The sequence below is a fragment of the Nicotiana sylvestris genome, chromosome 2, assembly GCF_000393655.2.
Source record: "Nicotiana sylvestris chromosome 2, ASM39365v2, whole genome shotgun sequence".
In the NCBI taxonomy this organism is placed as follows: Eukaryota; Viridiplantae; Streptophyta; class Magnoliopsida; order Solanales; family Solanaceae; genus Nicotiana; species Nicotiana sylvestris.
This window is the reverse complement of record NC_091058.1, coordinates 108,672,572-108,744,660: the sequence shown is the minus strand read 5'-3', so window position 1 is coordinate 108,744,660 and position 72,089 is coordinate 108,672,572. Positions and strand designations below refer to the sequence as shown.

Here is a 72,089-nt window from a genome sequence, read left to right as displayed (position 1 = left end):
GAAGAAATGACTTAAAACGGGTTGGAGGCATCCTATATAGGTCCAAATATCTTAAACCGCCTTAGTGGGCCCCATAGAGAGGTGCTTGGCGCAGTCTCGCGAAAATGCAAATATCTCTCTACTCCGATATCGTATCGATGAACGGTTTAATGAGTTGGAAACTAGACTCATAGATATTTAATTTGGTTGGTAGATCACCCCCTAATTCCTTGTAAATTAGGAAAAAAGATTAGAAACATTTGACCTAATGTTTAAGTAAATTTATGAACCTAAGTTGAGACAACTTTTGTCGACTTTTGTTTCATAACTCGTTTGACTTCAAGACTTATGATACGGATATTATATGATTAAAATACATTAATACATTAAATCTTGAGTGTATTAAGCACTGCTAGATTTACCTGAAAATACTAGTTACAACATCCTTGATTCATTTAACTTCTAATACTTGTTAATCACCCTTATACACTCTTGTATCACTTAAGACCAATAGGATTGACTTCTTATCATCTCAAAGATAATTCCTTCTTGGATTTATGTTAACTAATATATGGCATGAACTAACACATGTGGATATGGGTTGTAACACCCTCCCCCCCTTAGGAACATTCGTCCTCGAATGTAAGGGTTCATGGGGAGTTTAAATCATCGTGGATTCCAATGGAAATTTCCGATCAATTTTCCCCTATAAAATGGTCACTAGCAAAACTTGCAAGCAATTAAGCCCAACATATGGCTTCACAAGGCTACACAAAGCATTATGCATATTTACATTATCTACATATCACCATTTTGTATTAAGGAGGAGTATTCTCAAATTATTGCTTACCTCATAGAGCCGTTTCACCTTCCAATGTATCCTGTCTTCCACCAGCATCCTTGTTATCTTCATTCTAGAATAGGTAAGGGTATTTAGACTCCATCTCCTCTTCTGCTTCCCATGTCATTTCTTCCATATTTTTGTTCCTCCATAATACTTTGACGGAAGCTACATCTTTTGTTCTCAACTTGCGGACTTGCCGATCTAATATCGCCACTGGCACTTCTTCATATGATAGGTCCTCTGTAACTTGTACATATTTGATAGGGACGACTCGAGAAGGGTCTCCAATACATTTTCTCAACATAGATACATGGAATACCGGGTGGACAAATTCCAATTCGGATGGCAATTCTAACTCATAAGCAACCTGTCCAATTCGTCGAAGAATTTTATACGGCCCGATATACCTTGGACTCAGCTTACCTTTCTTCCCAAAACGCATAATACCCTTCATTGGTGAGATCCTCAGGAAAACCCAATCACCAACCTCAAACTCTAGATCACGACGTCGGACATCAGAATAAGATTTTTGCCTGCTTTGTGCCGTCCTCAATCGCTCATGTATCACTTTCACCTTCTCAATAGCTTGGTGAATCAAATCTGGCCCATATAATTCTGTTTCACCGACTTCGAACCATCCAACTGGTGATCTACATCTCCTCCCGTATAGTGCCTCGTATGGGGCCATTTTAATACTGGAATGGTAGCTATTGTTATAGGCGAATTCTATGAGTGGAAGATGATCATCCCAATTCCCCTTAAAATCTAGAACACATGCTCGTAGCATATCTTCCAGTGTCTGAATGGTACGTTCAGCCTGTCCGTCAGTCTACGGATGAAATGCAGTGCTGATATTCACTTGTGTGCCTAAACCCTTCTGAAAAGACCTACAAAAGTTAGCTGTAAATTGAGCTCCTCGGTCTGATATAATAGATACCGGCACACCATGAAGCCTAACAATCTCCTTGATATACAACTTCGCATAATCTTCAGCCGTGTAAGTTGTCTTAACTGGCAGAAAATGGGCACATTTTGTAAGTCGATCAATTATCACCCAGATGGAGTCAAACTTATGATAAGAGCGAGGTAATCCAATAATGAAGTCCATATTAATCACCTCCCACTTCCAGGTCGGAATCTCTATATTTTGAAGCAATCCACCGGGTTTCTGATGTTCTATCTTTACTTGTTGACAATTGGGACACTGGGCTACAAATTCTGCAATAGACTTCTTCATATTATCCCACCAATACTGCTCCTTGACATCATGATACATCTTTGTCGAGCCGGGATGGATGGAATATCGGGATTGATGAATCTCATTCATAATCTTCTCTCGCAACCCTGCCACATTAGGCACACACAATCGGCTCTGGTATCTCAGTGCCCCGTCTTTTCTGATCCCAAAAGCCATACTTTTACACTGTTTAATGCCTTCTCTTAATCGTACTAAGATAGGATCTTCATATTGTCGTGCTTTTACCTCGGCTACCAAAGATGATTCTGATGTATTTTGTACAGTAACACCTCCGTCATCAGAGTCTAACAATCTGATTCTCATATTGGCTAGCTGATGAAGCTCTTTAGTCAACCCCCATCTACCTGCCTCAATATGTACTAAGCTTCCCATTGATTTACGGCTGAGAGCGTCTGCCACAACATTGGCTTTACCGGGATGATACAATATCTCGACGTCGTAGTCTTTCAATAATTCAAGCCACCTACGCTGCCTCAAATTCAACTCTTTCTGCTTGAAGATGTATTGTAAACTCTTGTGATCTGTGTAGATGTCAACATGGACGCCGTATAAGTAGTGCCGCCATATCTTCAAAGCATATATTACTGCAGCCAATTCCAAATCATGGGTTGGATAATTCTTTTCATGCTTCTTCAATTGTCTTGATGCATAAGCAATCACATTCCCACGCTGCATCAATACGCACCCCAAACCTATACCTGAGGCATCACAATATACCACATAACCTTCTGTTCCTTCAGGAAGAGTGAGCACTGGTGCAGATGTCAATCGATTCTTCAGCTCCTGAAAACTACGTTCACAAGTGTCAGACCACTGGAATTTGGTAGCTTTTTGTGTTAACTTAGTCAATGGTGATGATATAGAGGAAAATCCTTCTACAAACCGCCTATAATATCCTGCTAGCCCTAGGAAGCTGCGGACTTCTGATGGTGTTGTAGGTCTCGGCCAATTCTTTACTGCATCGATCTTCTGAGTGTCGACACTAATACCCTCGTCAGATATCACATGGCCAAGGAACGCTACTGAGTTCAGCCAAAATTCACATTTGGAGAGCTTAGCATATAACTTACGATCCTGAAGCGTCTGTAATACTATCCGCAAGTGGCCCGCATGTTCCGCCTCCGAACGAGAATACACTAGAATGTCATCAATGAATACAATCACGAACACATCAAGATAGGGCCTGAATATAGTATTCATGAGATCCATAAAAGCTGTTGGGGCATTTGTTAGCCCGAACGACATCACCAAGAACTCAAAGTGCCCATATCTTGTCCGGAAGGCCGTCTTTGGAATATCCTTCTCCCTAACCCTCACCTGATGATACCCTGAACGTAAATCAATCTTGGAGAAATACTTGGCACCCTGGAGTTGGTCAAACAGGTCATCAATTCTTGGAAGTGGATACTTGTTCTTTATAGTAGACTTATTCAACTGTCGATAGTCGATACACATCCGTAACGACCCGTCTTTCTTCCGCACGAATAGGACTGGTGCACCCCAAGGTGAAGTGCTAGGCCTAATAAAGCCCTTATCCAGCAAGTCCTTCAACTGCACCTTCAACTCTCGCAACTCTGCCGGGGCCATTCTGTATGGAGGAATAGAGATCGGTTGAGTGTCAGGCAACACATCAATGCTAAACTCAATCTCCCTTTCAGGAGGAAGGCCTGGGAGTTCATCTGGGAAAACATCTGGGAATTCGTTGACCACGGGGATTGATTGTAAAGTAGGCGGTTTCGCCTCCGCATACCTAACGCGAACGAAATGATAAATGTAACTTTTTAAGATCATTTTCCTTGCCTTAAGATAGGAAATAAACCTACCTTTTGGTGTAGCAATATTCCCTTTCCATTCAATGATGGGTCACCAGGAAATTGAAACCTAACCATCTTCGTACGGCAGTCAACATTTGCATAGCATGAGGCCAACCAGTCCATTCCCATTATCACATCAAAATCAACCATTTCTAACTCAAATAAATTTGCCGAGGTTTGACGACTACAAATCATCATAGTGCAACCTCTATATACCCTTCTAGCAATCACAGAATCTCCTATCGGAGTAGATACCGCAAGGGGTTTACTTATCAATTCAGGTTCAATGCCAAACTTATTAGCCACAAAGGGTGTAACATATGATAATGTAGATCCCGAATCAATCAGCGCATATACATCATAAGAAAACACGAATAAAATACTTGTAACAACATCTGGAGACGACTCGAGATCCTGTCGACCTCCTAGAACATAGGTTCGATTTTGACCACCCCTCAAACTCGGCACTGCACATCTACCTCTACCACGACCTGTGCTAAAAACCCCGTGCTGGAGGTCGAACTGATGAGGAAGAAGCAGACACAAATCCAGTCGGCTGAGCCATACCATCACCTCCTCTGTTAGGACAATCCCGCATCATATGGCCAGGCTGTCCGCACGAATAGCATGCATCAGAACCTCGATAACACAGTCCAAAGTGGGCCTTGCCGCACTGATCACAATGTGGTGTTGGGGGTCTCATCTGACTAGTATCCCTGTGATGTTGCGAGCCAGATGCCCGCGAACTCTGACTTGGACCAGAATAAGATCGATCATACCGAGGCCTCTGAAACTGTGGAGGAGCACTAGCTATAGGTGGCGCCGAACTCCTCGAAAACTGTGGCCTGATGCTGCCTCTGAAGTCATCAGAATACCCTACAAATCTCGCCCTCTTATGCTGGCCCCTATCCTGCTCCCTAACTGCCCTCTGCTGGCGCTTACGATCCTCTAGGGTCTGGGCATAAGCTTGAATACGAGAAATATCCATGCCCTCCACCAAGGAGGTTGTCGTACACTTATTTATCAGATGTGGTCCCAACCCATTCACGAACATATGCACCCTATCACTCATCTCGGCCACCATATGGGGAGCATACCTTGCCAAAGAATCAAACTGCATATTGTACTCTCGCACACTCATATTACCTTGTCTAAGGTTCAAGAACTTATCAGCTCTAGCTCGTCGTATCTCAACTGGCAAGTAGTGACGAAGAAAGGCCTCAGAAAATTCCTTCCACACAGCTGGAGGAGGGTTCGGACCCCTGGATCTCTCCCAACTATCATACCAGAGAACCGCTAAATCCCGTAGCCGATAAGAAGCCAACTCTACTGCCTCTGTATCACTAACATGCATAACCCGAAGTGTACGATGAACCTGGTCAATAAAAGTCTGTGGGTCCTCCTTGGGGTCTGATCCGGTAAACACTGGAGGGTCTAAATTAATAAAATCACGAACTCTTGTACTAACTGGTTTCTCAGCAGCACCTGTATTCTGCCTCTGAGCCTGAGCAGCTACCAAGCTAGTCAATAACTGCAAAGCACTCTGCATATCCTGGTCTGGAGTGCCAGACGGAGGAACTGGAGGCGCTGGGTGCCTTCTAATATCCTCTGGAGGAGATGGAGTAGATGAGGTATGAGAGGGCATCTCACTTTGAGCCTCACTTTGTCCTGCTCTGACTTGGGGCACCTGACTGGTACCCTCTCCCGCTGCTGTATCAAGCCGTCTACTAATCGTTTGCTTCCTAGTCGAAGGCATCACTGAAAAAAACAAGGTGAATATTAGAGACGAACACTTACGACTCAACTCTACGCACGATCTAGATTCAGGAAGAAGGTAACAACCCTAGATGTCATGTAGCCTCCTGATTATAAATGTGGCGCGCTACACATCCATAATCAAGAATCTACTAGACACGGCTCATAGACAACCCCTAGGACAGACTTGCTCTGATACCAAGTTTGTCACGACCCAAACTGGAGGGCCATGACTAGCACCCGACCACACTTGCCGAGCACCAACGTACATTTCATCTAACCTTCATTATTATCTTTTAGGGCTGACGAGATCAATATAAATGGTAGACCTGGATCATGGACAACCAGCAATAAAATATGACGGCATGAACATACATAGCAGGGGATGACCAGACAATCAAGAAACTACATATAAGGTATGAGCTACCACGCTACTATGAAAGACTATACAACAAAAACTAGCCGACAAGGCATACCAAACTATACATGAGTCGACACCTGTCTATGAGCCTCTAAAGGAACATAAGTGCTGCAACATAGCCGGAACAGGGCCCCGACATACCCATAATGTCTATAACAAAAATGCATACCAAGACCAAGGCAAGTCCGGAGAAGGGATCTCGCCAATCACCGCTGAACTGGACAGCCTACTGTGGTGGGGAGCTGCACCTGCCTGTCTATCAGGACCTGCAGCACGACATGCAGCGTCCACAAATAAAAGGACGTCAGTACGAATAAAGTACTGAGTATGTAAGGCAGGGAACCATAAATACGATCAGTAATGTAAGCAAGGATAGAGAATATACAACCTGTAACATCTTAGTACCTCTGAGGGCTACTGACATGAAATGCATGATACATATGTATAAATACATAAACCTTTAAAACATTCGCCTCTGTGGGCATCATCATCATCATATCGTACCCGGCCATAATAGGCTCGGTAAAAAACGTACCCGGCCATAATAGGCTCGGTAGAATCATACCCGGCCACGTGGAGCTCGGTAAAACCCAACTGATCAGTGGTTGCACAATAGGTGCCGTACCCGGCCAACTATAGCGTGGCTCGGTAGAGTAAAATAGATACATATATATAATGCATGCTCGACTCATGGAATCACATTCTAAACCTTTCGGAGTGACGTAAGGTCGGTATCCTCTGTACACGTTATTAGGACTAACTCTTCACTATGAACCTTATAAGAATCAGGAAGTACCAACAACATTGATAACATAAGAATAAGAGAAGCAACATTAACATCAATCATTCCATAAGAGGGAAAACAATGTAAGTACTGCTAGCTTCTAAGAGTAGAGTATCTTGGAAGCTCGTTCATTACATTATGTACAATCGGAGTCGTGCAAAAGAAGGAAAGGGATAGCCTCACATACCTTGTATATACTGCCCCAATATCAAGCTATGCAATTGTCAAAACTCCTTAGTCTACAATAAGAGAAACGATACTATCGTTATCATTTAAGCGTCATAACTATTATGTATCGACCACAACCTATTTTACGATGAAACGGACAGCACCTCCCCTATATATATGACCTCACACCATTCAAAACAGTCACCAAACATCCCAAACAACATCAATAATAAACATATTGAGCCTCCCAAAATAGTCCACACATAGCCTAATCACTCCATACATACGACGACCACCGTAGTCGTGTCAAACAACCTGGAAATGTTACGAATAACTATCAGCCCATAACCCTACATATATATGGTGTTTCTCCACACCCTTCCTCCTCCAAAACTCCACAAAACAGTAGTAAAATACGCAGCCCAACAGCAACGCAAAACAGTCCACAAAACAATAACATTACTACCAAGCCTTTCGATATATATTTCACAAGTTCTAGCTTCAATGGCTTAGCCGCAACTTGGATAATCTTAAATACATATAGAGTAAGAGGTTCCTTACCTTTATACAGAAATAACAACTCCAATTTGACCTTAAATTTCCATGAAATATCCCTCCAATGCTGCCACAACAACAAAAAACGAAACTAGCGATCAATTAGTGTTTTTCGGCACTAGAATCACTTTAGAAGGCTTGAAATCACCTAGGATTGATATTAAGAACATGAGGGAGTATTTACAGAACATAAACCCTTTAAAAAAACCTCCCACACGAGCTGGAATGACACAAAAATGAGCAACAACAAGAAGAACAAGAGACTTACTAGCGCCACGGAATTCCCGACACTTGATTTGTGTTGTTTGCCCCTTTTTGGGTCTTGAATCTTGAGAGAACCTTGAGAGGATGTTCCTAGGGTTCTAAGGTCTTAAAATAGTGAGAATAAATGACTTAAAACGGGTTGGAGGCATCCTATATAGGTCCAAATATCTTAAACCGCCTTAGTGGGCCCCATAGAGAGGTGCTTGGCGCAGTCTCGCGAAAATGCAAATATCTCTATACTCTGATATCGTATCGATGAACGGTTTAATGCGTTGAAAACTAGACTCATATATATTTAATTTGGTTGGTAGATCACCCCCTAATTCCTTGTAAATTAGGAGAAAAGATTAGAAACATTTGACCTAATGTTTAAGTAAATTTATGAACCTAAGTTGAGACAACTTTTGTCGACTTTTGTTTCATAACTCGTTTGACTTCAAGACTTATGATACGGATATTATATGATTAAAATACCTTAATACATGAACTCTTGAGTGTATTAAGCACTGCTAGATTTACCTGAAAATACGAGTTACAACATCCTTGATTCATTTAACTTCTAATACTTGTTAATCACCCTTATACACTCTTGTATCACTTAAGACCAATAGGATTGACTTCTTATCATCTCAAAGATAATTCCTTCTTGGATTTATGTTAACTAATATATGGCATGAACTAACACATGTGGATATGGGTTGTAACAAATATAACCTTTTACCACTAGTCTAGCCTTAAATCATTCAATCTTCCATCTACCTTATGCTTGACTTTATAGACCCAGTTACAGCCGATTGCCTGCTTTCCAGCTAGTAAGGGAACAAAATCCCAAGTATGATTGGTATGAAGGGCTTCAAACTCTTGTGTCATGGCTCCTGCCATGCAGGATTAAGTGTTGCCTCTCCATATGAGGATGGATCACTATCATGCCAAACACTTGTCATTAAGTGTTGACTTTCAGAACACAGAGCATCAGGGCTTATGTGATTATGATTGGATAATAGTGCATTTAAAGAATGTGAGCATTGAGAAGTAGTAGGTTGTGTTCTGTTAGGAATGATGCAGATATAGTCTTTGAGGTAGGTAGGAGTTTTGTGTGTTCTGTTGGACTTTCTGATTGAGTAGATGTGGGTTAATTAAGGCTAGCAACCTCATATGAAGAAGCATGGACATGAGTATAAGAGGATGAGTTATTAGGTTGTGTTGAAGTATCATTAACAAGAGATAATTCAGGGTGTTGGTGCACACCTGGAGATGTGATATCTGTAGCACATTGAACATCAGGAAGTGAATTTTCACTTTCAATACAAGTAGGAAATGTGACTGATTTGAAGACGCTGTATGGGGAAACATTCTTAGAAGTTAAAGCAAAAGGGAAGATGCTTTCATGAAACATGACATCTCTAGAGATGTGTAACTTCCTAGTGGCTAGGATTAGCACTTTGTAACCCTCTGTCCCAAAAGGATATCCTATGAAGACATGAGGAGCTGTTCTGGGCTCAAACTTATCCCCATGTACCTTAGGTATAGTAGGGTAACAAAGACAACCAAAGATCCTCAAGTTAAGAAAGAATTATGGGTTTCTTATGATACAAAAGCTCAAAAGGACATTTGTTGTTTAGGTAGGTGGTAGGTAATCTGTTAATTAGGTAGGTGGCTGTCAAAATGCATTCTCCGCAATATCTAGTTGGTAATTTAGATTAAAACATAAGTACCCTAGTAGTTTCTAGGAGATATATATGTTTTGTTTCCACTACCCCATTTTGTTGTGGTGTGTAGGGGCAAGTTTTCTGATGAATAATGCATTTGGATTGATAGAATGTGGTAGCTTCATGACTAGTAAACTACAGTCTATTGTTAGATCTGATGGCTTTAATAAAAGTGTTAAATTGATTTTCAATCATGGTTATAAAGGCCTTGAGGGCTTGTAGAGCATTGCTCTTACTGCTTAGTAAATGTGTCCAAGTGGATCTACTGAAATCATTCACTAGTGTGAGAAAATACTTGTAATTATCATGAGTAGTGACATGGTAAGAACCCCATATGTCAATATGCAGCAATTCAAAAATTTGGGTAGATGTACTAGTTCTTTGTGGGAATGGAAGTCTGGCTTTTCTAGCCATAGGGCAAATTGAACAGATGAATGGCTGTTTGGGTGAGAAATGCACAGGTATGGAGGACATTCCTCTCATTTTGACAAAGGGAACATGACCAAGCCTATTGTGCCACAAAAGATTTACATCATACTTATCAAACACAGTTGAGAACTCATTCTTACTATTGTGAGTAGATGTATTTACATTTGATGAATGATGATATGAATGAGCGGGACTTCTGAAGCCTTCACTATTTACAGTAGTAGAAGAAAAACAGTTGCAACAAAAATTGATACATCAATATTTGAGAAGGTACTTTTACCCTTTAGATACCTGGAACATAGGTAGTATAGTCCCTCCCTGCTACTACCAATCACCTGAGGCCTCTTCACTGAAAGAGCATGTAACAGACACAGTACATCAGTAAAGAGCACAATACATCTAAGATGCATTGCAAGAGAATGGACAGAGATTAGATTGTATTTGAAAGAAGGAACATAGAGGACTTTGTGTAGGATGATTTTAGGACTGAGTATCACATCTCCAAATTCAAGTACTTTCACCCTATATCTATTTGGTAAGCTAATCAATAAAGGATATAGAGTGTAGTGATATTGCTAAGTGTTGTTTTATTAAAGGTCATATTGTTAGATGCTAAGGTACTTTTACCCTTTAGATACCTGGAACATATGTAGTATAGTCCCTCCCTGCTACTACCAATCACCTGAGGCCTCTTCACTGAAAGGGCCTGTAACAGACACAGTACATCAGTAAAGAGCACAATACATATAAGATGCATTGCAAGAGAATGGACAGAGATTAGATTGTATTTGAAAGAAGGAACATAGAGGACTTTGTGTAGGATGATTTTAGGACTGAGTATCACATCTCCAAATTCAAGTACTTTCACCCTATATCTATTTGGTAAGCTAATCAATAAAGGATATAGAGTGTAGTGATATTGCTAAGTGTTGTTTTATTAAAGGTCATATAGTTAGATGCTCATGAGTCTATGATCCAAAGGTCAGACTTTGATTCAAAGCATTTGCATGATGGTTTGTCAAAATCAATAGAAGAGGTGCAAACCACAATACCTGCGAAGTTGACAGCAGCATTAGTTATATTGGCATTGCTGGAGGGTCTTCTTGTGTTGCCTGTCTGAAAGTGTTGCAGCAGACTCATTATCTTCCCATACTGCTCCCTTGTTAGGTTGACATTTTGATTCTCATCATGTACAACTGAATCATTTTCCTTCTCATGAAGTAAATCAGCTGGAACTCCATGTACATTTGCCACAGCTCTTTTTCCTCTATTGAACTTGTGACCCTGAGTCTGACTTGGGTTGTTACTCTGATTGAATTGTTGAGCACTGGTGCGATTAAAATTTTGATTGTTGTACGAGGTGCCTTGGGGATACCTATAAAACTTGTAACATTTCTCCTTTGTATGACACAGTCTCTTGCAATAGCCACAAAATGGGCAACCTCTGTTGTTTGCAGTGTAGTGTGTTTTGAAGTTCCTAGCTCTGAATGGATTTTGATGTTGTGTAGATGTGGAATTCACATATAGTAAAGCAGACTTGAGGTTCAGTTGATTATTTGGCCTGAATTCCCTTTATTTCTCTTCCTGTATTAGGAGGGAAAAAGCATGTGCCAAAGATGTCAGAGGTTTCATCATCAAAATACTTCCTCACACTATCGTATAGACCTCATTTAAGCCCATCAAAAATTGAATGAGTCGTCGATCCTGTTCTGCTTTATGCATCGTTTCCTTTGACCCACACGTACAAATACAGTTACACTGAGACTTAGAACTTAGGGTGTTTAATTATTCCCACAATCTTTTCATTCATGTGTAGTAGGCAGTAATGTCTAATGAGCCCTAAACGAGGTCGTTGATCTCCTTTTGGATTTGATATAGCTTCACCCTGCTTGTTTGATCATATCGATCTTCCAGCTCCCTCCATAGATCGACCGAGTTATTAACATACTCGATACTATCAGAGATCTCTTTTGCAAGGGAATTAAGAATCCAGGAGGTCACCATATCATTGCATCTCTCCCATTGTGGAAATTGAGGGAATTAGGGCTAGGTTTCCTACATTCCCTATTTATGAACCCTAATTTGTTTTTGACTGATAGATCCCGTAACACACTCCTTCTCCAAGATCTATATCAAATTCCATCAAATGGAACCGGCACTAGCATTACTCCAGAACTGTCCGAAAGATGAATGTACAAAGGGTTGCTCGCATCGATGACTAGCTGGTCATTTTTGCTCGTGCTAGGCATTGTTTCTTTGCTTGATCGATAGCCATTTGAGAATCTCTAATCGATGAAATTGACGAATATATCCACCGATTTTTTGAGTAGATAGATCGATTTCACTGAAAATTCTTCAATTTGTATGCAAATTGCAGGTTGAATCCAGGAATCTAGACCACTAACATATGAAAGAGGAAAATAGATTTTGAGATACTGAAAGAGGAATTCTGGTAGACTTCGAGCAGATGTGTTCAATCGGCCTTTGATACCATATTGAGATTATCTCAGTAATGAAGAAAGCAGGCTGATACAGGACCTCCAATGGAGGTTTTCGAGAATTCTAAGAGAGAGAGAGAGAAAATAATGGATTGTAAAATGATGCTCTGCTAACTTCTCATTATTGCAAAATGTGTATATATGTACACGTATGATAGTTGTACCAAAATACAATTAAACTAACTGTATAACTACTACAACTAACAGTGTATAGTTACATGTTGTCTCAGCATAGTGCAAGTACAAATCTGTACAACTATATAATAACCAAGTCTCTCAAAAATGCTCGAATGAATACAGTTGATACACATTGTATTCGTTTCGTGAACGAATATAGTTGGCACAAGTTGTATTCGTTGCACGTTTGAATACAAGTGATAAAATTAGTAACAATTAAATAGTAGCTACGAATAATAATTAGACAAATTATAATTACTAAGCTCTAAATTATAGTGATTTATGAAAATTTCTGATGTTAATTTAGGTAGAACATTGTTTTGAATGTTGATGCTTTCTATACATTTCGATAATGAGAGAAGGGTAAGATATGGAAAATAAATCTTAAAGGTATTATTTAGATATGCTATCGATTAGAGAGACAAAGGTTACAACTGATCAAGTGTACTAAAATTCATTGACGAAAAAGAATAATCCAAAAAAGATAGTATAATTATTTGCTAAAATTTATAACAACCGACGAACAAGCATTGAAGGAATTTTGTTAGAAGGAGAAGAGAAAGAGATAATATTAGAGATGGGGGACTACAACCCAACAGCCATGCCAAACAGCTGGGCATTAGGTAGTAGGTACGACGTACGAGTAACAGAAACGGATACGCATATCTCCTCTCTCCAATCTTTCTCATTTATTTATTATTATCTCTGCCCTCTCCCCACTTTTTTTTTTTTTTTAATTACTATATTCTCTTTTACTAAATATTTTAATCTAAATCCTTTACCCGTTTCAGTATTCACACTAAAATCTAGGGTCCGATAATAGAGATTACTCAAAGTTTCATTAAATAAAGAGAAAGTAGATGAGAAGGAAGGTCGTAGGAAAGTGACTAGTGTTTTTGGGAAGCGTGTATGAGAGCGTGGGTTACCTGATCCGTACATGTATACTTTATGCGGAAAGGACGGTTTCATGCACATCTTTATAGGAACAAAATTTTTCCTACCCAACATATGTGCTAATTTTTAGTTAAGTGATAAATTAATACTCTACAAAATTAACAAAATATATGCAAATTATCTAGAATTTAAATTTTATTCTATATTTATGTAGTGTTATAGTATCGATTTATCTGGCGCAATACTTTTGACATAGAGCATAATCTAATATAAAAATTTAGTAGAATTATTATACTTAATAGGTCTGAACTCATAATTTTAAAATTATAATAAATTCAATATTAAAAACTTTAAAAAGGTTGAAAGGAGTGATTTGGTATGCAAGTGGGATAAAGTGGGAAATTAAATTTATGTTGTATTTAATTGAGGGAATAAATACATCGCAAGTAAATTTATACAATAAAACTGCAGATAGTATAAATTTAATACCAAAGTTAATCCTAAATATTCATCTTATTCCATCAAGTTTGAGATTATTTTATCAAATTTCAAAGTGAAATAAATTAATCAAGAAATTATAATTTTAGAATTATCATCCCAAAATAACACACAAATAAAATATACACCGAATTTATTATTATTATTATTATTATTATCGCAAAATAATTTAGTTTACATATCAAACGATGATCCTAAATTCCTTCTGTTTATATTAAAAAAGAATATTAATGCGTTTATTGCTTGATAGATGAGTCAATTGAAATAAATATTTGCCTGTATTAAAAAGTGGCGGTGACCGATTGACGGGTAGCAGCAGGTTTTCATGGGGATAAGAGTTGGGACAAAGGCCGTTGGAGTTGCAATTAGAATTAGAATGAAAGGAGGGATATGTATATTCAAGGAAGTTGAAGGGGTTTAAGAATAAAAAAAATAAGAAACAGGCTGGACTGACAGGATTGTAGTAATGATTCGCCTTCCGATTCGGCGACCAAAGTTGTCGTTTAGTGCCAGCTCAGCACGTCCGTGCGGCCGTTTCATTTTCAGGAGGGGTGTTGGGTTGAAATATAAAAAATAAAAAAATAAAAGGAGTGGGTAGATAAATATCCCATCCCCATAAAAAAAAAAAAAAAAACGTTATATGCTCTCCAGGCTGTCAACTGCTTGCTTTCAGTCAAAGCTGATGGCCTCGCTCTCTTTCTATTTTTTCTTTGTCTTTTCATCAATCATCTCCTCAACCGTTACCCTAATCTTCTCTCTCTCTCTCTTCCACTCACACCCATACTTATTTTAATTAAAAAATAAATAAATGTATCATGATTTCAGTTACAAGTCACTTGCTTTATTTCTCTTTAATAAAGTCTTAAATCTACAGAGGATTTTCATCATTCTTTAACTGATTTACTGTAGCATGAATAATGAGTTGAGATTAACTCATTCTTTAACTGTGATACATTTACCAGCTCATTCAATGCAATAAACATTTAGGGTATTAGTAGGAAGTATGGTGGAATAATTAAAAAAATTTCTACGTACAAAAAGATAGAGAGAGTGTTACTAATTTAATCGACCTATTCAGTTCAAATTAATGGATCAATTCTAAATATATATCTATCTTAAGGGGAAAAATGAACATTTGAAGTTAAAATTTGTTTTCACTATTTTGCTTCTCCTACATAGTGGAACCCAAATTAACAACCTCTGACTCATTTCAACTTTTGTTTGTTTCCACTAGGATCAAACAAATCTCGTTGGGAAAAAAAAAGAAGAGTAATGTAGACGCAGCTTATTTATTTATTTATATATTTATTTATAGAAAAAGAGCCCTAAAACTGAAACAGGAGCCATCTGTTATTGTGTAAATCAGTGTAATCTTTCTTTATGACGCGTGTCCCTGTTTACAGCTGTATTCCATCTCAACCGCTTTCCCTATCCCTCCTTTTTTTTAAAAATCAATCGGTGCCCATAACGCTTACAACTCTTCCCCACTTACCGGCTTTACCGGTCATCCCTTTTCCCTTTTATACCCTCTTCTCCCCATATATAAATCTCCGCTTCTTCACGTTTCCTCTTCCTAATCCTAAAACACAAACCACACACAAAAATGGCCAATGGCAGTAACTGTTCTAAGAAAGATATGGATCGGGTTAAAGGTCCATGGAGCCCCGAAGAAGACGAGCTTCTACAGCAGCTCGTTCATAAACATGGACCACGAAATTGGTCTCTTATTAGCAAATCCATACCTGGAAGATCCGGTAAATCTTGCCGGTTAAGGTGGTGCAATCAGTTATCTCCTCAAGTAGAGCATCGCGCTTTTACTCCCGAAGAAGATGAGACCATTATTCGGGCTCATGCCCGATTTGGGAATAAATGGGCCACTATAGCCCGACTTCTTAATGGACGGACCGATAACGCCATTAAGAACCACTGGAACTCTACCTTGAAGAGGAAGTCCTCCTCTCTTAGTGCTGATGAAGGTAACGAACTCGCCGATCAAATTTTTCAAAATGAACAGCCGCCGTTAAAGAGATCCGTTAGTGCCGGATCCGCTATGCCGGTGTCGGGTTTCCATTTCAGTCCCGGTAGCCCGTCTGGTTCGGACAGTGATTCGAGCCTTCATGTCACCTCATCGTCTCAATCTCACTTATTCAAGCCTGTCGCTAGAGCTGGCGGTGTGTTTCCGCCGCCGTCTATTGACACGTCATCTCCTTCCGATGATCCGCCGACTTCCCTCAGCCTTTCGCTTCCCGGAGTTGACTTGGCCGAGTTTTCTAATCGTTCGGCTGAGTCAACTCAGTCGAAGAATCCCTTCCAGATGCTTCCTGTTGCTATGCAGATTCCGCCACCTCAGGCGGCGGCGGTGCCATTTAAATGTGCTCCGTTAAACCAGGAAGCTGCAGGAGGAGAGCAAGATAAGGTGTTTGTGCCTTTTAGTCAGGAGTTGTTGGGAGTGATGCAGGAGATGATTAAAGCGGAGGTGAGGAACTATATGGTGGGAGTTGAACAGCAACAATTTCAGCAACAACAACAGCAGCAATGTTATCAACGACAACAGCAGTTTCAGCAACAAAATCATCAAATGCCAAGTGGAATAGGTCTAGGTTTGTGTATGCAACAAGCTACTGATGGATTCAGGAATACAGGTCCTAATCGCATGGGAGTAAGCAAAATCGATTAGAGAGAGGGAGGTGGGGAAAGAAACAGCCTTTGTTTCATTTCTCTCTATGTTTAGGGGGGCACATGTTGCCTTTGAGCTTCAACTGTGTGGGATCGTCAAAAAAAGGAAGTACTTTTTGGACTGTTTGTACAGAGAGTGGGAGGGAGAGTATAAAGCCAAGTTCCACTGCCAGAAATATGCTAAGGCTGGAACAAATAAGAAAAGAAAAGCCAAAAAGATTAAAAAAGACGTTTTGTTAATTTGTATTCAGGCAGATTTAGAAAACAAGAAAAAAACTAGGTATTGAGAGACCCTACCGCCAAAGAAATGAAAAATGAAATCTGGTGGAAGGATTTGAATGAAGCAAAGTTCTTAACTAAGTTATTTATCTTTCCTTTTCAAATTTAAACGCTGATGACCAGATGAGTTTGAAAATCGCAGGGAACTGAAAGAAAGAATTGAATTGTGGACAATACAGTATGAGTAATTCCATAGTGAAGCTGAAAACATACAGCAGCAATTAGAAAGGTCACAAATTATAAGGATTGCATCAAGGTATTTGGGAACTTGTCGCCAATGTGGAGGTTGCAGTGTTTGAAAATGAACTAAACCTTAATTATTAGCCGAAAGTGATAAGCACAAGGAGAAGGTAGAAAACTAATTTAACCAAAAAAACCTTTTCGAATATGATTCAGATCAAAAATAATCTATAGCCATATTCCATTACTTTCTCCTCTTCATATGAAACTGGTTGCAAACAAACTTACAAAACGTAGAAGATTGGAGAGAGTTGCTGTTTTACCTTTTTCCTTTTTAAAGAAATCTAGTCGGCCTCTACCTTTCACATATGCCCTTATACTCAGAATAGATATGTATAAGCTGGTCGTAAAAGTGGTTTGTCAGTTTTGCATTCTCAAATTATACAGATTCCATCATTTTTGTGAGAGTTCAATTGATCTTTTTTCCATCTTTAGAGCCGCGTGTAAACACATGAAAAACTGTTCGAGCGCATCATCATAACTGAAATTGAACGTTTGCACGTTTGACCAAGCCATTAAGGTAAAGATAAGACCTCCTTTTTCCAATAGGAGACTTGTACAAATGTGGTACAAGACAACCAACTTTATGATTAATGGTTCCCTAACGTCCTGCATTAAAATTAGATGCTTTGCCGCTTACATCTTTACAGTAACATTTCAATACCGCCTAATATCATGCAAAGTACATAAACATGGAAAAGAATATACATAGGGCTGATTTAGCCTCACGTGTACACCTGACAATCTAGTTGGTGCGGCTCAACATGTACAGTGCAGTATTCTTCACTTTCTGACAACAAAGTTTTCGTCACTCCATCTCAATTGGCATGTGAACAGCTACAGTGCAGGAGGTCAATACTCACAAATGGGCTGCTTGAATGGTGCTAGGTAGGGTGCCATGCCTCAAGAACATAATTAGAGAATGCAATTTGTCAATCATTTGTGAAACATCCTCCCTCCATGACCATGTTGGAGGATTTAGAGCACGAACAGAATTGAGACAAACAAGAAGCGTGCCACCTTCATGCAAGAGGACCTGCATGTTGACATACCAGCTCAAATAAATTTACTAAGATAGCCACCAAGCTAGGGCAAAAATGCAGTTTCTCATTTTCCGTAGTTGCAAGTCCCCAACAGAATGTAAATCTATCTATCTTCCAAGAATAACAAGAATTGGACCACTTAGAAATAAGAAAATTTCACAAAGGTTAACTTGTGTTTCCTACTAGGTTATATTGTTGGACCTAATAGCTGCACAAAGACTAACAGCAGCAAGCTGGACAGATATACAGATTGATTGAAACAAGATGGATAAACTTAAGGTGAGAAATATCTGGAGTAGAGTTATACCGTCAACCACAGTGGGAGGACTCCCAATACTGATGTAAGAGAGGCCAAAAGAATGCTAGACAAAGCAAGTGCTACATTTTGCTTGATCTGCAAGTATTGGGGTGAGCATCAGCTGCATATAGAAAGACGAGTTGATTACAAAGGAAAAGGAAATACCAAGGATGTTGTTTGACGAGATTTCGCAACACAAAATGGGACACCGGAAATATTGTCTTGTAACAACAGTACATCGGCAACAGCTATGGCAGCCGCACTAGCTCGTTCAGCCAGCACAATACCAACAGTAGCTGCAGCAAGTGCTGGGGCATCATTGATGCCATCACCTACCATTATAAGGCCGCCTGCTCAGAAGTATAGTAATTGGTCAGGTAACAATTAGCACAATAAGGATACATGAATTATCGTGAAAAGTTATAGTTGATTAGCATCTACCCAAGTTTGCACCCCATACATACACATTCCTGGGGCCCTAAAGTGGAGAGAAATGAGAATCATGACTAAGGTTTACCCTTTTTCGACTTCTCCTTGTTACCATGAACAGCAAAATAACTTCGGGTGTATGCTTTATTCCATCCAGTTTCACCTATAAGGTCCTCTGTTCTAAGTGGGATCTCCAATTTATTTAACTTTTATAGTCTATAGACATGAGTGGGTCCCCACAGAAGCATATGTAAACTTGTTTATCTTGATGGTTTAAAGTTAAAACTTTAATGCTTTAGCATTGGTTAAATTAATTTGTTATTGACTATTTAGAAAACGTCAACATAAAGACGCTAAATAAATATCAAAATTCCGCCATTAGTTTGATAAGTTGAATCTTTTAGGTCGCAGTCCAATGATTTGTTGCATGAAGGTAGCTTCTTCTCCTCTTTCGTTTGTATGTCTTTTTTTACTTAATACTTTATATCATTTCTTATTTGTGCTAATTTCTGAGTTGACTGACTCAAAGGTCTAAAAACACAGTTCTCATCTCTAAACCAATATCCAAAGGAATTCTCAAGGAGTGAAACAAAACTTGAAGTTCCAGAAAGTACGGAACAAAAACCAAGGAGCAATTTACAAATCTGCTTTAGCTAGCTGAAGCTCAGGTGAGTAGCAGGACAAGACATGCAATATTCGGCTGTTTGCTGCTACTCATTTATGGATAAATTTACCCAGGAAACTTGTCCGGTTAAGTTTGGGGGAAGAAAGAGAGGACAAAAGAATGAAGAAACAGTTAAGAAGCGCTATTATTATGAACACACTACAGTGTCATTACATGACATGAGAGCCAAAAGAGGAGAGCAAACACACTGCATGAACATCAGGCCTAAATGGGTCGTGGAATACGTCTTAAAGCACAAAATCTGAAAATTGTTCTGAAGTTTGGTCTAGGAATACCGTGACGTGAATTGGTCCACATGGTGTAATAAACAATGTCCGAATCAGGGTAACACCTTTTTATTCTATAGTAGTTAATGTCAGATATATTGATAGGAAAGACAAACATTAAAAGCGGCCCATTTAGATTGTCAAATTAATTAAGGGTTAAGGAAATTTTTCACCCATGATGGTTGAGATGTTTATGGTAAGCTGTATGGCTTAGAAAGAAACAAATGATACCTCTTTCCATAGAACCACTAGTTACACATACTACCTGTTTCATAGAACATTTATTAAATCCTAAAGAAGCATTTAGCCACAGCTGCCCCAGCTATTTATTAATTTAATCTGGTGACTTAGCATGAGTAGTTTTCATTGTTTTTGATAAGTTGTCATTTGGCATGTGTATTAAGATGTGAGTTAAATACGAACATGAACTAGTTAAGTGAGAGCAAATGTGCAAAACCACAAATAATTTTTTTGTTTAGAATTCGGAAATCTAAAATGGGCCTGAAAACATGAAAGGAAACCTCTCATTGCCAGCTTTTGTGACTCACCTGTATCCCTTGAAATGCTTGTAACATGAAAAAGTTTATCCTCCGGCTTTAGGCTGCAGTTAACTTCTTTGATACCCACAGCTTTAGCAACTCTATGTGCACTTGCCTCATGGTCACCAGTTAACATTAAAACACGAAGTTTAGCTTGATTCTGCAGTGTCTGTACAACGTCTAGAACTCCAGGTCGAGGCTTATCTTCAAAGTGGAAAAGAGTTACCTGGTACCAAGACAGAATCAGCAAAATGGTCTGCGGAATGGGCATTGAGGAAGAAGCTAGACGGTAATTTCTAAAAAGATGAGCATTAAATATTTGTACATCATAACTCTTAAGATATCACTGAAGTCTATATATCCGGTCTGGCTTTGCCTAGCAAAATCCAGTAAGCTGACGTTTGATTTGATTGCAAAGAGGTCTTGATACTCAACAATACTCAATTATAAGGAAATGCTTGCTCCATTATTTAGAAGCCCTTGAAATCTTGATGTTCAAAAGTTAATGGATTAGCTTCTGGCTCAAACACCAAACCTTTTTTACATATCTTTTCAATTTTGGATTCAGCCTCTCTCTTCCATTTTGTGATTTTACTCATAACGATTTCCGGTTTTTAGAGGTATAAGAAAACTGAGAAATTCACCAAGTTAAATAACAAGCATCCTGTACGAGATGGACACGAGAAAAGGTCCAATGTGAGACAAGTCCACATGGGAGATTGGTCCAATGTTCATTTTCAATTTAACTTAATTGACACTGATTTAAACAACTTTTGATAATTTTAATGCCAAAAAGTTGAATAAGTGATACTCTTGAAGTCTACAGTGTTGAAAATTGAAAAACCGTGAAGTGAAGTGAGAACTGCAACATTTTGTTGCTCGAAAAGTCATGAAAAGAGGAATAAGGTTCTCCTGGATTGTCTACTGTGACCATTAGCTGGTTTTCGATGAGTTTCAGGGGCTAGATCAGTGTTACAAACCACATTGCTAATGCTTCCCAGGAAAATAGGAATCCCAGAATCATGCTTTTGGGGTGGGATTGAAGGACAAGGACACAGTCATGATTTCTGAGGTGCCATTTTGTTCATGACTTTGTGCGGTGGATTTTGGTATCAGGGGAGGGAAGGGAGATTGAATATATTCCTGCCTTTGAGTACTTTCAAAAATCTTGGATCTGGATTTCTACAAACTATTCCTTGAGATCAAAAATCTTGGATCTGGATTTCTAGAAACTATTCCTTGAGAATAAGAACAAAATTATCCATATAGGTGACATGAGAAAAGTTATCTGTTGCAATTTGGGTAAATTGGCATTTTTCCCCTTTGCATATCTCTCTCCAACTTCCGTACCCCAACCCTCATGCCGGTGTATGATTTAATACTGCTTTATTTGTTGTATATGGTAATTTCTATGCCTTAGTTAATTTTGACGTATTTCATGGCTTCTTGTAAGTCTTTTCTGTATAACTATTTGGTTTGAACACGTAATGAATTACTTCCTAGATATACCTAGACCAAAGACCTTTTTCCACAAAATTGAAGTCCAAACATTTGTTTGACCTATATTAAACATGGACAAACTAATCTAAAACTCAAAATTTTAAGCTACAGAATCCCAACCCACCAAATACCATGTGCCAACCAAACTGTCCTCATAAATCAATACACTAAGGATCATGTCTCACAAGTAAATGGTTACACCAAATCATCCTGTAACATTATGGGATACAAGTAGTATATTGCAATCAAATTAAGAGAAAATGTGAATATTATGCACCCAAGGGCGTGGCCTAGTGACAATGAAGTTGGCGGAGAACCATGAGGTCTCATGTTCCAATTCCAGCGAAGGCAAAAAACACTAGGTGATTTCTTCCCATCACCTAAACCTTGGTGGAGAGAGTTACCAAGTACCTGTGCTGGTGTAAGATAGCAGGTACCTGGTGGAATACTCGAGGTGCAAGCAAGCTGCCCGGACACAGTCATCATTAAAAAAAGAAGAACGAATGTGGATTTCTAAAGTTGTAATACTCATTAGAAACAACTGACCTTTTGATTATTAACTGAGAGAGCAGCGTGGACAAAATCACCTCCAAAAGACGACGTGCTTACTGCCTCCTTAACTCTTCTCGATTCATCTTCAGAGTGGAAAAGTGAGGTGATGTATTCCACAGAACCAAGAAAAGCTTTCCACGGTTTACCGTCTCCGAGTCCTGGCTATAAGACAAATATAATGAATAATTACTTAACTTTCCCATTGTAGAATTAAGTAACAGCAAATTTAAGTTTAAAGAAGAGAGCTTTTTGCTTTCCACAAAGTGTTTTCTATAGCCTAAAATAATCTACTATTTCTTTGTCACCATAACTATCAAATAGAAAGGGGAGGGATATTCCTGAACTTGTTAAAACTTCACCAGCTTATTAGGTCATCCATGAGATATTAAACATGGAATTAATTAGGGCCCATAACTCTGTTGCTCCTCCTTAGCCCTTTTGCACAAGCAGCCCCAACCCATACTATTTGATTTTGCAACTTCCAAACAATCTTATGGTGTTTTTTGATAGCAAAGTTTGACAATAATCTAAACCCAGCCTATAATTTTTTTCTATACTGTGCTAATAGACTTCAACTCAGCCAAAAACTTTTGGAATATTTTGGTCAAGCAAAGCAAAGCCCTCGAGTCTCGAGTAAACTCCAACTCAGTATGACGACCCGGCCGGTTGTCTTAAGAATTTACGCCCTGATCCCCTATTAACTGCTTTCCCCGTGTTTATTTCTGCTATTTTGATTTGCCGGGATGTTCAGTTTTGAGTTTCGGAGAGTTTTGGGACACTTAGTCCCTAAATGAGAGCTTAAGTGTTGGAAATTTGACCGTAGTCGGAGCAGTGTGAAAACGGCCTCGGAATGGAAATCCGATGGTTCCTTTAGCTCCGTTGGGTGATTTCGGGCTTAGGGGCGTGTTCGGATTGTGTTTTGGAGGTCCGTAGTTAATTTAGGATTGAAATGCCGAAAGGTCGAATTTTGAAGTTTCCGGTTCGATAGTGAGATTTTGATCCGAGGGTCGGAATGGAATTCCGGAAGTTGGAGTAGCTCCGTAGTATTGAATGTGACGTGTGTGCAAAATTTCAGGTCATTCGGACGAGGTTTGATAGACTTTTTGATCGAAAGCGTATTTCTAGAGTTTTGGAGTTCTTAGGCTTGAATCCGTGGTTGATTCGTCGTTTCGATGTTGTTTTAGGTATTTTAAGGATTGGTACAAGTTTGGACAGTGGTATTAGACTTGTTGGTGCTTTTGGTTGAGGTCCCGGGGGCCTCGGATGATTTCGGATGGTTGTCGGAAGGATTTTGGAGTTTGGAGTTGCAGAGCTGGTTTTCTGTCATAACCGCACCTACGAGTGTGGGACCGCAGGTGCGGCGCCGCAGAAGCGGCTCAGTGGTCGCAGAAGCGGAAATGAGGAAGGGCGCCAGGAACTGCAAAAGCGGCATAAGGAACCGCACCTGCGTGACCGCAGATGCGGATTTTGGGTCGCAGGTGTGAGATGGAGTTTTTAAGTGAGAACCGCAGAAGCGGTTCCCCAACAACAGAAGCGGTATCGCAGATGCGATTGTTGGACCGCAGATGCGGGATTTCTGGGCAAAAAATAGGAAGTTTCGAGGGTTTAGTTTCAAAAGTTGGAAATTCAGTTTGGAGCTCGGGAGAGGGCGATTTTAAGAGGAAATTGAAGAGGAGATCAGTGGGTAACAATTCTTTAACCCTTTCTAGTCATATTCCATCAATCTATAGTTAGTTTCATCATTTAATTTCGGATTGGAGATGAAAATTGGGAAAAAGTTGGAAGAAAGTTCTTACACCTATTCGACTTTTGATTGGGAATTTGAACTTAGATTTGGATAATTTTGGTATGCATGAACTCGTGAGAGTATGAGGATTCTGAAAATATAAATTTTACCCGATTCCGAGACGTGGGCCCGAGGGGCGTTTTGGTCATTTTACCTAATTTCGCGTATTAGCTTAGAATTTCCTTGTAGAATCAGTTACTTGAAGTGTTATTTACATTATGCAATTGAATTGAATAGATTTGGGCCATTTGGAGTCGAGTACTCGTGGCAAGAACGTGGTTTTCAGGTTGACTTTTGAGTCGGTTCGAAGTAAGTGGCTTGCCTAACCTTGTGTGGGGGACCTTCCCCTTAGGATTTGGTATATTTGGTAATTGAAATGCCTTGTACGTGAGGTGACGAGTGTGTACTTGTGCTAATTGTTGGAAATCCGGTTTTCATTAAGTAATTACTTGTATGTTTCCTTTCCTGTTTTTATTACTTGCACTATTAAGCCTGTTGTTAGCTTAGGAAAGCATGTCTAAGTGACTTAATTGCTTTCCTTGCTCAAACTGCCTTACCTGAATTCTGTGCAGCATGCTAGGCTAGAATTACTTGTTTGCCTTAATATGAAATTTGCCATTTCTGAATATTTTCCTGTTGCTGATGTGTATTTATATTGGGACAACGGATGTGGGATTCCAGTAGCTCCCTCTTGTCTGTCTATGTTGGGACTACGGATGTGGGATTCCGGTAGATCCCCCTGCACAGTTATATGGAACTACGGGAATGCACCTGGTAGATTCCTCCAGTATTGGGTATTTACATTTGGGACTACGGAACGAGATTCCGGTAGATCCCCGCGCACTATGAGTTAGACTATGGGACGGGATCCCGAGAGATCCATTGGATATGTATATTTGGGACTACAAGACGGTATCCTGGGAGATCCCCGATTGTTATTTTGGTGTTGAACCGTATTTCTTTATGTGTTTACCTTGTCTCTGTAATAGTTGTTGTTGCTCTTTATATCTTGTGTTACTTTTATTGCTGTACTTATTTATATTGTTCTGTTCTACACTGTTGAACTTTATATTTTATTTAACCTCAGTAGGGTCCTGACCTTCCTCGTCACTACCCGACCGAGGCTAGGCTTGGCATTTACTAAGTACCGCTATGGTGTACTCATGCCCTTTCTGCGCATGGTTTTCATGTGCAGATCCAGGTACTGCGACTCAGTCCTATCACCCTTGAGGCGAGGCGACTGCTCCAGCCACTTCGAGGTATATCTGCCGCGTTCGCAGACCGAGGAGTCCCTTTCTATTCTCGCTTTTAAGTATTAGCCCTTCTGTATTTCTTTTCCATGTTAGATATTCTGGAGTTAGACACTGTTAGATATTCCAAGGCTTGTGGTTTCATGAGATTCCAGGTTTTGGGAAAGTGTATTAGTTTTGAGAAGTTGTATTGTATATGGCGAGCGACATTTTAAATACTGTTTCATTCGGTTATTTTAACTTTTAATTATTTCTTCCGCAAATTTTGTTATTTTCCGCATTTGTTAGGCTTACCTAATCGTAGAGACTAGGTACCGTTACGACAGTTCACGGAGGGCGAACCGGGATCGTGACACTCAGGCAGGTGAGGCCAATCGTTCTTGGGTGCAGAATTGCTTAACCAGCAGATTTAGGTGGTCCTCAGTACATGCAGCATTTCACGGTATGCTATATATCTTAGGTTTAATTTCCAAATGTCCTTTGCCATGTCAGATATTATAGTACAATCACAGCACCGATATTTCAACGTCTTTGGCCTGTCTACAAGTTCGGTTCTCATTGCCCCTAAACAACCAAAGGCGCTGCTATAGGTAGACATGCATCTGCAATATATGCAAGATTCAGCTAAAAAACAGATGAATTCCACTACTTTATGACCTAAAATTTTGCCCTCCAAAGCCTTATTACCGTGTGTCCTAACCCGTTAGGGAGTAGATGTCCCACACTTGTATTAAAGGTAGAACTGAGTCCAGCACCAGCAGTCTAGATGTTGAACCTGATGTAAAACCACTTTAAACGTACAGTACCAAGGACCAGGTTAAATCAGGATATCAGCTTCAAAACTAGACCTCAATAAGTAGTCTACAAAATAAAATGTAGTAACTTGTAATATGGCACATCACATTGATGAAGATTTTTGATCAAGCAAGATACATATGAAGACAATTTAAGCTTAATTTTCCACTGAGGAGCTAAAAGGGAGAGATCACTTCTTGTATTGGAAAGGTAAATATATTGAACAGAGAAAACTAGAATTAATAGTGAGCAGATAGGAAAGAATACCTCAAAGCTTGATATTGTTGCAAATATGCCTCTACCAGGTAAATTCTCAAAACTTTCAACTGAAACTGAAGGAAGGTCTTTGCCCGTGCTATGATCTACAACAGCTCTGCATGAATGAAGGAGGAAGCAGAGAAGATAAGCATTAAGTGATCTCAGGTACTAGTACCGAATACCAACTTCTGAGCTAAACTCACTTAAAGGTGATAGTGTATAATCATAATGTTAGAAAGGGGTAAGCATCCAAAATTCATATATAGAAACATATCAAATAAATAAACAGATTAAATACATATATATCGAGACATATCAATTCACACCACCTTCCAATCGGGTGAGTTGTACCCCTCTCCATTGCAGCTGCAACAGCAAGTGCTTCTTTCTCACAGCTGGGGACACAACAAGAAGCAATTCTTTTTCCATGTCCATGTATCGGTTCAATTGCTTTGCACATGAACTCCCCAGTTGTTAGTGTACCAGTTTTGTCAAATGCAATACTATGACATGAAGCCAAGGCATCAAGAACTTCTCCACCTTTAAGCAATATCCCCTAGAAACAAAATTCACCATATAAGATCCTGTGAGCAGAAAAGACTGATCCTGAAACAACATATGATAATATCATTCTGCTCAGATCCTGGAAATAACGTTTACAAAAATGAAAATAAGACAAGTATGGGAAATACGTACTGTACGACAATGATGAGGTTTTTTTTTTTTTGAGATGGTAACAGATCCAATATATTAATAAATCATCAGCACAAATTTTGTCCTGTAACCAAGATTACATCAAGAAGAGCTAAGACAAACAAAAATTAAACTTCCTTGTTCTTCTTACAAGGGGCCTAAGACTTCTATGATGAGGTATTAATATTATACAAGTTACCAGAATTTTTTTGAATGGAAAAGGAGAGGCAAAATAGCTTTTGTCATACAAATTACCAGAACTAGAACAACATATATATATATATATACACACACATATATATATATATATACTTTTTTTTTTGAAAGTTCTGCTCAGACCTGACAGTAACATTATAATAATGAAAACAGGATGACTATGGTTCAAACATAAAGACTATGATGAGGTATTATACAAGTTCTAGAATTAGGAAAATATTTATTTTTTAAAAAGCCAGTGAAAAGGATTTGACACCACAAGTTCAATAAATAGATTGTCTGCCAATTCGAAAAGCTACCCTTTTTGCACAGGCACTGATGGCAGTTGCATAAGCCAATGGTGCCACAGCTAACGCACAAGGTGATGCAGCCACCATGAGGCCCAATGCTCGGTAAACTGATCCTCTGCAAGCTGCAGAAAAAGAAGGAAAAAAGTCACCAGATAACCAAATGGTACAGAGAATAGATGATGAAAAAGACACATACATATGGACATTCCTTCTTTTCACTTGCATTAAAAATCATGAAAAAGTTTTACTCTTGATAGTGGGTAAACAGTTACACAGATGTCTCCACAGAGATCCAAGCCCAAGCGTGCACACAAAGTTCAATAACGTTGTTTTAACCCATTTAACACCTCAAAAACATATGCATTTAAAATCCCTTCTTCCTGATAGAAAGGTCTGTGAAGTAATGCAAGAAAGACTGATGTGGATACTGGATAGCAACAAGTAAACACAAATAAAAAAGTATCTGCTCAAGTTAAGATTCCTATAAGTACCTGCGGTGCTAATGAAAGGCCACTTGAAAAGGAATGGACCAAGAAACGCAACTGCAAGAGATAATAACACAACTGCTTTACTGTACTGCTCGCCAAATTTGTCAAGCCATCTTTGAAGTTTTGGTTTACTTAGCTGAGCTTCTTCTGTCAGCTGCACAATTCTGCTGAGCATGGACTCTTTCCACGTCTTCTTCGCCTATAGAGAAAATCAAAGTTAACAAAAGACTGAATTAGACAAACTAAATTGAGTGCTTCTTAAATAAAACTGCTTTAGTTCAGAGCTCCTCAATTAACGATGTTTAACATTGTTTAGTAAACAAGACTTTAACTTTCAGGTACCTACTTCATTTTACCACTTTGAAGTCACTTCTTGGGCCCTTGGCCAAGCTTTATTAACTTTTGGGATTAAAATTTTTATGGTTTCAAATAATGGTCGCTGGTTGATCTAGGGACTCTAGAATGACATCCCTTTGGATTTGCAAATCTGGGAGTTTTAGAATCTATAATATTGTGGACAATCAAGGAAGTCTCATACTGGATAATCATTATTTTCAATAACTGATAAATCCCCGAGGGCCAGAAGCGCGTGGGACGAAATTCAATGGATAATGAGCACGCCCCCCTACAAGTCAAACTACTATCGTGACTGATGAGCTACCATAAACTTCTACCAAAATGAGTATCAGCGACTCAGCAATCAAATAACAAAGCAAACTAGCTTCTATATCACAAGCACTAGTCTATTTTGATAACTCATTCTGCCAATAAATGTAAAATAAGGAGTTGATAGTAAAAAGATTACTGCACGATTGAGTCGAGGAATATTAGCTTGGAAAATTCTTAAGCAAAAACTAAGAAATTTTCTGTAAATTTTTCTGACAAATTTAAGAGAGACAAATCTCCGCCTTGTCACTAAGAAAAGTAAAAAAGAAGGAATATATGTCTTCTCTTTTAATGCCATCTTGGCTACAGCTGCACAAATTTCTTCACCTTTTTCAATTTAAATCAATTGGGTTCAATCCGAATTATGGACTATTGAAGGGCATACCTTCACTATCAACATACCGTCCAGGTTTCGTGCACCTCCAGGAATACTGTCCCCCTCTTTCTTTTCTAAAGGTTTGACTTCTCCTGTCAAATGCTCAATAGTAATTGTTGTTCTACCTCGGGAAACTTCACAGTCCACTGGTACTGACTGATCAAAGCAACATGAAGAGTTAAACAGGCATAAAAGCTCACCATACTGTACTTCTCAAGTGGTTTGTAGGCCGAGGCGAGATACATCATTTGTGATATCTGGAATTTCTTTTTATTGTGGTGCCGAAAAGAAAAATACAAAACAAATCATAAGCTAGTTAGTTTTTTTTTTTTTTTTTTGGGGGGGGGGGGGGGGGAAGGAACTTGCAGCTTTCATGTTATTTTGGCAATTGACCTTTTGCTGGTTTTGTTAACTTTTCTCTCTTGTGATTCATTAGGATTCATGGGATCGTGGAATACCTCAAATCAATACATTGTTCCAAGAGTTGAAGCACAAAATGTAAAAGTAAAGATACAGAATCAAGGGAACCCAATATAAGTTGTAGGACAAAATTTGACCATGGAAGAAAATAGTAATTAATTTTCTCCATGAATCACAGTAGGAACTAGGAAGTATGATTACACACACACACACACAGAGATACATATAGAGAGAGAGAGAGATTAAGAACACCAGATGTATAGATATACTAACAGGCCAAAAACTGTATAAGGCATTACCACTCCCTGCTAACTGTCCGTATGAGAAAACAATAGTAGCTAATTATCTCCTCCAAGTATGATATTACGACAATCTAGATGTTGCAATCTCTGAGTCCTACAGGTGTTAATCTTAGATTCATCTAATTCCAGCTGCCAAATAATTCTTAATATATTGATGTTATTATAATCAGCTTTAAATATAAAGTCAATTTTGTATTAGCTTTCACGGTTTAATTATTGGTATATCTTCTCTTGCAAATTACAAAGGTCATGAGACCACACACGTATAGAGATCTTGGAATCCCAACAAAAGACACTTGCTGCTATTTAGTCTCTTCTCAGCTAAAGTAGAAGATGCAAGCTATAGAAACAACCTATGATCTAAGATTTAGTAGGAATAAAATGGCCAGATAAGGAGAACATAACAATTAACATCTGATCCGAAATATCAATTTAACCCAAAAGAAATAGACAAATAAGTAAACGAGTTTTTAATGCGACCAAACCCAAAAGAAGTGTGGATACAGACCTCACCAGCTTTAACCAATATAAATGAGCCAACTTCCAGGTCACTCACTGGAACTTCACTGTATGTCAAGTCAGCAAAACTAGGCAAAGTTTGATTGTCAACATGCAGCACAAGAGCAAATTCTGGATGGTTTTCTTTTAATTCCTTTACGTCACCCTTGGAGCGACTAGTGAAGTAATCTTCAGCTGCACTGACAGTTATGTCTTAGATAAAAAAGTTCAAGTCCTCCAGAGGACATCTTCAAATTGTTTTACTTACCTATATGAGCCAAATTAAACATTGCAAGAAGCAAGCCACCTTCCAATATGTTCCCCATAAAAACTGATGCAAAAGCTGCAAGAGCCATCAGTACATGAATATTTATTTTGCCACCAGTAATGTCCATTAATGCATCAAGTGATGCTGAGACCTGACAATAAAGTGAAATTATAAATATGGGACTTTCCAAAGGAATTAAAATGTTTCATCATGAGAGAACAAGTAGTAATTGCACTTCTTTACACATGGATTTACACATATTGATATCCACAATACGCGTTGCCTAAACTGCAAGATCATGAGGACTTAAAGATCCTAACTTCAATTGTTCCAAATGCAGTGTACTTACACATCTTCTATTCAGCAATAATTCGCAAGGGCTAAAGTACATAGTCTAAAATTTGTGACTCATTCACTCCCTATTCTTTGAAAGGTTGCAGGTCGAACAGAGTCACTCCTAGGGTGAAGATCATCATACAGAAAAATGGATTGAGCTGGCTAATCACTCTAACAGATTTTATGACTTAAATCATAATTCTCCCACTCAATTAATCTCATTATAATGACTGGATAACCATTGTTTTTCCTCTTTTTCTTGCTTTAGTGGTCCATAAATAGCCTCAATAAAGCATTTGAATAGGAGATCATCTCCTCGTATCTCTATAGTTAAAATAGTATCCCTAAAGTTTGTATTGTAAGCTAAGACTGCATTAAGAAATTATTCAATCAATTAGACAAGTCAATTGTAGAGTATAACTGAAACCATTTGAGTATAAAAAATATGAAGATTAAAGCTAGTTGAAAGAGAAAAGACATAAATACCCCAACGAGAGGAAAGGCAATGAGAGTGAAAACACGCTGGAGAGGCAGAACGGCTGGCTGGGGAAGAAAGTAAGGGCAAGCAGCGGCAGCAATAAACAAAGCCGCAGAGCAACAGCAAAGCTCTAAATGCTCTCTCAATATATTCGCCAAGTGGGTCCATCTGATAGCTCTAGCGAATTTGAGAAATAGCTCCTGCGATTTCGTAAGTTTCCCGTCGTCATGACCATGATGGTGATGGTGATGATGATCATGGCTATGGTCATGGTGACTGTGGCCACAGTTACAAGCAGCGCAGTGGATGCGACTGCGGAACTGAGTGGAGCTCCGAATTGAAATTGAAGGTTTGGGTTTCAATGAAGAGAGCAGGACATTTCGGTTGACTTTAATTCTCCTTCTAGTTTTGTAAATTGAACAATTGATCCCTGTGAATGAAGTTGAAAGACGCAGAGCTTCCATTTTGTTGCTGAATATTTTCACCGAATCTTCTCTATTTCTCAATCAATAATAATGGGGGTTTGGGCTCTTTTGCTATTTTGGAGTGTGGCTATTGTTGTATCATCTACACCACACTATGTGCTCACTTCTGGGTTACCGTCCTACGCTACGCTCTCTCTAGTCTCTAGTCAGGATCTACTTGTCAAGATCTTGTGCTTTTGGGACCTGTTTGACGATTTTGGGTTAGCTCAGCACGCTTTTGTCTATCAAAAATGTATGGCCATATTTTGTTGTCAAAATAATTTAGCCAATTCTAACGTATTCATCGAGGGTGCACGTTTAATATGTTGCCTATTAGAATATAAAAACTCTCTTCGTATAGGATAGTATAATATAACAAGAAACTAGTCTTACTCAAATTTGAATATAATAGGTTGTATAATCACTGGTATCTATGTGAGTTTATTTTAAAAAAATTTAATTCGGTCTCCGCCTAAATTCACAAAATATATTTTAAAACAAAAATTCAAATTAACTTTCATTTTAGTATACCGACCTCCACCCACCTTTATGGTCGAAAGACAGAATTTAAATCATGTTTTTCATGTTATTCCAAATTAGCGAGGTAAATTTTTTTTAAAACTTCACTTTTGAACTTTGTGGAATAGCATGAGCATCTTTAATTTTTTCAGTATTAAGTTGATCTATTTGGGGTCCAGTCCGTAAATTAGCTAGCGTTTGGCCATAGATTCCAAATTTGTTTTGAAAAATCTGATTTGGGTGAAGTTTGGTTTGAAGATGAAAATGTGTTTGGATATACGTTTTCAAAACATATTTTCTAACTTTTTTTGGAAAAAACATGTATATAATTTCCAAATTTTGAAATTTTGGCCCAAAATCAGCAATTAGGGTTATTTTGAGATTTGGGGTTTGAGATTTGAAATTTTGTCAAAACATGAGTTTTAAAAATAAATCCCAAATTTATTTTGGCAAAACTCATGGTCAAACGGGGCCTTAGTGTTCAGCAGTTCAGCTCCATATATCCCTTTACCAGTGAGTTACTTTTAAAAAGTCAAATCATGTAAATTTTTCCTTTATTCCTCCTATCTGTTGTTATATCCCTTTCCAGTCACATTCTAACATGGACGAGCTAAGCTCTTTAGTTATCATTCATCTAAATGACTCCATGCTCATTTTTAGCTATACCTTGACGATACCTTTTAACACATTAATAGCACGTTTGGCCAAGCCGCAAAAATCAGCTTATTTTGATAAGTATTTTTTTTCAAAAGTGTTTTGCTCAAAAGTACTTTTGGTGAAAAGCAGTTTGTGTTTGGCTAATTAGTTTGAAAAACACTTCTGAGCAACAATTAGTGTTTGATCAAGCTTTAAAAAACTGTTTCTAAGTATATTTTTCTCAAAAGTGCTTCTCAAAAAAGTGCTTTCGAGAGAATACTTTTTTCTGCTTCTCCAAAACTGCTTCTGCTTCTCCTCAAAAGCACTTTTTTCCTTCCAAAAGCTTGGTCAAACACCTCAATTTTTGGCCAAAAGTGCTTTTGGCAACAAAAAAAAAATACTTTTGGTCAAAAAGAAGTTTGGTCAAACAGACTATAAATGTTGGACATAAATGTTATACATTTTTTTAATGAAAATAACTGAATCTTGCTAAACGAGTTCCGCCCTTGAAGCGGATGTGAAAGGAGACTGTCCAATCTGAGTATAAAATAGCAACAAACCCTTCCAGTCCCTACGCTATGGTGAAACTAAATGGTACATTGGCTGCTATAAATTGTAAGTGAAGTACAAGATCTAGGGATCATCTACAGTTTTTTATGGCACTCAACTCTACAGGTGCACACAATTTAACAACAATCAGTAAACTATCGTTATAGGCAGGACTTTCCTCTCTTAAGTTGCTCACCTGACTGTTCAAGTCGAAAATGAATGGCACTCCAGAAAAGAAAAAATGAATGATCTACTGTTACAGATCACAACACACAACAACAAACAGTTTGCCTATATTTGCAAGCCATCACCTGTAAGCATATGGCATGTTCAAGAAATACTGCTCATGCTTCTGATGTGACTCATTCCGGCTATGGTTAAATTGGTAGACCGGTCAACTTTCTTTATCATTACCACTTCCTTCAGAAGCTTTGGGACCATCATAAGCAGATAAGAAAAAAGTACCCTGGTTTTTCTGCAAAAACCTGTAACAAACGCATACACAAAATAAAAGCTCATCGCAAAATAATACATCAATACAATAGGTGTTTCCTGAATCCATGTCATCTTGGAAACACTACATCCCTGCCAGGAAAAACTACAATGGAATTCATTAATGTTGCTGTTGAACTGGTTCTTACAGAAGGCAGAAACAATGGATATCTTTTATTCCTTTTTTATTTTTCATCAATTACAATAACAAAAGCACCCTTCCCTTCTGTTGATCATTTATAACAAATCTAATGCAACTCCTTTTCAGGCACATTACCGTAGTAAAGTTAACAATCCAATGTAAGCTAGTGAAATTTCTGCCTGGGTGCTTTCTAGAAGAGAATAGAGAATCATGTGATTAGACCAATAACTTTTAAAAAAAAATACTAGCTAAGACTAATGCAGCAATTATCTAATTAAACCCTCCTTAAACTCTTCAACTTGTTGCTGTTTACTAGGCAGCAGTTCAATCATAAAATAATTCCAAAACATATTATAAAAATAAAAATATAGTAATAAAATAAAAACACTGATAGAAGGAAGTAAAGGAAAAAGAGCATATACTTGAGAAAGTCTAGCAATTTCTGCTGCAAGCGAATCAATGTCTCCTCTTCAATTTTTACATATGCAAGTAACTCAGGCAATTTTACTGCAACATCAGAAACAAATTAAGGTAGGACTTTACAAGTCTCGAGGTTTCATATAAAATATATTTTAAGTTCATGTGAACACATTTAAAACACTGCTGAACATATTTTGTTGAATTGAGACCTAGAGGATGGTTCACAATCTTATCAAAACATTTACTTTTGATAAGTAAAGATACACAAGCGTACAGACAAACATACGAGGATCCTCTGCAGTATGATATTTTTTAAGGTTCACATATCTCTATCTTGGGGTTAATTCAAAAAACGGTGAACATTTAGTACTTCTTCATACCAAAAAGACGCAACAGATGTTCAGCACCATATACACTAGATGGAGAGACATTATCTGAAACTGCTTCATGATACTGTTGGCGCTCCTTCTTGTACAATAAAATAACGGGCAGTGCTTTGTCAAAATAACATCGAATTCCATTCAGTATCTCCCCAACTGAATCAGTCATCCTGCATGTATATTTGGAAGACAAGGATTGGCAGATATATTAAAGAGCAAACTACACCTCCAAGATAAATGCATTTTATTTGCAATCACTGCTCATGCAAAGGTACTTGTGAATAACCTCACAATTTAGCAATAAACCAACTACTAGCTTGACATCCGGTAAGCATAGTTTAATGAACTGACAATATGAAACACTAGGCTATGGGTCCTTAAGGAAATACTGGGGTGGTTTGATAATTTCTTCATCCTGCATGAGTTTTCTTATGGAGTTACCTTTTGAAGGAACCAATATATTCCGACATTGACCATGCAGACTACAGGATGCCATAGCTCCCATAGAAGAATTGTAGGGATGGAATTCAATATACTTAAAGTCTTAAACTTTAACAATCAAAAAGAATGATAGGGATGGAAGAACGAAATAAAGATGCATAACGTCAGCTCAGCAATAAATACACCCTTACATGAAAAGAAAAAGACAAAGCACTTACATCCCGTCCTTTTTGGATCGGTATTCAAGGTACTTGGTCAATATATCATCAACAGTGGGAGATCGTGGGAGCTTCACAAGCTGCAAAGAAGAACACATCCGACTTCATCATATAGCAATTAGGTATAGCAACCAACATCAATAACTAACATCGTCAGAATATAAATGAAAATTATTTGCACTTGTACATTTTAAGTTATTGAAAATTATTTGCACTTTTAGTACTATCGTTCTAACTTTGCAGTTTTGAAGAAGTTATGGTACTACATTGATCCAAATGCTAAAGGATTTTAGGACTTGATGTAATAAAAATGTTAAATAATATCTGGCCTACAGAATATTGATTTTTATGCTGAAGGTTAGTTTAAAGGTTGGTTGTTGGGGGCTTGAGCATATATGGCAAGATGGGCCTCACAGAAGCAGGCCCAATAGCCTTGGTGAGGTCATAATCCTCTTTCATTCATAGCCACAAAAATCATTCAATGTCAACGAAGAAAAGAAAGTTGATAAACTCCAGCATGCCATTTGTAGGGAAGAATACAGATGTGTGGCTGGGCAGATCAATGTCATGTTATCCAATATGAATTATTCTAATCCCAACAGATCCGGTTCAGATTAGCAGGGAGGAACTCAGTCTAGTAAATCAGCATAGATCTCAGACAAATAAGGTATAGCCATCTATTTGTCAGCGTTCTTTTTGGGATTTCAGGTTGAGATAAGATAAGTCAGCAATTCTACTTCTAGTTGATTGCTCTATCATGGGTTTCCCATTATACGTGGCTCTGGTCACTCATCTATGCTCCAACCCTTAACAGTAGAAAATGCTTTACTAGCATCCACAACACGTCTGATACTAGACTCGATTGGAGCACGCCCCCGCTAATCAACTTTAATAGTATGTTTTGAGCTATATTACTTGATAAAAAGACAAATAGAAGTCCATCTCCACGAAACACGGGAACTCAAAAAAGAGCAATCCAAGGTTATATTTTTGTGCCCTGAGTAGGTCCAGTTTCAATAAAGGTCTCGTGCAAGTTTATTCCAAACGAGTTTTCTATCAGCTGCAGAAACAAACAGCTTATTGGTCAGCAACTAGGAACTTCTCACTGAATAGTTGTCACTGTCACTTGTTTGGGAAGCGTAGTAGTCATTGTTGTTGTTGTCATCACTTGTGTCTTAGTCTGTTACTGAGCTTGATAAGACAGATAAACCTAGTCATGATCCTACATATATGTACCTTATTTTGCTGCGTGATGAACTCCCAATCATCAACCAGTTGCTTCTTCAAGGTAGATGGAATCTGAATCTTCACAAGTTTCTCTGCAGATACATTGCCCTTCTGCCATCAAATATCCAAGTTACAAACCAATCTATGATTATTTAAAAGCTAATCCAGCACATCATCAACAAGAAGAAACCTCCCCATGATGGCAAATAATGGCTGAGAAACCTTTTAATAACAAATGTCTTCACAGGCAAACGAAGTGAGATTAGACAGGTATGGGATTGCAGCGTCTAAATCACACAGTATAGGATGACTAAAATGGAGGAGTGCTAAAGGAGTATTATGCGATAAGTAAATACTCTACACAACGATTTAGACCAACAATGTTATATGAAAGTGAATGTTGGGCGTCTATCCACAAGATGAATGCCATAGAAGAATGTATGTCAAGATGGATACGCCCTTAACAAGATTCAACAAGATTAAAAATGATCACATTCGATAGAGGGTGCAAGTAGCACATAAATAAAGTGAGATTGCATGACACCATTTGTTCAAGTGCAACGTAGACTCTCAAATACACATGTTCATAGGTGTGAAACTATAATGATTAAATGTGCAAGAAGGGAATGAGTTAAACCTAAAATCACATGAACAGGCTCAGTTAAAAATTGAATATATAAGGAAAGCAAAGGATCCTGCAGGCAATAGCAGTAATTTGGAATTACAGATTAGTAGTAGTTGTTACACTTACATCAAATCTCATGCTTTCCAGTAGTCTTTTAAGTTTGGTTAGATATCTCTATAGACCTATGTGGGAATAAGTGGGGGATTTAGAGAATCTCTAGTTTTAGAGAACCCTAAATTTGTCTTAAACAGTAAATTATAAAGGACTAGAATAGAGAAGGGTCGATATAGAAGATTCATATAGATGACGCCAGCTAGATTAGAGTTAAATCATAATAAAACTTCAAGTTTGTCAACAACAACCGTTTATCTTTAGTTTCAAACCCATTTCTATTTAAAAGATTATAGTTTTTGAACTTTAAAACTCAATGCGCACTCAAAACTAAGACAGCCAAAAGTATCATTTTAAGGAGGAGGATAACACTTGGAATTCATTTGATATCTATAACTTTCTTTTGGAGATTCATCCAAGATATTAACGGCATTTATTCAGCTGCTCCTACATCAGGGCACTGGGCAGAGGACATAGAAACCAAGGCACAAAAACTTTTCATTCCCTAGCTACATGAATGATCTAGCTCTCTTCAACCCTCCTGTTCCATTGACATCCACTTGCAATTAGAGACTTCTTTTGACTTTGCACCATATACAAAATATATACTTAAACATGTCATCAGCGATAAGAGGGAAAAAAAGGCATTGAGCCATAGAGTCCAGAATTAAGCAAACCTCAGTGCCTGAGTCGGCTTTGCGCTTTTTCCCTTTTGGAACTGCAACACAAGTTCAATTAAAAAGAAATATCTTATAAGCAGATAATTAATAGAAACTAAAAGACTTAACAAACTCAAATATGTCTGATTTTGTGATCCTGAAGCAAAATAGGTGTACTCCAGTGTAGCATGATATGAATAGTAAAAAGTCATCACCTTGACCAACTCAAGGTTATTTCATCTACAATATTCCACAGTGTGATAGTAGACAAATGCCAATTCATCAAAAAAATTAAGGAGAATGCTGTCAGTTATTAGCTTTTTACATCCAATATTGCATGTATTTCTAACTATCGTATCCACTCTACAAGGATGATACCCACAGCTGCGAGAATTTGAGCGGGACTCCACAGTCATCAAGGACTCATAACATTTAACTGGAGTACAAATGCCAATTCATCAAAAAAATTAAGGAGAATGCTGTCAGTTATTAGCTTTTTACATCCAATATTGCATGTATTTCTAACTATCGTATCCACTCTACAAGGATGATACCCACAGCTGCGAGAATTTGAGCGGGACTCCACAGTCATCAAGGACTCATAACATTTAACTGGATCTAATAACTCAAAATCTTTTGTATAAGTTGTCATCAGAGAATATCAATTTGAATGAAGCCATACAACATGATTGAGTTATACTAATGTTTATGTACTGCCTAGATACAGCTTCCTTCAGTTAAATGTCAAAAGCCAGTCAAATTGCCAAATCTTTAACCTCGGTTAAACCTCTAATACAAAAGTTTAGACTAAATAATGAATACATGCCAGCAATCATAGAAGTCAATAGAAATCATAACATACATTTTTTAGAGAAAATTAGAAGAAAGAAGTGTGCCGTGCCACTGTAAAATCCCTAACTGCAACTACAAAATAACTGTTTCTCTTAATTCATTTTCGAAACTTTGGATGGTCGGCTCTCCCTTCTCAATGGTAGAATAGAGAAATATGTGCAAGCAAGTCTATCATAAGCATAAAGCAAAGGCGAGAGATTCTAGAAATTACCACTTCTCTTCCATAATCTTTTGTTTTATGACCCCGGTTAGTTTTACATACAAAAAAATGAGTCCCACTTTCTCTGAGCACACTCAAAAGATATGTCAACTATTGAAGATCTGAGGTTGGGGCCTTTGAATCCCTTTGTTTCTTCTGTTATAACCAAAGCCAATCATTACTTCTCCTCTGCAATCACATATTGTTTCTTGGCTATCCTTCTGATTTTCCTCCTTTTCTTAGTTCTCTTCCACCTATGCTTAACATCCTAGTACATGCATCACGTCTTTCCCCGGAAAAAGGCATGCGATCCATACTGAAGCTGAGTCTTATCATCCACCAGACATGCTTGATATGATACCCTCACAAATGTAATTACCTCAGTATTCTAATTGATTTGCCAGACGGAGAAAACACCGCTAGATAATGTGAGGGGGTTCCTCATACTTGTAGTATCAAAAACATTTGATTTAGGCGGCTTAAACATGAGATTAAACTTTTGTGAGAAAAATGTACATGGCCTAAAATGCATAATGTATCAAATGATCATCAATCATGTCAAAAAATAGTTAGTACGTAACTAGGTTTGGGATAAAATTTCCAGTATATGCAAGAAGACTATTGTCTAAAACATTAATTTTACAACTAAAAAGAAATTAAGGCAACCTGCAATGATAATTTGTTTTAAAAGAAGTTAGGGTTGAGGTCCAGGATACCTGATTCGTCAGTACACCCCTTGCACGTAAATTTTATCAACAGTCCAAATTTCCATAAATTCATATATTTAGGTTGCAAATTTGGTTGAAAGAAACCGCAAATCAGGCACACACCCAACATTGAGTGTCCATGATGCCTGAGAGAGCTTTAGGGCTAACCATGTCCAAATTATCAAAGGACCAACTCAGCCGGAGTTGAAACATTTAGAGGAAAGCAATTATTCCATCCCAATGCAAATGTGGGATTTCCTTGCTTGTCTAAGTTCGAAACGGAAGCATTAGAATGTTTTCCATGTTTCTTTAGACAATGCTTTACAGTCAGTTACTTTCCAATATGGACAAACATTTATTTTTTCCCCAAATGGAAAAATATCTTTAACTACGGTTCAGTTCTACAAGGCTCCGATAGAACTCCAGACTAATGAACTTTTTGAAGTTCGATGCTCCCGTTCTTCCCTGCAGTATCCTAGTGTAAGGGAAATAAATGTGGATAGAGGAGAAGACGAAGGAAGGCAGGAAGAATCATGAAACAATTTTGGAGGTAGATCTTCCTGAAAAGAAGATGCATCTATGTTCTTGCTTAAAAAAGAAAAAAGGGAAAGTCCGAAATCAAAGAAATTCCCGTATCCCCCAAAAAAGGTAAACTAGGGATTTTACAATTTTATAAAAACCTGCTTCACTTATGTGGAGGACGCTGGGCATGCTTAACTTTTGGCTTTATTATTACCTACCTCCCCCCCCCTTCCCACCCCACCCCAAAAAAAAATACCAATGCAGAAAGCAATCACTTAGTTTAAAGAAATGAATAATCAAAATTATAAGATACCCATACCATTGCTCTTAGTGTCTTCTTTATCCAGTTTAACATCTGCAAATGAAAAGTAAGTTAGAAACAACAATGACACTCAATCCCGAGATCTAATACTCCACCCAGTTATGAGATCCTTTCCTTCAGAGGAGATACATAACCAGAAGGCATTTGGTTTTGTAGTTAATGTCCACTATTAGATATGCCAGAACTTTTGAAATTGAAAACATGAGGTACAACAAGAAAAGGAGTTAATGCATTTTTTCTTAAGTTATGCTAGACATGATTTACAACCTTAACTTTGGTTATGTTTCCATTTATTCACTGAGGTACTTGACAAACATCTCTAAGGAACTAATCTTTTGGAATTTAGTCCTACCAATTATTGGCTTTCAATCAGCTAAATCTCCAAATATTTGACCTCAAAGAAAGACATCAGGAGTAATATTGAGTCCATAAACAAGTCATAAACATCGAGAGATTATGCAAAAAATAAGTATTTCCACAACCAGATACCTAGAGAAGACACACCAGCTGAGCTTTTTGGCTTTGCCTGCGCTGATCGTCCAGATTTAGTATTTTTTTCCATGCCCTGCTTCTTGTCTAGTGCCTGCTGCTTCAAGACGTTGTCTTCCGTGTGCTTCATCAGGCGGTCAGTGCCTACCCATTCATCCCAACTGTTGCAAGACATAGTTTCAGTAATTAGTCTTGCTGAATACACTTACAATTAACAATATTCAACTACAACCTCCAAAATTCAGTTTGAATTAAACAAAAAACTAGCTTCACATTTTACTGCAGAACCTGACATACACAGCTATGTAATATAGCTATTATTCCCAGTCGCATGAAAAGGTTCTGGGGTCTGGAGTGCCAAGTTCATAGAATCTAATTTCCGTATAAATTTAGACAGCAATTGCTTTTCTTTTGGTAAATTTATGTTGTTAGAAACACACCACACTGTAAATGATTTTTTATAAATTAAAAATATTTGAAAAAAGATCATAGTCAAAGAAAGAGCTTGACTCTCCAAATAGTAACAGTACCAGGTAAAATAAGATAGAGGGAATTCAATATTGTGAATGTGTATTCAATAAATCCTTATATAGACAAAAAAGTTGAGGGACTTTGTAATACTCCGTCCTTTTCTATTTGAACATCATGGTTTGAACTTCAATGGGTAGATAGGTTTATTTCATATATTAAGCAAAGGTTAGTGCTTATGGAGAATAGTAAAAGTAGATCCTATGTAAAGTATTAAATCTTCCAATAATTCCCAATTCCGGGAAAAGGACATTCCTTTTGCAACAGATTGAAACGGAAAGAACACGTTTAATTTGAAATAAAAGGAGCATGTAGTTGAAATGATAGATATAAAACTTCACTATTAACATACAAGACCAAATTCGTTGTGCTACCTGAGGCTTTCCAAATTAAAATCATGCATTCATAATTGTCCTTTACATCCAGAGCAGCACAACATTTTTAAATCTAATTTGTCATATAACCACCATAATCAACATATCGAAATATATTCATGTCTCTTGCTCAAGGACTAGCTCCTTTGGAGCAGGACATTCAAACCAAAAACGTTAAGGCAGCATTTACAACGAACAATCAGTTGGTCAACCTTTCAAATTCTGGTGTAAATTGCTATTTATATGATACTCTTGAATTGAAAACTTTTTACAAGAACTTCATAGACTCACTTTTTGTTCCATCCCTGCAATTTAAAATAAATAAAAACGAGTATTAATTCTCGATATCGTTGCGAATATTGAAAGAAATTTAAACAAGCTAAGAATGTAAGGCTATTAACCTATTCTACAAGTTCTTTCACATCTGTTAACTAAAGAATCTCCAAATTTAATTTTTATATATAAAGCATAAGGTGAAAGAAGATGAATATTAAACTTACAAGGTAATGAACAAAGTATCTCCATTCATTCTTCCTTAGCTCTGCTTTTTGAACCTTCACAGTAGAAAAACATAGATCGCATTAGGGTGTAGCAAGAAGCTTGTGGCCAGCAATAAGTAGCATGGTTTAATTTTTTTTGATAAGGAGTAGCATGGTTTAATCAGGGTGCTAAAATTTGTAGAAGGCGACAGTACGTCATTGTACACATGATTATTTTCCATATACAGAAGAAACTTTCCCTTGTAAGAAATATACTAATTCACAAATAGTGCTTTCAAAAGCGAAATGCGCATAAAAGCAACAAGTCTCGACTCTTGAGAGCTATAAGCAAGCAGCAAAATGCACATATTCTCAAAGTAAAGAGCATGTTTAGAGAAAATACAGGAATTACCACCAACATGAGCAAATTTAGTAATTCAATGGTCCAATATACAACGGCGAAAGCACTAATCCCAATTCGCAACAACTGAAATTAAATATCAGTAAAGTGTATATTTGTTTTTAAAAAATTTATTTTTATTATACGTAGGGGGAGGGAAAACGGGGAGGGGATTACTAGGTGGAAAATCGAACCCTCACCGACAAGGTGAAAATTCAAGTAATCAACCAACCGGGCTATTAAGATTTCCCAGTAAAGTGCAATTTCAATAAGCTAAGTAGTACTTTGTTTTACAACCGAGAAATCCCCGAGGGTCAATTGCACACGGTTCAAAACTCAGAGGAAAATGGGTCCGCCACTCTACCCTTCTCCACTTAAATATCAGGTCTTTGCCTGCAACAAGGTTCAAACCCATGACTTCCACCTAACCCACATATCACGCACTATGTCTCTTCAGTAATATACCTACAAGAGATGAGGCTAACAATCCTCAGCATAAGAACCATATCTCGTCTAGAGTTGCATTCTCCTTGCACAGAAGCATGATTAGCAAAGAAGGTTGGGTAACTGTAATGGGTCAAAAGCTGAAGTAGAATTCCCCAAAATCACTTCCAGTTCGTATACACAGATCACCCATAGTTGCAGGGAAAATAAAATAATGATACAAAATCTCAACCAATAATCAAACATATAATCAGAGTAGATATAAAATAGCCGAGATTTTTGTTACATTCAATTGCGATAAACACCAAATCCAGGAGAACATACGTGCGATAGAAGGCATCGGAGTTCAATTTCCACAATTAATTACAGCATTTCAACTAAATTAGCGATTTCTGTGTAAAAAGAAAAGGCAAGTTAAGAAACGTGCCTTTGCTTCGTAGATGCGAGGGCCATGATAGGCAAGAACCTTCTCGCCTTCGGTGTAGACACTAGGTTTTGAGTCGGGCACGTCGCCAGAGGAGTTGTCGCTGTCGGTAGCAGAGTCGTCTTTGGAGCTAACCATTTCCGATTACCAGAGGGTTTCGACAAGTATCTCTTGGCCGTATACGACGGGGAAGCGACGGTGGATTTGTTTCCCACTTCTTTATCGGTTTCAAAATTAAAGGGACCAGTGAACCTGTGCCGCTGCATTTGTGCGCGTGGCTCTTTAAACCCCTTCGGATATTGCACTAATCAGTAGTATTGCCTAAAATAAGCACTTACCATTTTATATTAGTAAACAATAATTATTATTTTCTTTTCTTTCTTCTTTTACTAATTTCTACCACTGTGCTGCTATCGAACAAACTAAATTCCTTTTCATTTCTAATTCTCGTTTGCAATTACATTTGTATAGACGACGAGAGTATTTTACCTAGTGGGATTAACTATTTAGTGAACCTAGAAGAAGAGGATTAGGTTGACTGAATTAAAGTGATAAATATGGAGGGTTTATGTTTTCTTACTATAAGAAGTAAGAAATAAACCTTTCTCCTTTCAAATAAAACTTTTTGCTCGGTATTTTTGGATGGAAAAGGCCAAGTATAAGTTTTCTGTTTTGTAGGGTCTATCACGCAGAAGATCCCTCAATTACGCAAAATGATGAAGCAAACTCATTTTAGTTTAGTCGGTAACAGGAAAATCACTCAATTTTTTCTAGTGCACACAAATAGTCACTCAATCAAAATTATCAATATTTTCTGTGAAATAAAATGACATGACAGTCTACATGAAATTTTTTATTATTTGATCAAATAACACCCAAATAAAACACAAAAAATCTACCCATACACCTAACCCGTCCTGACCGGCTAAATAAAAATCCATCCACTTAATAAAATAAACACTAAATAATAACCCAAAAGAGCCATCATTTCACGCAACTCACTTCTTCTTCTTCATGGTTTCAACATGGAGTTGGAACATCGAGTAGAAAAAATAAAAAATCTCAAAGAAAGGGATTCATCTCTTCTCCTCAATTATTGTTTAATGTGGAACTGAATCACTGCCGGGGTATTGCACAGAAAATGAGAGAAAATGAGGTACCCTTAATAAATATTATTATTTTTGTCTTTATATGGTAAAATTTTTAACTTGTTATCTGTTGTTATCAAAGAACAACATGTGAAGGTTAGATTACCAACTTTTGTTAAGTGGTGTTCCTTATTTAGAAAATATTTTATCATCTTGGCAGGCATAACTCTAAATGAATTTAGTGACTGGAACTCTTTTTCATAATCAAATGGAAATAAAGTAGGAGAGGCTGAGGGCGAAGTTCCAGGAAGCGTTGCTGCTATATTTACAAGGCCCAAATTTATGGAATAGCTTCTTGATTGTTTTTGGGTGAATGGGTGAAGAAATGAATTGGTACTTTAGCGTGAAATGATGGTCTGAGGGTTTTGGTTAGTGTTTCGTGTTTATTTTATTAAGTGAGTCTGTTTTTATTTAGCAAGTTCGATCGGGTCGGGTGTATGGGTAGATTTTTTATGTTTTGTTTGGATATTATTTGGCAAAATAATAAAAAATTTCCGCGAGGACTGCTATGTCATTTCATTCCACATGAAATATTGATACTTCTATTGAATGACTATTTGTGTGCACTAGGAAAAGTTAAGTGATTTTGCTGTTACAAAACTAAAGTAAAGTGACTTTATTCCATCATTTTGCATAGTGTTTAACCAAAAAATAGAAATTTCGGTCAAAGCTTATTTGTAGAAAAACTCAGGTTACTGATAATCAAATATAAAATAAATAAGAGAAATGTACTTTAACAATAGCAGAATAAGTAAAAGAAAGCAGAGTAAATCGTTGTATTCCAATAATATTATGTGTCTTACAAATGTTATTTCTCTCATTTTATAGCTATTTCTAAGTAATACGTTTTTTTCTCTCGTAACAGAGTCATTATGAGTAATTAATGACATTTAATGTAACGTTATAATTGGTAATCGTAACTGTTTCGTGAAGATTCTATAATGGTTTCTATCATTGATGCTCATTAATTATGGATAATACGTATTTATACTTTTTGCTATCTAGGTTCATTCTTCCAACGTCTCTTCAAATCACCAAAAGGCCCGAGTAACCGTTCCTTCCTGTTTTCTTGAATCTTTGTCTGTGCATGTTAAGGTTCGTGCCTCTTCGACTATTCTTTTGCCAGCTGCCTTTCTGTTATTGATCCACGTGTCTTGACATATCAGCACTTATTTAATTCCAAATGATAACTTGATTTTTTTCAATACAAATAATCCCCCCACTTGCCATTTATTTATCAATTTAATATTTGGGAATTGGACCTCATAAAAGCGGCAATTTTGCCGCCATTCTTCGTATCATTATAACTTCTCCAAAACTGATGCTTCGCATGTCACTTCCATTTAATGCTTGTGACACGTGGTGGCTTTTGATTGGTTCTGCAACCCTTCAGCGCCTTTTGAGGCTTTTTCCGACTTGCATCAATCACGAAGTGACAGTTCTCATTATGACGTTCCCATTATTACCTTTTTTGACGGTTGCCTTTGGGTATAAATATAACCTTTTTCTTTACCTTTTCATAAAAGCTTTCCATCTTTGAATATTCATTCTTGTCTTCTTCCTCCTACAGGTATGTCTTCTTCGAACTCTAATCCCTGAAGAGTACCTATTGTCGATGAACTTCCCCTTGATCCTATTAGAAGCAGAAGAGGGGGAAGATTACATAGTTTGGGATACCTATACGAAGTGCTCATTTACCCCCCCACTAGGTTCTACCCCTCCTTCTATAACTAGGGGTTCCCTTTCACATAGATCTTCTTCTAGAAGTAGAGATTCTAATGAACCAGTTCGTGAACCTTTAGTAGATGAAATTGTCCCCTTCTGGACTTTCTTTTTACACTGATAGGGAATCAATTAGGAACCAAGTTTCTTCTATGTCTTCTCTCGATCGTGCTGATGTTTACCCTTCTCAGATTACTGAAGGTTTAATCTCTGTTGTCCGTAGGGATTGCCGTTGGAAATCTGATTTTCCCATCATAATTCCTAATGCAAATCAAAGAATCACATCCTACATGACTGGATTTTCTTTCGTGTATACATATCCCTTTACACTGAATTTTAAACCTCCCATTGATCCTGTTATTATTAAATTTTGTCGTTTTTTTAATGTTTGTCTAGGACAAATTGGCCCCATTTATGTAGAGGGATGTTGCTTGTCTAAGGCATTTAGCTAGTTTGGCTAATTTGCCTTTTACTTTTTTCCATTTGATCCATCTCTACTCCCCTAAGCTATTCCGACATGGGATCTTTACTTTGGTGGCGAGGAGTAAGAGAGTTTTAGCCAGCCCCGAGGATTACAAGAACTATGGCTGGTATGCCAGATTTGTTGTTGCTCCTACTGTAGGATTAGTTGGTGAAGAGAATGTACCATTCCCTGAAAAGTGAAATTTTGCACGTAAGTTTACTTTTGCAACATTCTCTCTTCTTTTTTCTTCGTTTTGAAGGGATTTGTTTTTCCCGCGGCAGTTTTAACTTTTCTCTTTTTTTTTTCTCAGCAACCATAGGAACTGTTGATGAGATTCTCAATTTCCGTGATTGGGTAGAGAAATTATTGATTGTTGCTCCGATGGAAGGTAGATCTTGGAAAAACATTTCTCACAGGTTTGGTTGGAAGGTTAAAACTCATGGTAAATACTTCACCTCTTTTCTGTTTTCGTTCACCTTTCCCTTAGAATTTATTTGACCCTTCTTTTTATCAGGGTTTCCTATTCGCGGTGTAAGTGTCGATACAATCGTGGCTTCCAGAGTTTCTTTGGCAAGAGCTCAAGATATAATTTTGAGTTCTTCATCGAAAAGGAAGGTTGATGTGACCCAGGGTTCCGAGGAGGAAGAAGAACATGATGGAAGCTCTTTGATTAGAAGGTCGCGGGCCAGAAAACGTGTCTTTTCAGATGACGAAGCTACTCCTCGTTCTGTTTCCATAACTGAGCCTGTTGAAGCCACCTTGGTAAGCTCTGACGATGATACACATGTGGTTGCTCGTGGCTCTGATGAACATCTCTTTTCTCGTGGGTTTGATAGTGAAAATTTGGATTTGGTGTCTGATGAAGTACATCTTGCCTTTTATACCGTGTCTGCCCCTATGGAACGTTCTTTGCTAGTTTTTACTACTATCGTTTCTGCTCCACCCCAAGCTGTTATGACTTCCTCTACAATCCCCATTACTATTATTTCTCATACTGAGATTGGTTCTTCTAGTGAGAGTAGAGCGATGAAGCAGATTATCATTGAGGTCCCTGCTAATGGTAATCTTTTGAAAAAGTCAGGTCAGGCTGATGTATGGTTAAAACCTTTGATTGGTCCGGTTGAAAAGTCCAAGCTAGAAAGTCATAGCTCTTTGACTTGGATGAATGACATAGTACAATCGTCTTTGAAGGTATTGATTTCTTTTTACATTTATTCCATTCTCCTTTTATTAAAACTTTTACCCCTTTTTTGTTTAGATCAATCTCATTGGTACAGAGATGATAAAAAGGGTTTCCCATATGGAGCAGTTGATGCATGATTACCAAGTTGAAGCAGACAATTGGAAAGAACAATATGAAAGTTTTCAGCTTGATATGGAAGTTTTAGAAGAAAATAAGTGTACCTTAGAGCAACAGTTGAAGGTCTTGATTTCAGAATTAGTAGTTGAAAAAGCTTCTTCCAATCAAGCAAGCAAGGATAAAAATCTCCTTGAATCATCATTTTCCGAACAACTCTCCAAAGCCAGTAAAGAGATCAGAAGGTTGAAGGTCTTGCTGGACGAGAAAGAAGTTTATGTAGGTGAACCTGTTCAGACTCTCACCCCGACCCAAGAAGATCTTCATGTGTCTTCTGATAAGGTCAGATTTTTGGAGAGTTCACTCGCCCCTTTGCAATCTTCTTATGATGCTGCTTTGGCTGAGAGGGAGGAGCTCAAGAATGAAATTGATCAATGGGAAAGAGATTATGAGGTCCTTGAGGACAAAGCTGCTGTTGAAGTGAGTTGGGATATTTTGAACACACGCCATGATACCCTTGTGGAGGCTAGCCAATAGGGTTTTAACTTGGATGCTGAGTTAACTAAAATAAAAGAAACCATTGAAAAAACTCAACAAGGCCAAAGTTTTCCTTCTCCCATGGCTGATACTCCCGAGTACGTTGAAGCTAATCCAAGTGTGGTGGATGCCCAGCTCCTTCAGACCAAATCGAGCCTTCTATTGCTGATGATGCCGTTTTAGACTCTTCTTCTGTTCCTTAGTGAAAGTTTATGAAGTTTGACTCCCTTTTTTTCCTTTTTGGTGGAATTGGTGATATTACCCCTGGTCCCATTTGGGGGTTATATTTTTGGTGATGACAAGTCTCCAGGTCTTTTTGGGGAACTTTGTAAAAATGACAACCAGTTTAAGACTAAGTTCATACTTAGTTTAAACTTAATATTATAAAATTTTTGTTTCAACTCAACTCTCTTGAGTTTCTATTTCTCTCTTTTTGCCTTGTTTTTTTTAAGTCCAAGGTCTTAATTCGTGGGTTTCTATCTTACCCTTGTTGCATTTTCTTTTTTAAAAGAGAAAATGCTTTATTAACTTCATGGATCTTTGAATCAAACATGAATGTATAAAAGAGGGCCCTTTTATATATGACACTTAATGAAGAAGACGTCTCAACTTCATAATGGTATAAACATACAGAAGGAGAAATAGGAACACACATGTTTTCTTGAAGTAACTTTGATAAAGTTTTCATTCAAACTTTGTCAAGTTTAGATAACATCTTACATGTATTTGACTATCTTCTATTACTCTTCCGTAACTGTTTTCTTTACAATAGATTTACAAAACATAAAAATTCAAGGTTTTTTTTATGACCCATGGCTAAATACTACCTTTAACCTAAACATTCGTAACATTTTGAAATCTGTATCTATAAGTGTTTTCTTTACAGGTTTTTGGATCAGACTCGCGTTTTAGGCTCGTGATTTTGCTCTGAACTTGAATAGACTTTAGGCTTGACTTGAAATTTAATCATTTCAGCCTTCTTTGCCTTCCTTATACATGCATCATATGCATATTATATAGTCCCCCAAGTGTTTGAGCTTTGAAGTATGAAATCTCGAGCACTTTATTATTCCTTCCATGTGGTCCTTTTCCTGAAAAGGAAAAACATACAGGACTCGGAGGTACGATTTTAGATGAAGATTGCTTAACCCATTAAATTTTCATCAGAATAGTTATAACCCTAGACCGAGAATTATGTCCTTTCCACGTGTCTTTCAGGTTGTAATTCATCATTTAGTACGAGTTAGCTTTCTGCCTATCATCTAAAATCGTTAGTAAAATTTTAATAATTCAAAAATAATAATCTCTAATGAGGATACCTGCCCGGTGGTGTTTTCTTTCCTTAGAAGTAGTATCTCCTCAGGTGAACAACATTCCAGTTTGAAGGTAGAATCTTGCCATCCAACGTTTCGAGCTCGTATGCTCCTTTTCCTGCGATACCATGAACCTTATAAGACCCTTCTCAAGTTGGACTTAACTTTCCTGCATTGGCAGCCCTTGCGGATTGGAAAACTTTCTTGAGTATGTAGTCCCCAATCTTGAAGTATCTGAGACGAGCTTTACGATTTTAATACCGTTCAATAACTTGTTTTTTGTGTTGCTATCCTTATTAGTGCATTTTCCCTTCTTTCTTCAATTAAATCCAGGTTTACCCGCAACTCTTCTTTGTTCGATTCTTCAGTAGCTTGAGTATATCTCTTACTTGGTTCCCCTATCTCGATTGGAATTAAGGCTTCAGCTTCGTACACAAGTGAAAATGGTGTTTCCCCCATACTCGTTTTTGATGTTGTTCAGTAAGCCCATAATACTCCGGGTAGTACCTCCGGCCAATTTGTTGATTCAGCTTGTCCGTTACCCACCAAATGGTAAGGAGTTGAAGTAATCCTTTTAATTCGCCAACTTTGGAAAAATTCTATGATTTGTGCACCTATAAATTACGGGCCGTTATCACATACGATTTCCTTTGGTACCCCAAATAGTCATATGATGTTCCGCCATATGAAGTCTCTGACCTCTTTTTCTCGTACCTGTTTGAAAGCTCCCGCTTCTACCCACTTAGTAAAATAGTCAATGCACACTAATAAAAATCTTACCTTGCCTTTACCTTATGGTAATGGACCTACAATATCCATCCTCCACTTCATAAAAGGCCATGGTGCAATGACCGGATGTAATAATTTAGCTGGTCGATGCATGTTGCTACCATATCTTTGACACTTATCGCATTTTGCCACAAAATTTTCTGCATCTTCTTCCATTTTTTGCCAATAATAGCCGGCTCTAATCATGGTTTTTACCAAAGATCTTACTCCAGCATGATTTCCATAATGTCCCTCATGTATTTCTCTCATTACGTACTCTGTTTGAGAAGGCCCGAGGCATCTTGTTAGAGGACCACCGAACATTTTTCGATAGATATTTCCTTACTTTAAACAGTAGCAGGTAGCTTTTTTGCGAAGTGCTTGAGCTTTTTTCTTATCCTTAGGTAAAATCCCATGCTGCAAAAAATTGACAATTTCGTTCCTCCAATCCCAAGTTAGATTATTGTAATTTACCTCGTTTTTGTCTTGATCGAATACTGAATGAAACAAATGAATTACGGAAGCATTCTCTTCGTTTGTTACATCTGCGGCAGATGCAAGATTTGCTAGGGCGTCTGCCTCGGCATTTTCTTCCCTCGGTATTTGCATGACTTTCCAAGTTTGAAATTGCCTGACCAAATCCCGTGCCTTTTCCAGGTATTGGTGCATCCTCGCCTCTCTGGATGTATAAGAACAACACGTTGCGAGTCACTTTTGATTATTACCTGCTCTATTCCGAGCTCTCGTGCCAACTCTAAAACTGCAATCATAGCTTCATATTCTACCTCATTATTAGTAATTGGATGACACTTTATTGCTTGTCTTATAGTTTCACCCGTAGGTGGCACCAGGACAATGCCCAAACCTGCTCCTTTCACATTTGACGAACCGTCAGTAAATAAGGTCTAGGTACCTGGATTAGATCCATTAAATACATGCAGTTCTTTTTTTGCTTCTAACTATATCCCTTGGCTAAATTCTGCCACAAAATCTGCTAAAACTTGTGATTTTATTGCAGTTCTAGGTTGATATGAAATGTCATATTCACTTAATTCTATAACTCACTTGGTTAATCTACCAGATAACTCTTGTTTATGCAATATATTACGTAAGGGGTAGGCGATTACCACAGAAATATGATGACATTGGAAGTAGGGACTTAATTTCCTAGATGTCATAATCAAAGCTAATGCAAGTTTCTCTAAATGAGGATATCGAGTCTCAACCTCTAGCAGAGATTTGCTAACATAATAAATTGGTGATTGTTTACCTTGATCTTCTCGAACTAATACTGCACTTACCTCCACTTCTGAAACTGCAAGGTAGACAAGCAATTTCTCCCCATTTTTTGGTTTGGCTAACAATGGTGGATTTGATAGGCATGACTTTAAATTCTTAAGTGCTTATTGACATTCTTTAGATCATTCAAATTGATTATACTTTATTAAAGCTGAAAAGAATTTGAAGCATTTTTCTGATGATTTGGAAATAACCTGCCCAAGGCTGTTATTCTTCATGTTAGCCTTTGAACTTCTTTTTTGCTCATGAGTATGTCCAAAATTTCTTCTATGGCTTTAATCTGCGCAGAATTTACTTCAATGCCATGGTTAGAAAAAAAATCCCAAGAACTTACCTGATGAGACGCCAAATGCACATTTCTCAAGATTTAACTTCATGTTGAATTTGTGAAGAATCTGAAATGTATCAGTCAAGTGTTGAATATGGTCTCCTGTTTGTTGCGATTTGACCAACATATCATCTATATACACCTCCATGGTTTTGCCGAAAATCTCTTGAAACATTTTGGTCACTAGCTTTTGGTATGTGGCCCCAGCATTTTTTAAACCGAATGGCATGATTTTGTAACAGTAAGTCCCCTTGTCTGTGATGAAATAAGTTTTCTCTTCATCTAGAGGATCTATTTTAATCTGATTATACCTTGAATAGGCATCTAAAAAACTTAACAATTTGCGCCCTGCAGTAGCATCAATTAATTGATCTATATGTGGTAATGGAAAAGAATCTTTAGGGCAAGCTTTATTCAAATCAGTATAATCTACACAAACTCACCACTTACCATTCTTTTTAGGTACTACCACAATATTAGCTAACCAATCTGGATACTTTACCTCGCGGATAAATCCAATTTTTAAAAGTTTCTGCACCTCAACTTGAATCACCTGCTTTTTGAAGGAGCCTTGTTTCCTTTTCTTTTGCTTGACAGGTGGGTACGATGGGTTTTCATTTAATTTGTGAGTTATCACCTCCGGTGGTATACCTGTTATGTCTGAATGGGACTAAACAAAACAATCTGCGTTAGTTTTTAAAAATTCAATTATCTTACATTTCATTTTCGTGCTGAGGTTGGTTCCAATATAGACTTTTCTGTCTTGCCAATATAGTCTTTTCTGCCTCGAATCTACATCTGTTTGCCCCTCTCCAGTTGAGGTTGGTGTTGATGTGTCCTCAACTGTATTCTGTGATTGCTATTTTTCATCACTCTTTGCGCTTGAATCTGCCACGGAATTAATACTTCGCGAAGCTTGTTGGTCACCACGGATTTGATGTATCCCCCATTGTGATGGAAACTTGATAACTTGATGTAGGGTAGATGGAACAACATCCATTTCGTGAATCCATGGTCTACCAAGAATCATATTGTAAGTCATATCCATCTCTACCACCTGAAATTTCGTGTCTTTGACAACTCATTCTACGAATGTGGTGAGTATTATCTCCCCTTTTGTTACGACGCTCGAGTTGTCAAAACCAAATAAGGTGTGTGCCTTAGGTATCAGCTTATCATCAGCTTGCATTTCGTTTACCACTCTTAACAGCATGATATTCACGGAGCTACCTGGATCAATCAAAACTCGTTTTACATTAGTGTCATGTACAATTAAAGATATTACCAGTGCATCATTGTGTGGGGTTAGCATGCCATGTGCATCTGCATCATCAAATGTAATACTTTCTTCTTCCAAAACCTGTCGAACTCGCTTCCGGTGTGTGACTGTAATTTTTGAAACCTTGTTGGCTGTCGTATATGTTACACCATTAATTTCTTCTCCTCCGCTTATGATATCAACTGTCCTTTTTGGTAAAGGGGGTTTAGGGGGCTCCTGCTTGTTCTTCATATGCGCTTGCTTACCCCTTTCGCTAAATAATTCGGTTAGATATCCCTGCTTTAATAAATGTTCAACTTCGCCTTGCAGCAATCTACAATCCGCCCGTTTTGTGACCGTGATCGTTATGAAACTCACACAAAAAATCAGGATTTCGCCTATTCGGGTTTGATCTCATTTCCTTTGGCCATCGTACCTTATCTCCCATGCATCTTAATATTGCTACTAACTATGATGTGCTAACATTAAAGCTGCAACCACCGATCTTTGCCTTCGAGCTTCTATCATCATCTCGCGTCTCTTGTATGTTTTACTTTTTTCCGAACCTTAATGATGAACCTGACTCTCGGTCTCTTAATCTATGATCATACCTTGAGTTATCCTGTTTTGAACGCGAGTCTCTTCCTGCTGGTCCCATGTAGGGCTCGTACCTGTTTTTACCGAACCTTTTTCAGTTTCAGCACGTCTTGAACTTACCATTTCCTCTTTTCGAGACTGAGTGATGGTATCCTCTTCTATCCGCAGCTTCGTATTGTATCTGTTGTAAACATCATTCCAAGTTGTTGCTGGAAACTCTCGTAGACTTTCCTTAAGTCGTCTCATGGCTTCTGAACTTTTCTCATTTAGAATAATAGCAAACGCCATAGCCACCCAGTTATCAAGTACACGTGGCAACATCATCCTCTCACACTGGAATCTGTCTACGAATTATCTAAGCAGCTCCGTATCTCCTTGATTTATTTTGAAAATGTCCTCCATTCTTTTTTCAACTTTTGAGCTCCCGAGTGTGCTTTGATAAATGAATTTGCAATCTCAGAAAGAATCTATAGAATTTTCGGGTAAAAGAGAGTACCATGTTAATGCTCCCTTAGTGAGTGTTTCTCCGAATTTTTTGACCAATACTGATTCAATTTCTTGCTTGGTCAAGTCGTTGCCCTTTACACCGGTTGTGAATGCAGTTACGTGATCTCGCGACTCAGTTGTTCCATCGTATTTTGGAATATCGGGCATCTTGAATTTCTTCGGAATTGGTATAGGAGCAGCACTTGGCTTCCAAGGTTGTTGTGAATATTTGTCCATATCTATCCCCTTGATTACAGGTGGCACTCCAGGTATTTGCTCTATGCGGTCGCTCTGCTCCTTGAGATGTTTCTGCAAAGTTAATACTAAATTTTGTAAATCAGAATTAACTGTGTTACCTGGTTCTCCATCCCGAGATTCGCTGGGAGTCCCGCCACTGCCTGAATTAACGAGTCAGGAGCGAGAATTTTCCAAGGTGTTGTTGTTTGGAGTTGGTGTTGGCGGTGTAACCGGCAATTGGCTGGTAAAAGCGTGAAGAGCATTGCTGACCTGTTGAGCGATTAATTTTTTAAGAGCTTCATCGATAGATGAATCATTTGCAAGGCTATCATTTTCATTCGATTCAGATTGTTAAGAGTCCCATCTCGTGATCGTCGTTGAGAATGTTGTGGCGAGGAGGTGGAGTTCTGTCGCCTTGTTCGTTCAACTGATGTTGTGGGTCTTCTTGGAGTGGTAAATTTTATTGGTTATTGTCGTTGACATTCGACATGACTATTTTTGATAAAAGAATCGATTTGGAAAGCAGATGATTATCAGATTCCCCGTAACAGAACCAATTTGTTTAACAGAAAAATAGGAATTTCGGTCAAAGCTTATTTGTAGAAGAACTCGGGTTACTGATAATCAAATATAAAATAAATAAGAGAAATTTACTTTAACAATAGCAGAATAAGTAAAAGAAAGCAGAGTAAATCGTTGTATTCCAATAATATTCGGTGTCCTTACAAATATTATTTCTCTCCTTTTATAACTATTTCTAAATAATATGTTTCTTTCCTCTCATAACAGAGCCATTATGAGTAATTAATGACATTTAATGTAACGTTATAATTGGTAATCGTAACTGTTTCATGAAGATTCTATAACGGTTTCTATCATTGATGCTCATTAATCATGGATAATACGTATCTATACTTTTTTCTATCTAGGTTCATTCTTCCAATGTCTCTTCAAATCACCAAAAGGCCCGAGTAATCGTTCCTTCCTGTTTTCTTGAATCTTTGCCCGTGCCTGTTAAGGTTCGTGTCTCTTTGACTATTCTTTTGCCAGCCGCCTTTCTGTTATTGATCCACGTGTCTTGACATGTCAGCACTTATTTAATTCCAAATATTAACTTGATTTTCCCAATACACATAGTTCAGTGATCATTTGCGTAACGAGCTCCTATTTTGTAAAGCCGTTTGTTTCCTACTTTCATATATGGATATATTTTCAAAGTGTAAGCTTTTCAATGCTAGTGCAAGTATGTCGACATATTTCAATGGCATAAAGTAGGTTTTATTTGTACACCATGCCCCTTTACAATTTATTATATAATAAAATGACTTTTTTAGATTTTTTATATGTAAAACACAGACTCTTACGTGTAAAAGTAAATATTCCATGTGTAAAAAGGGAGACATGGTCATAAAACTAAAAATAAATTTGTAAAGTACCGCAAAACCAATTGACCCGTAGTCACATCCAACATTAAGAGATCAGCATAGTACAATTTATGCTTCTTACCCGAGTATTAATGTAATATGCTTCTTAATCATGAATGTTGGAATCTAATTGACATTATCTTATTCTGTTAATCACTGTTATTTACTTTTTTCAATTTAACAAATCTACTACCTCGATTCATATTTTGTATCAGAATCCATTTATCTGTATCATAATTCATTTAACGTGTTACTTAGTAAATGTTAGCATGATGTTGTATTCTATCAGGAAAAAAAAGGATTATTATGTTGCATATAGAGAGTGAAATATATTCGAAGAAAATAATGTGCTTTATTATCTTATCTTCTTAGACCATTTTTATTTGTAATATTCTTGGTTCTCTCGTTTTTCTTGATGATCGTTCCTTGCAAAACAAACTTAAGTTTCGTTTCCTTTTATTTTTGGCGGCTAGCTATGTTTATGCTTAAGAAGTGTTTGCATGAAAATAATAAACTACATGTGTCTTTACGTAAAAAAAAATAAAAATACTCTATCTGTTCCAAAAATATGATACTTTTTGAATTTTAACAGTCAAATTTCTTAGTTTTAATCATAATTTGGGAAAAAATTAATAAAATTTTTAGATTTGAAAATTACATAAAAATATTATAAGCCACAATAATTAATAATTCAAAATAGCTAAAAGATATTAAAAAAAGTCTTGATCGAAGAACAACTCGTTTGACTCTCTAAATCCCAAAAGTATTGTGGGACAAAGAAAATATTTATTAAGGGTTAATTAATGTCTCAATAAAGTTAATTTTATTTTATTTGATAAAATACTGTATATAGTAAGACATTACTTCGCATCAAATACTTCACTTTCTAATGCGAAGAAATTGTGTGTATTTTAGATGTGAGAATATTATCTTATCGTCCGACACCTTGCACAATTGTTTGTGTTCACATCCGTAACCAGGATTGTCCAGGGGTACTACTCTCGAGCTTAGACCCCGTTTGCTAAGCTGTCAAAAATTGCTTATTTTGAAAAGTACTTAGAGCCCGTTTGACTTAGTTGATTTAAGCAGCTGACAAATATTAGGTGTTGAAAAACACTTTTAAATGTAGAAGCTGATTTAAAAAATAAGCAGTTATATGTTTGAATAAAAGTGCTGAAATTAATAATAAGCAGCTAAAAAACTGGGTACACGAAGAGTTTTGTTTAAAAAGAATTATTTTAGGATTAGAATAGTAAATATTTTGGTCAAACCTAAAGTGCTTATAAGCTTAAATTTGATATGTTGAGGGAGACCAACTTATGACTTTTGACTTATTTTTGGCTTATAAACACTTTTAATTTTACCAAACGCGTAAATAAGCCAAAAAGTGCTTATAAGCCAGTTTGACCAGCTTATAAGCTTAGTCAAACACCCTCTTAGTTTGTGTTTGGCCAATTTATTTGAATAGTACTTTTTGTAAGCTCATTGTGTTTGGATAGTCTTTTCAAAAAGTACTTTTAAGTATTAAATTACGAAAAAGGACAGTAAATTCAGTTTGCAATTAGTATTATTTAAACAAAAATATTTTTATAAAAGAATTCAATTTAAATATCAAACGTAAAGTAAAAATATAAATTAAAAATTCCGATCAATATAAAATATAATTATTTCAAAGCAACAATAATGAGTATTTGGTATTACTTATTATTTATATTAGTTTGAATATATCAAAATATATATATCATACAATATAAATTTAAAATCTACTCTTAGGAATAAGTGAAAGAGAATAAAAATATGATTAAAAAAAGGAGAAAAAAGGTAGAGTAGAAATAAAAAGGAAAAGAAAAAGGAAAAAAGAATATTAAGTTAATAAAGAATAATTTGAAAAATATAAATTATTGTAAGGTTATTTTTATCTTGAATAAATTAATTCTCTACTTTCACTTCTGCTTATTCGAAAAAGCTAGAATTTGTAGCTTCTCTCCGAAAAAGAGAAAACTACTTTTGCTGCTGCTCAAAAGTACTTTTTCATCTTGGTTAAACGCCTTAAATCTTTTAAAAAATACTGGCCTCCCAGAATTTTGGTCAAACAGGCTATTAGTCTTATAGAATATATAAGGAAATTTTATCTCTTATTGCAAAGATATACACCCTATTTATTATAAGTCAAAATCTTTTTTTTAAAATTTCTATAGCTACCTTTTATATTTTATAGCAAAATAGGTATTTATGGTATGTATTACTATTGAGGTATGAAATACGCAATTTATGTTTTTCCTCTCTCTTTCTTTCAATTAACACACGATTCTCTCTCAGAATTTTTCTTCTTTATCTCTCTCTTCCTTCTCTCTCTCTTCGAGCAACTCAAGATACACGCCCTAGTATTTGTAATGATCCAACCGGTCGTTTTGAGTTCTAGCACGTCGTTCGACGGTTTGAGGCCATGAGTAGCTTCATTTCAGGTGTTGTAATTATACGTATGGTCGGAATTGAATTTCGGAAAATTCGGAGTTGATTTGGAAAGATAATTCTAATTTCAGAAGCTTTAATTTGGAGGAATTAACTAAGATTTGATTTTTGAGTAAACGACCTCAAAATCGGGATTTGAAGGTTCCAGCAGATTTGTATAATGATTTTGGACTTGGGCATATGTCCGGATCGGGTTTTGGATGACCCGGGAGCGTTTCAGCGCCTATTATGGAAAGTTGGAATTTTGGGAAGGGTTTCATAAATTTGGGTTGAAGTGTATCTTAATGCTGTCGATGTCCATTTGGGATTTCGAGCTTGGTAATAGTTTCGTATGATAATTTTGGTCTTAAGAATGCGTCCGGATGTGGATTTGGAGGTCCGTAGGTCATTTCGGATTCATTTGACGAAAGTTGGAATTTGAAAGTTTTTGGGAAGTTTGACCGAGAGTACAATTTTTGATATAGGAGTCAGATTTCAATTTTGGAAGTTGGAGTAGGTCCGTAATGTCAAAGGTGACTTGTGTGCAAAATTTGAGGTCAATCGGACGTGATTTGATAGGTTTCGGCATCGAATGTAGAAATTTGAAGTTCTAAAGTTCATTAAGCTCGAATTGGGGTGCGATTCGTGGTTTTAGCATTGTTTGATGTGATTTGAAGGCTCGACTAAGTGCGTAATGTATTTTCGGACGTGTTGGTATAATTTGTTGAGGTCTCGAGGGCCTCGGGTGGATTTTGGATAGTAAATGAATGGAGTTTGGTCTAGGAGGAATGCTGGAGCTATTGTCATCTGGTGTAACCGCACCTGTGAGGTTTTGGCTGCATGTGCGGAACCGCAAAAACGGCCAGGAGGGTCGCAGAAGCGGTTCTGGACGAGTTGGGCAGGAGCGCAAGTGCGAGGGAACGTCCGCACCTGCGAAGTCGCAGATGCGGAGGGGAGATCGTAGAAGCGCTATTTGGGCCACAAAAGCGGAGGCTGCTGGGTTGAGTTAGAGCCACACCTGCGATGGATTTTCCGCAGGTGCGGAGCCGCAAGAGCGACGATCATAGGTGCGAAGGTCGGGCTGGGTAGTGTGCTTTTTTAAAACAAGGGTATGGCTCAACTTCACTTTATTTCGTCCATGGGAGCCGATTTCGGAGCACTTTTGGAGTGCCATCTTCATCAACTATAATGGGGTAAGTGCTTTCTTCACATTGTGAGTTATTTACATGATTTATTGTCACGACCCAAATCGATGGGCCGCGACGGGCACCCGGTACCTTACTCAATCGAGTACTAACGTAACATATCTTTCTTATTACAATATCATATACACATGACATACGGGCCTAATAGCCCAACATGATCCTTTATAAACTCAAAACATAGGCCGGCAAGGCTGTACAATTTTTTTGTACACGACATATGTCTACAAGCCTCTAAGAATACATAAATGCTATAAAGGTCGGGACAGAGTCCCGCCATACCAAACAATACACGTCTGAATCATACTAACCAAACGAGCAAATCCGAAGCAAATGGAGCGCACCAACATCTTCCACTGAGTTGATAGCCTACTTGGAGGGCTCTCAACCTATCTATCGGGACCTACAAGTATGAAACGCAGCGTCCTCAGGCAAAAGGGACGTCAGTACGAATAATGTACCGAGTATGTAAGGCACATAAATCAATACATAAGAGACATGGAAGACATATAGAGTACATGACTCAACCTTTAAGTCTGAATAACTTTGTAAATCATAAATTACTTTTAGCGTCATGCATATGCGTATAAATGTCATGTCGTGCATAGGTATATATTTCATAACATCATCAGCCTCTGAGGGCATCCCATCATATCATATCGGCCACTGTGAGCAAAATCATCATCGTATACTAGCTGATCAGGTGGTGGTGCATATATAATGCCATAACCTCTTCTCATATCCCATATACATATACATACATATATACGCGTATATAACGCCGTTTGAATCATATTTCAGCCACTGAGGGCATCCCATCATATCATATCGGCCACTATGAGCAAAATCATCATCGTATACTAGCTGATCAGGTGGTGGTGCATATATAATGCCATAACCTCTTCCCATATCCCATATACATATACATACATATATACGTGTATATAACGTCGTTTGAATCATATTTAAGCCACTGTGGGCAACATCATCATCATATACCAGCTGATCAGGTGGTGGTGCGTATATAACGCCGTAACATTTTCACATATCCCATATACATATATTTACATATATACACATATATAACGTCATCTGGTCATGGGTCAATGTACATGTATAAATGAGTGGAATGCATGAAAAATACATAATAATCTCGATATTCCTTCCGGATAAATTTTTCCAACTGCGTATTATTCTGAGACTCATGAACAGAAGAAAATAATAATTCTCATGGGGAATCAAGAATATAGACACCCCTACTATTTCTATGAATAGATTTATTTATTAAAAAAATGTGTGTTTGCTCGTTTCTTCAGTATAATTGGACCATGCCAAAAGAAAGAAGGGAGGGCCTTAACATACCTGTTCCTGAAATTATTTGAACGAATTTGCTTCTATTCTTGCTTTAGAACTTAAATGTTCTTGGTTGATTTTGAAATCTCACTTGAAACCTATGCAAGAATTTGGACAAAATTTTCTTTTGTTCCTTAACGTTTTTGAACTATAAATTGGACTTAAACTAAAACATGCGACAACGTGTTTTCTTTGGTTTGAAATCTTAAGTGAAAATGTTTCTGATTCTTTGCAATTTGAAAGAATCACATCTACTTTGGAGTCATTTTTTTGGTTTAGATACTACTTTAGCAAATTACACAGTGTCACGATCTGGATTTCTCACCCTCGGGAGTCGTGATGGCGCATACTGGTGAAAGCTAGGCAAGCCAACCAACCAAACTATTTACCGTGTTTCCATTTTTAATCCGATAACAGTTTAGAGCCAACAATTAGATAACAGAATTGAATAAACGGAAGACTGCCTTGTAAAGATTTAATAATACTGCTAATACCAATCCATAACAAATCTACCCAAGACCGGTGTCACAACTTCACAAACTGTCTAGGAGTACTACAAATAAAGGTCTGAAAGAAATAAATACAACACTGTCTCTGGAAATACATGAAAGAAACAAGAATAGTAGATAGAAGGAGACGCCAAGGCCTGCAGATGCCTGCAAGACTACCTCGGGTCGTTTGATGGACAAGAAACATCAATCTCACCGCGGTCCGAAGTCTACAGCACTAACCTCGGCGAAGTAGTGACGAGGCTAGGACCAGACAACCAAATAAACCTGTGCAGTTAAATCATATATGGCGGAAAAGAAGAACAGTAATATGCAGTTAAGTATGGGAGGGGGTAACATGCTCCGGGGCATCGAATAATAACAGAAGAACAACAAATAAATATGAGGATCACCACAGTTCTATTGAAAATAGGAAGGGGGGATCATGCTGCGGGGTACAACAAGTATCAACAGGAAACCAACAATTAAATGTAGAGAAACCATAACTCAGTTATCAATAAAAGTCAGGAAATCAAAGATAAGTGCACGACATCACCCTTCATGCTTTAACATTCTCTCACCAAAACAATACACGGCATCACCCTTCATGCTTTAACACTCTCTCACCAAAACAATACATGGTATCACCCTTCATGCTTTATACTTTTCCTCACCCAAGCAACAATCACAAGGCAAATAGGGTAAGGGAATCTATAACATCAAAATAAAATCAAGTAACAACAGAAAAATAGTAAATAAATGTAAAGGACAACATAACTCAATTATCAGCAAAAATCAGGAAAATCAAAGACAAGTGCACGGCATCACCCTTCGTGCTTTTACTCTCGTCCTCACCATAAGAATCAATATAAACTGCACGGCATCACCCTTCATGCTTTTACTCTCATTCTCACCATAAAATCAATACAATCGGCACGGAATTGTACATCGTGCGGCACGGCATCACCCTTCGTGCTTTACACTCTTTCATCACAAATCATACACGGCATCACCTTCGTGCTTTAATACTCTCTCACCAAAACAATACACAGCATCACCCTTCGTGCTTTAACACTCTTCCTCAGCCAAACAAAAATCACAAACAATAGGGCAAGAGATTAGATGAAATTACAATAAGAATCCCAGCAAGAGAACAATAGTTCAACAATCAAGTCCCGGCAAGGGAACAACATCATAAGAAGCATCAACATCCCGGTTAGGAAGATAACATTAAAAGCAATAAATTCCCAGCAAGGGAGATAATATAATGATTCTCTTCTCTTTTTTTCACTTTTACTTCTCAACTCACTTCACAACTTGAGCCAATGCTCTAAAAGGTTCAATTATCACTTATACTTTCACATTTCATTATACAATTTGAGCCAACGCTCCTCAATATTCAAATGTCACAATTACTTCCACAAACATTGCCCAACAATAGAAATCATCACCAAAGCATGAATTATACAACGAAGTCATAATAACCATAATATAAGACTCACAGGCATGCTTGACACCAATGTATAGATACTCGTCACCAAGCCTATACGTCGTACTCAACAAATACCACATAGTAAATAAGATTCGACTCCTAATCCCTCAAGCTAAGGTTAGACCAAACACTTACCTCGATGCCACGAATACAATTCAAGTCTCTAATATCTCTTTACCTCTTGATTCCACCACCAATTCGCTCGTATCTAACCACAAGTTACTTAATTACATCAATAAATGCTAAATGAATCAATTATAATGCATGAAAATGAGTTTTCTAAAGTTTTACTCAAAAAGTCAAAAATCGCCCCGGGCACATGGTCAAAACCCGAGGTTCGAACCAAAACCCGATTACCCATTCCCCTACGAACCCAAATATGTAATTTGCTTTGAAATCGGACCTCAAATCGAGGTCCAACTCCCCAATTTTGAAAAACCTAGGTTCTACCCAAAACATCCAATTTCCCCCATGAATATCATTAATTTTGAGTTGAAATCATGTGAAAAGATGTTAAAGATTGAAGAAAACTAGTTAGAAATCACTCACAATCGATTAGGAAGAGAAGTTGCCTTTGAAAAAATTTCCCTAGAGAGTTTATGTTTTGAGAAGATGTGAAAAATGGTTGAAAATGCGTCTAAGTTATGAACTTACAGGTTGCAGGTATCACAATTGCGATCAGGGTTCGCAATTGCGAACCCAGGCTCTGCTAAGCTCGCATTTGCAAAGTCAGAATTGCGAACAAATAGTCGCATTTGCGATAACAGGCCCAAATGGGGAGCATCACATTTGCGAAGGAAAATCTCGCATTTGCGAGGAGGGGCTGGCTTGGGCTGTTTCGCATTTGCGATTCAGCCCTCGCATTTGCGAGCCAGGCTTCGCAAATGCAAAGCCTGCAGGCCTGCAATGAAACAACTGAAGCCTGCAATTTTTCAAGTCTAAAATCCACCCCGTGGCCTATCCAAAACTCACCCGAGACCTCGGGGATCCAAACCAAACATGCACACCAACCTAAAAATATCATACAGACTCGCTCGTGCATTCAAATCACTAAAATAACATCAACAACTATGAATTTAGCATCAAAATCATGCAATTCCTTAAGATCCTCAAATTTTCCATTTTTTTCAAATATGATCTGATTCACGTCATTTCAAGTCGGTTTCTTACCAAATTTCACAGACCCATCTTAAATCACATATAAGACCTGTACCGGGCTCCAAAACCAAAATACGATCCCGATACCATCAAGGTTTAAACACATTTCACTTTCAAAAACTCATAAATATTCCAGAAAATAATTTTCTTTAAAAATTCACTTCTCGGGCTTGGGACCTCGGAATTTGATTTCGGGCATACGCCCAAGTCTCATATTTTCGTACGGACGCTTCGGGACCGTCAAATCATGGGTCTAGGTCCGTTTACCCAAAATATTGATCGAAGTCAACTTAAATTCATTTTAAAGTCATAATTCATCATTTTTCCCAGATTTTCACATATTGGCTTTCCGGCTACGCGCCTGGACTACTCACGCAAATCGAGGTGAGATAAAAAGAGGTTTTTAAGGCCTTGAAATGCAGAATTTATTTTTAAAATAAGTGATGACCTTTTGGGTCATCACACATAGTTATCAAATTCTTGCTCATGCCTAGGTGGCAATAAATGACTACTTAGTCACTTTGTATCTTGGTGTCTTCTTGCCACATGGTTTGGAGATAATTATTAAGTTTTTATCCGCTTATTAGTTAACCGGATAATGTCCTGTTATCCGATAATTAATTAATTACCACAAATTACTTAAAATATTACTCACTTTTCACATACCTTATACGCCTTACTATTATGGTAATATAGTACCTTGTATGGTACTAGTCCATAAATACCGAGTATTTAGCTTGAGCCGTATTTAATCCCAAAATACCAAATTTCAATAAAATTTATTTTCTTCGACTTGCTTCCCCTCTCACCTTCACGAATTTATTCATCACTTACAAACCTTATAATCTCCAAATAATCTTTTCCTTGGATTGATGTCAATTACCTTACGATAAATTCAACGTAAAATACTGCAGGGTGCAACATCGTCGTAACTTATTACTGCGAAGCGTAACATCACCATAATGTAATATTGCTGGGTATAACACTGTCGTAATATTTTACTGCAGGACGTAATACCATCATAACATATTACTGCAGAGCATAACTTCGTCATAATATAATACTGCGGGATGTAATATTGCGGGGTGTGACATTATTCCCCCCTTTGGAACATTCGTCCTCGAATGTTGACTGATGCACTTATCATTTTCATAACTTATATCTTCCATATACTTTAGAACCTCCCTTGCCATCTAGGCGACTGTTCTATGAATAAATCCAAAGTCCAGGGCGTTCCTCCTTTAGGCCTCCTTCTCATACCACAACTTATAGTCGGAATCCTTCCAATCTCGTAAATGTTGCTACCTTTCATCATGCAACATGTACGATTTTGACCTTGTAAGTGTGTCCAATCTCTAGGCTTCATATGTAGAGCTTGATAAAATTTCCCTTTGGGCATCTATGAGTATATTGAAGTTCTTCGCTCGGTACTTTGTTGAATTTATGAATATTGCTATATCTTATCGCATAGGTCCGTTTAGCCATCCGTATGAATTTACTGCCATAACACTTACTTTCATTTATCATTGCTAAGGTCTGCTACCAAATCCCAACTTACTCTCATTGTTTATTCCATATGTATGAATTTAAGTCCTTTAATGCTTCCTCATTACTGCTCATCTTTAGAATGACGGCCTAATCTCATCTCATACTTTGTGACTTTTGTCCATCCATTGTTGATTCACCTCAATATTGATCTATAATATACAACTGATAACTTGAAACTTCTTACGTAATACTTTGCCCCTAGGGCTTACACTACCTCAAGGAATATTCGAAGTGATTCCCATAATCGTATTTCATAGTGTCTCAATGTGGTTCACCTTATGGGGGTATCCTAATTTCGTGCCGCCAGCGAAATCTTTTCTCCTTCTCTTTTTATTTGTTTCAAATCATTATTCAAACGAAGGCCCAAACGTCATCCTTTATCTATCACAGTTATATCCTCATTTTATTACCAGGTCAGCATTTCATTCCTTCTAAATGCTATTAATCTTAGACTCTTTTGAGTTCATTAAGGCTATAGTGAGCTTTGTATAACAAAGAGAATCTATTAGCTCCCTTGTTTTCATGGGCCTATTCTTGAGGACTAATCCATTCTCGTCACCTTCTCACTCGCCTTTTCTCGTTCTTACATCCTGTCATAAAACTTTGTCGATTTACTATACTTTAGCTTGCAACCTATATATATCTATTTATACTACTCGTAATCTTCCTTCAACTTGCTTGAATTTCCTTGTGTTATTTTAGAACATCAAGCGATACATCACATCGTCTCTAACTCTTCTTTACTTTCTTAACTAAATCTTTCGTTACCCAAAAATCCTGACTAGAAGATATGCCACTGACGATGCCGCTATCGTTCCTGAATATTGAATCCTCACGCTTCTAGACTTCTATCCCAAGTATGGAATATCTTCAACCTTTTTCTTTTGAGTAACTCGTACATTGTTCATCTATACCTTACTTTTCTTAAAGCGTCACATCACATCTTCTATCTCTTTCGTACCTCTGATTTTAAGGGAGATCCTACAATGTTCTCGTTCACGATGTTTCTATTTTTCTGGGTTCAATAATCAAACTCCTGATTTACTTGGGTGATGTAATTCTTTAGTTTCCTCTTCCTTCTGATCATCCTTTACGTAGGCTTAAGCTATCTTCCGATCTGTGGCTCGTGGTATTAGTTATTACCTTAGCCTTTCATGGGAGTTATGGAATATCCATGGTGCAATCTTCTAACAATTCAATCCTTTGTCTATGCCTTGGGCTCAATTCTTTCTTTTAACTTATATCGGAGTTTTCTATGGCTGTATGATTATCAACAAATATGCTGCCTGGATAATGCTCCAAATTCTTGAGTGTATCCATAACGTAGTAACTCAGGATTATTGATCGAATAATTCCTTTCATTCCATCTCAGGTTTCTTTAAGCGTGTGCAATTACTTTTCCTGGTTTTTCTGCCCCTTGTTGCGTCCATACTTAGCTTATCTTAGTGCCCACACTTGCCAGAGTTTTCACACAACTCATATGATCTCGAATATTAGTTTTAATTCTTACTTCCCGTTCATTAGTCACGGTAGGTGACACTTTCCTTTGGAATGCTTACAATGTTGTTGCGAGATTGTTGTTACATGACCATTTCCTCTTTAGGTCGTTGTGCTTAGGTTGAAGCCTTCTTTCTTATCTCCTCAGCTAGTCTTTCGTTGTAGTACTTAGGGAGAACCTTTAACTCTCGTAAAGTTGTGAGCTTATTGTACCGTATTCCCGATAGAATTTTTGATGTTTGTGCTCACTTGTAATTATCCTTAGTTACTTACCTCCATACTCATCTGCTCGTACGGCTACTTCTGAACTAAAGTTTTGACTATCTTTCCAGTAGAACTATCTTTTATTTCCGTAACATTCATACGGTACCTTTAACTACCCCAACTCCTATTTGAATATTTCTCAAGTATTACAATGTCATAATTGTGGGGCTAAATTCAATATATTGGGTTTTACTATCTTTATCTTGCACGACATTCTGTCTTGTTCTGTATCCTCTTGACTAGCCATAGCTAGGCTCTTTCTGAATTAACTACTAACTACTCGTTGGCCCATCCTCATGTCAATTTTTCGCGAAATCTTTCTTGGGTTATTTCCTTGGTCTTAACTTATGTCTCGCACTGGCTCCTTAATTATCAATAACATCTTGGACAAGAACCCTTACTTCTTCTCTTTGACATCGCGTTTGCATAATATTCTGGAATCATAGCATATCTGTAGCATTTGGATAAGTGCAATATCATCCCTTTCTCATTTTTATCGCATATTTCCTTTTATCATTCCATATTCCCCCCTTTAGGGGAGTACTAAGTGTTGGAGCTACGACGACCTGCCTATAGATGTTTCACCTTTTCATCTTTTGCATCCTTTCACATCATCGATGACTCTTACTCGCCTTGCGGTAATCTTTCCGTACCAAGAATAGTAAAATCCCTTACTCACGAGGGTGAAATTTAGTATATCTGGCACATACAGTCCCTTAAGCTGAACTTTGCTCAATTTCTTGCTGTAGGGAAGCGTCTTCCTAAATGATCATTCTCTGAATTCCTCATGAATCTTCTTTTGTCATCCATTCTATTATTAGCGGAACAAAATTTGAAGTTCTTATGATGGCGACTATCACCAGTCACTCAGTCCCTAATTTATGTTTAGTTTATCTTGTTCACCAATCCATACTGGTTCTATTACTCTGGGGTCTAACTTTTCCTCTTGGTAATCACGCTAGAGTTGCAAATTTATTTCTCGAAATGAGGACATGATTGTATGGCCTATACTCTTTTGTTGTCCTAAGGCCTGTCACTTCTCGTTTCTTCATTCACTTGATTATAGATTTTGTAACATTGTCATCTTTTGATCTACCGTTGTCATCCATGTATCACATCTTACTCATAATGCTTCATTAACTCTTTTCTTATTTCCCGCTAATATTTATGCCTATCACTTTATTCTGAAAACTTGAACAAGACATTCTTTTGCTCTTAGCTTCCCTTTGCTCTATCCAATGGCTCTTTGGGTTGCTCAACATCCTTGCTCTACTAGGGATGAAAGCCACACTTAAGGTAATATTTATCCCATCCATACTTTCAGTGCCTATCTTCTGAATGCTAGTATTCACATCTAATTATAATATTCTAGGGTGCACCATCTGGGTGTCTCACAAGACTATTGGCATATTTGTAATACCCTTCGGAAATGTCAACCAATGAAAGTAATCCATTTACCAATTTGGGTTACTCTAACCCCAGCCGGATCTTGATATCTCATCCTTCTCTTAACTATACCTGCTAGTCCCCACAGGGCATAACTGAAATGGGTGTGACCAATTATACATACCTCTGTTACTGTTGAATATAACTCAAGAAGCTTATGTTCCTCTGCCTCAATTATAAATGCTGTTAACCTTCATTAACTAGGCGCCTCGTACCCTTCTTCATCTTGCTTCTTTTGCTTGTTCAAGCTTGTATTTATCTTCTTAATCTCTCATTGTCTTTCACGATAAAGGTGGATAGGCATTCTTGCCTTAAGGCTCCTTATCAAGAGGCTTACATCTTTCAGTGCGCACATGATTTGCTGAAGACCTCACATTTACTTATCATAAGCATGATATAAAGTCGAGTTCCTCTAATTCAACACTTCCACAGCTATATCTCTTATCGATCATCTTTCTGAACGTAGGCATAGTCTTATTACGAATAAAAATAGAAGCTCGGGACTTGAATTCTTATAAGTGAGCTCTACCACACGATCTAGAGTAAGAAGAAAGAGTGACAGTCTTAAATGCCCTGTAGCCTCCTACTTATAAGTGTGGTGCATGACATACCCATAAATAAGATTCTACTAGACACGACTTTTAGACATCCCTAGAAAAGAACTGCTTTGATACCACTTTTGTCACGACTCAAACCGACAGGTCGCGACGGGCACCCAGTACCTTACTCAACCGAGTACCAACGTAACGTATCTTTCTTATTACATCATCATATACACATAACATACGGGCCTAATAGCCCAACATGATCCTTTATAAACTTAAAACATAGGTCGATAAGGTCGTACAATCTTTTATGTATACGATATATGTCTACAAGCCTCTAAGAATACATAAATGCCATAAAGGTCGGGACAGAGTCCCGCCATACCAAACAATACACATCTGAATCATACTAACCAAACAAGCAACTCCGAAGAAAATGGAGCACACTAACATCTTTCGCTGAGCTGATAGCCTACTTGGAGGGCTCTCGACCTGTCTATAGGGACCTGCGGGCATAAAACGCAGCGTCCCCAAGCAAAAGGGATGTCAGTACAAATAATGTACCGAGTATATAAGGCACATAAATAAATACATAAGAAACATGGAAGACATATAAAGTACATGACTTAACCTGTAAGTCTGAATAACTTTGTAAATCATAATTACTTTTAAAGTCATGCATATGCGTATAAATGTCATGTCATGAATAGGTACATGTTTCATAACATCATCAGCCAATGAGGGCATCCCATCATATCATATCGGCCACTGTGGGCAAAATCATCATCGTATACCAACTGATCAGGTGGTGGTGCGTATATAATGCCATAACCTCTTCCCATATCCCATATATATATATATATATATATATATATATATATATATATATATATATATATATATATACGCGTATATAACGCCGTTTGAATCATATTTCAGCCACTGTGGGCAACATCATCATCACATACCAGCTGATCAGGTGGTGGTGCGTATATAACGCCGTAACCTTTTCCCATATCCCATATACATATATTTACATATATACACATATATAACGCCATCTGGTCATGGGTCAATGCACATGTATAAATGAGTGGAATGCATGAAAAATACATAATAATCTCGATATTCCTTCCGGATAAATTTTTTCAACTGTGTATTATTCTGAGACTCATGAACAGAAGAAAATAATAATTCTCATGGGGAATCAAGAATATAGACACCCCTACTATTTCTATGAATAGAGTTATTTATGAAAAAATGTGTGTTTGCTCGTTTCTTCAGTATAATTGGACCATGCCAAAAGAAAGAAGGGAGGGTCTTAACATACCTGTTCCTGAAATTATTTGAACGAATTTGCTTCTGTTCTTGCTTTAGAACTTAAATGTTCTTGGTTGATTTTGAAATCTCACTTGAAACCTATGCAAGAATTTGGACGAAATTTTCTTCTGTTCCTTAACGTTTTTGAACT

At 37.5% G+C, this 72,089-nt stretch overlaps 3 protein-coding genes across 6 annotated transcripts; 1 reads left to right on the top strand and 2 right to left on the bottom strand.

The window, feature by feature from the left end:
- The first annotated feature begins 15,604 nt into the window (after positions 1–15,604).
- On the top strand, positions 15,605–17,083 carry LOC104244792 (transcription factor MYB44). Its single transcript, XM_009800289.2, has one exon. The coding sequence runs from the start codon at positions 15,651–15,653 to the stop codon at positions 16,722–16,724; it is 1,074 nt and encodes a 357-aa protein (XP_009798591.1). The 5' UTR covers positions 15,605–15,650; the 3' UTR covers positions 16,725–17,083.
- Positions 17,084–17,757: 674 nt separating this feature from the next.
- LOC104244786 (probable cadmium/zinc-transporting ATPase HMA1, chloroplastic) lies at positions 17,758–32,366 on the bottom strand. 2 transcript variants are annotated; one of them, XM_009800280.2, is made up of 13 exons: positions 31,683–32,364; positions 30,861–31,011; positions 30,603–30,787; positions 29,382–29,528; positions 28,334–28,529; positions 27,852–27,964; positions 26,973–27,199; positions 26,653–26,758; positions 22,549–22,716; positions 20,512–20,728; positions 18,749–18,933; positions 18,593–18,679; positions 17,758–18,278 (listed from the first exon to the last, which is right to left on the bottom strand). In XM_009800280.2, exons 1-13 carry the CDS (start codon positions 32,136–32,138, stop codon positions 18,102–18,104), a joined length of 2,415 nt encoding a protein of 804 aa, XP_009798582.2. In that variant the 5' UTR covers positions 32,139–32,364; the 3' UTR covers positions 17,758–18,101. The 2 variants fall into 2 exon arrangements, 1 of the variants encoding a protein (XP_009798582.2); XR_011405463.1 differs by lacking the exon at positions 18,749–18,933 and having other exon boundaries at positions 18,146–18,278; positions 18,593–18,704; positions 31,683–32,366.
- Positions 32,367–33,822: 1,456 nt separating this feature from the next.
- On the bottom strand, positions 33,823–44,607 carry LOC104244764 (protein MRG1). Of its 3 annotated transcripts, none has more exons than XM_009800260.2 (11): positions 44,301–44,607; positions 43,051–43,104; positions 42,842–42,855; positions 41,664–41,809; positions 41,157–41,192; positions 38,576–38,616; positions 37,172–37,273; positions 35,936–36,015; positions 35,277–35,446; positions 34,899–34,983; positions 33,823–34,327 (listed from the first exon to the last, which is right to left on the bottom strand). In XM_009800260.2, exons 1-11 carry the CDS (start codon positions 44,433–44,435, stop codon positions 34,237–34,239), a joined length of 954 nt encoding a protein of 317 aa, XP_009798562.1. In that variant the 5' UTR covers positions 44,436–44,607; the 3' UTR covers positions 33,823–34,236. The 3 variants fall into 3 exon arrangements, with proteins under 3 accessions (XP_009798562.1, XP_009798546.1, XP_070024227.1); XM_009800244.2 differs by having other exon boundaries at positions 41,649–41,809; positions 44,301–44,606; XM_070168126.1 differs by lacking the exon at positions 42,842–42,855 and having other exon boundaries at positions 41,649–41,809.
- Positions 44,608–72,089: the final 27,482 nt, after the last annotated feature.

Bases quoted from the DNA above. Each gene is read 5' to 3' on its own strand.
- LOC104244792 (XM_009800289.2), top strand. From the start codon at position 15,651: ATGGCCAATGGCAGTAACTGTTCTAAGAAAGATATGGATCGGGTTAAA.
- LOC104244786 (XM_009800280.2), bottom strand. From the start codon at position 32,138: ATGGAAGCTCTGCGTCTTTCAACTTCATTCACAGGGATCAATTGTTCA. The intron at 31,012-31,682 runs GTATTTATGTCT...CTTTATTGTCAG, and splicing joins TTGCCTTTCCTCTCGTTGGG to GTCTCAGCATCACTTGATGC. The intron at 29,529-30,602 runs GTCTGTATCCAC...TGCTTTGATCAG, and splicing joins TATTGGTTAAAGCTGGTGAG to TCAGTACCAGTGGACTGTGA.
- LOC104244764 (XM_009800244.2), bottom strand. From the start codon at position 44,435: ATGGTTAGCTCCAAAGACGACTCTGCTACCGACAGCGACAACTCCTCT. The intron at 37,274-38,575 runs GTTTGCTTAATT...ATTTGATGGCAG, and splicing joins AAGCCGACTCAGGCACTGAG to AAGGGCAATGTATCTGCAGA. The intron at 34,984-35,276 runs GTATGAAGAAGT...CTGATGTTGCAG, and splicing joins ACATCTGTTGCGTCTTTTTG to TAAAATTGCCTGAGTTACTT.